General features: G+C 31.7%; 6 protein-coding genes across 7 annotated transcripts; 2 read left to right on the forward strand and 4 right to left on the reverse strand.

The window, feature by feature from the left end:
• Positions 1–1,538: 1,538 nt before the first annotated feature.
• On the forward strand, positions 1,539–3,434 carry LOC108325692 (serine decarboxylase 1-like). The gene is made up of 5 exons (XM_052875019.1): positions 1,539–1,796; positions 1,952–2,183; positions 2,263–2,456; positions 2,538–2,674; positions 2,785–3,434. Exons 1-5 carry the CDS (start codon positions 1,589–1,591, stop codon positions 3,358–3,360), a joined length of 1,347 nt encoding a protein of 448 aa, XP_052730979.1. The 5' UTR covers positions 1,539–1,588; the 3' UTR covers positions 3,361–3,434.
• Positions 3,435–9,070: 5,636 nt separating this feature from the next.
• LOC108325623 (transcription factor VIP1) lies at positions 9,071–14,468 on the reverse strand. The gene is made up of 4 exons (XM_017558715.2): positions 13,843–14,468; positions 11,769–11,901; positions 9,778–9,862; positions 9,071–9,583 (listed from the first exon to the last, which is right to left on the reverse strand). Exons 1-4 carry the CDS (start codon positions 14,349–14,351, stop codon positions 9,372–9,374), a joined length of 939 nt encoding a protein of 312 aa, XP_017414204.2. The 5' UTR covers positions 14,352–14,468; the 3' UTR covers positions 9,071–9,371.
• A 13,529-nt stretch (positions 14,469–27,997) lies between these two features.
• Positions 27,998–28,986, forward strand: LOC108325553 (vacuolar iron transporter homolog 4). Its single transcript, XM_017558640.2, has one exon. It carries the CDS (start codon positions 28,060–28,062, stop codon positions 28,726–28,728), a length of 669 nt encoding a protein of 222 aa, XP_017414129.1. The 5' UTR covers positions 27,998–28,059; the 3' UTR covers positions 28,729–28,986.
• Positions 28,987–31,880: 2,894 nt separating this feature from the next.
• On the reverse strand, positions 31,881–40,184 carry LOC108325872 (eukaryotic translation initiation factor 5B). 2 transcript variants are annotated; one of them, XM_017558981.2, is made up of 13 exons: positions 39,901–40,184; positions 37,564–39,803; positions 36,405–36,940; positions 36,212–36,319; positions 36,039–36,139; positions 35,079–35,169; positions 34,875–34,985; positions 34,736–34,801; positions 34,262–34,321; positions 33,618–34,175; positions 33,028–33,147; positions 32,525–32,644; positions 31,881–32,431 (listed from the first exon to the last, which is right to left on the reverse strand). In XM_017558981.2, the coding sequence occupies exons 2-13, from the start codon at positions 39,734–39,736 to the stop codon at positions 32,366–32,368; spliced, it is 4,110 nt and encodes a 1,369-aa protein (XP_017414470.1). In that variant the 5' UTR covers positions 39,737–39,803; positions 39,901–40,184; the 3' UTR covers positions 31,881–32,365. The 2 variants fall into 2 exon arrangements, 1 of the variants encoding a protein (XP_017414470.1); XR_008247866.1 differs by lacking the exon at positions 31,881–32,431 and having other exon boundaries at positions 33,821–34,175.
• A 5,889-nt stretch (positions 40,185–46,073) lies between these two features.
• LOC108325078 (protein WHAT'S THIS FACTOR 1 homolog, chloroplastic) lies at positions 46,074–48,848 on the reverse strand. The gene has a single exon (XM_017558080.2). It carries the CDS (start codon positions 48,615–48,617, stop codon positions 47,364–47,366), a length of 1,254 nt encoding a protein of 417 aa, XP_017413569.1. The 5' UTR covers positions 48,618–48,848; the 3' UTR covers positions 46,074–47,363.
• A 1,669-nt stretch (positions 48,849–50,517) lies between these two features.
• Positions 50,518–60,500, reverse strand: LOC108325965 (uncharacterized). Its single transcript, XM_017559141.2, has 7 exons — positions 59,656–60,500; positions 57,560–57,638; positions 56,074–56,219; positions 53,282–53,405; positions 52,943–53,128; positions 51,933–52,004; positions 50,518–51,817 (listed from the first exon to the last, which is right to left on the reverse strand). The coding sequence occupies exons 1-7, from the start codon at positions 60,048–60,050 to the stop codon at positions 50,993–50,995; spliced, it is 1,827 nt and encodes a 608-aa protein (XP_017414630.1). The 5' UTR covers positions 60,051–60,500; the 3' UTR covers positions 50,518–50,992.
• Positions 60,501–70,074: the final 9,574 nt, after the last annotated feature.

The following is a 70,074-nucleotide window of genomic DNA, read 5'->3' on the forward strand; positions in this document are numbered from 1 at the left end:
ATCATAGCGGTTCTTGAGCACATCATTCTTTTGTAGCATTCTCTCAAACACTTCCTGTGTTTCTTCATACAATTCATTCTTCAACAATCCATTGATCATCACAGTCCACGATATGGCATTCCTCCGAGGCCCTCGCACACTCAGTCTCACCCTCCATCCTAGCGTACGTATCGACCATGACAGTATACGACATTCATTCGGATGCGACATCTCTTTGAAGAGCCTCAGTGTGTCCTTATGCGTTCGAACCTCGCTAGTCTTGAAATCACGACGTTGTACGATGCATTCTTCTCCGGCGCCACAGTGAAATAGTGAAAAGCGTCATTGAGGTCATCGTTTTGGTCGCGACAATGATAGAGTTCTAGGAAATGACTTTTGGCATAGAGTGAAAAAGTGATTTTGTAAACAACTTCGAAAAACTCAAACACCCTTTAATTAGAGATTCTGGCAAATTAGGGATTTAATAAAATTCTAAATTTATAAAATTTAAAAATGACAAAACCCATGTCACTAACTTTCTCCATGTGCCACATATTCATATTTGCAAAGTCAATGTACTACTTAAATGCAATTGAATCAATTTTACAAGATAAAAATCTAATTTAGTTAAAAAAATTTTTTTGACAAAAATAAAGACCTGATAAATTTTTTGACAAAAATAAAAACCTAATTAAGTTAAAAGAAAATTGAAGAAACTATTTAAAACGTTTTTGTATAAATTTACACCTCGAAAATGATTAAATTTTATAATGTTTTAGTTTAATAATTTTATAATTTTGTGGTTTTATAACTATATGGTTTTATAGGTTTATATTGTAATTTTATGATTTTATAACTATATAATTTTTAATTTTAAAACTTTATAATTTTATAATTCCTATTTTAAAATTTCATAATTTTTTAAACTTATGCTTTTATGACTTTATATGTTTATAATTTTATAATCTTAACAAAAATTAGACTACTAGTAAATTAAAATTATAAAATATAAAATATAAAATATAATTTTAATGTTTCAAAACTTTGATTCCGTAATGTTTTTAATTGCGTAACTATCTAATTTTCTAATTTTATAGTTTTATAATTTTTAAATTATGTAACTATCTAATTTTATAAATTTATAATCTTATAATTTTAAATCTATTTCAATATCTTCCTCCACTAACACGATCCGACAAGTAACTAAAAGTTAGTATACATTTATGTATACAGGCATATTCAAATAAAAAAAAAGTTAAATTGAAAAATAAAAACTAAAATTAATGAAATAATTAATTTGGATAAAATCGAAAAAAAAGTTTAACACATCACACTACTTTTAATAATATAATAATATATATTATGATTTTAAACTAAAAAAATAATATAATTATAATAAAGATATTATTATTTGACCGCGTCAAATGAGGATAATTTGTCTTTTTCTATGTTTCTATTCATAAAAGAATGTGTGGACTAGAAAGGAAAATTCAAAGGGATATTATTGATATATATAAAAGTTAACTAACCACTGCAAAACATATGAATACAGATTCTTATTTCCCTCTCCTAAACATATCAATAAGTGATCTGTCTCGCAATTCCTATAATGACTCTCATTCCAGAACTTCAGGCCACAGAGCTGTTGCCAAGAGTTGTGAGCACTGGCAAGTCCTCCGCAAAAAGACAGAAGCTTCAAACAGATATTGAGGAGAAGCTTGCCATCACTGAATGCAGTGGCGACTCACAACCCAATTTGACTTCCATTATTTCCCACTACCTCCAGAGTCTAAAACACTACAGCTTACGCAACTTGGGTAGGCTTTTCATGTTTTCATTTTCTTTTGTTTACTTGCGTGGTTCATTTTCATTTGGATACAGAGTTTCATTAATTTTCATAACAATATTTTCTGTTCAGAGAGAGTATGTGTTATATATTGATTAAGAAAATCATATTCAATTGTAATTACAGGCTATCCTACCAATCAAGATTTCAACTATGACCCATTACACCCGTTACTCGATTTTCACCTTAACAATGCTGGTGATCCATTCCTGGGAAGCAGTTTCTCCCTAAATTCAACAAGTTTTGAAGTTTCAGTGCTTAATTGGTTTGCAAGTATCTGGGAGATAGAGACGAGTGAGTACTGGGGATATGTGACAAGTGGAGGAACAGAAGGAAATCTTCACGGGATTTTAGTAGGGTCAGTATAATGTCCAACACTTCTGATATTTCAAAAATATATATCAAACACAAACATTTATTTATATCTTGTTGTGTAGGAGAGAACAACTTCCTGATGGGATATTATACACCTCAGAAGATTCACACTATTCAATCTTCAAAATAGCAAAAATGTATCGAATGAAGTGTGTGAAGGTTAGAACATTAATCTCTGGTGAGATTGATTGTGCTGATCTGAAGGTTCAAGCTCTTGCACACAAGGACAAGCCAGCCATCATCAACTTAAACATAGGTTTTTTCTTCTCTTTTACTAAGCTAACACATTTTCTGTAGACGCATGCAGAACTTATTAAAAGGGATTATTCTCTTTCAGGAACGACAATGAAAGGAGGTATTGATGACCTTGATCTTGTAATACAAACTCTGGAGGACTGTGGCTTCACTCCTGATCGCTACTATATTCACTGTGATGGAGCTCTATTTGGAATGATGTTTCCTTTTCTCAAACAAGTGAGTTCAAACTATTTAACATTGACTTTTACCTGTTAGAGTAGACTTTTGGTCAAATATTAAATGAGTTTTTTTTAATGGTTTAAAATAACGTGTCAGTGATTTTCCAGGCATCAAGGATTAGCTTCAAGAAACCTATTGGAAGTGTGACTATTTCAGGTCACAAGTTTTTGGGATGTCCAATTCCTTGTGGTATAGTATTAACTCGTTTAGAATACATCAACGGATTATCCAAAGATGTTGAAGTTATTGCTTCAAGGGATGCCACCATCACAGGTAGCCGTAGCGGCCATGCTCCAATTTTTCTTTGGTACGCTTTAAAAACAAGAGGTTTAGTAGGACTCCAAAATGAAGTGCAAAAGTGCATAATGAATGCACAATACTTAAAAAATCGATTACTTGATGCTGGAATCGGTGCAATGTTGAACAAATTTAGCAATATCGTTGTCTTTGAGAGACCTTTGGATTATAAGTTTTCCCGTAGGTGGAATTTGGCGTGCAATGGTAATATTGCACATGTGGTGGTGATGCAACACATCACCGTTCAAATGTTAGACTCTTTTGTTGATGAATTTCTTCAACAGCGATCCATTTCGTTTGAAGAAGGACGATTTCAACCTATCTGCGTTGCAAATGATATTGGTGCTGCAAATTGTGCTTGTACATTACACCATTCAATATCATAATCCAAAATCTATCCATTATTTAATGCATATATATGAAAAGGATTCGTATCCTTTAAACCATGTTATTTGAGATTCATCTTATAATCTACAAATATACATGTCGTTAATACTTTAAGATATATTATCTAATAGTTTAAGAACTCTTTAAGAGTGTGCTTTCATGATAGAGAAATAAATTCCATGTATTACTTTTTTTTCTAAAGGACCCCAGTTTTCCATAATTTTTTGTTTATATGACATATTATTCACAATATCTATCTAAACAGTACTGGTAATTTTTTATCATAATAATAAAATTATTTGATGATAAAAATTTAAAATTTAACTTATAATTTAAAATAATTATTTGAGTTAATTATGACACATTATTTCACTACTCATTTTCATTATTAAGGTTGAGTTTCTCTTACATAGAACTTTTTACATGGCAACATTTACAAAATTGACACATCATCATCTTCTACCCCTAGAAACCCTAGCCTTTCCCTACCATCCATCGTCGGACCACCAGTAGCAAAGCTGTCGCAAATCGCCATGGGGATCCTTCGTCACCTCCACCATAAATAACATCGTCGGACCGCAACACTCATCTTCTCCACCATCAATAACTAAAATCGTTCATCTCCATTGGAGGGATTTTTCCATAGAGATTTCAAGCTAGAACCCAAATTGCAAGCCCTAATTGCAGGGAACATCAGACCACTCCGAGATAGCCATAAATCACGCCACCTCAGAGATAGTCCAAAATCACCATGCCACACCGCCTCCGCCAGACCCTAAGCCGTCGTGACCACTATCTCTTCTGCGAGAGGCCACCACACTCGCGCTTCACCACATCAACGGTGGTGTCTCCATTTGAAAGCATCAAGCCACCTTGCAACTGTCGCCTAACCCTAATCCGTCGCAAGCCGCTACATTTTTCGCCACGATGTTGAAGCGCTTTAGTACCACCATCAACCTCGCGAGCGTCACGCACAACCCACACAACCCTCATCGTTTCACCATCATCATCAACCGCATCAGAAACCTGCAGAAGAACCCAGAAATCGCGAACTGCATTGATGCACGAAGCTTCAACCTCCATCGCAAAAGACCATCTTTGCTTCTTCAACGCGTCGTCACGACACACCTCCATCACCTTCGCCAAGCCCAAACTTGCAAACCACAAAATCAAAAAGAGCTTATCCTAAATCCCAATCACGATAAACCCTAGTTCGCGAAACGCCACCATCGACCTCGCTATCAGCCACAAGCCTCCATGGCCACCATGCCGCAATAATAACCATGCTGCCACCCAAACACCATTGAAGCCTCCATGGAAACCCTGCAAATAAAAAACCACAGAGCCACCAGAGAGCCATCTTCGCGCCTTCAAATCGCAAAACGAGAGACCCTTCGCATCCATCGTTGGCCACCGTGAATGAAGGGGCGAAACCCTGATTCTAAAAAATCTTCCCCAATCTGCAGAATAAGAAGTGGCGTAATGAAGATGTCCGTGAGGGTTTCTCTGCTTCGTGATTTCTGTGTGTGTGTGTGTGATTTGATTCACGATGGTCACAAATGGTGAGGATTTCGCAGAGGAAGCAATGGTCGCAATGGTTGTGGCAGCGCGGAGGAGATGACGACAACGCTACGATGGTTGCTAATTTTTTTTGTAAAAAAAATAAATAAAAAAGACATGTCAAAATATATTGAATTCCATCTCATTTAGAAACGAAGCTCAGCATGTCATGTCAACCATACGTTAACGCTGTTGGACTCAATTTAACGATTATTGCAATTTTATTGCAATTTTAATAAAATAAGGACCCAATTTAGACGCCGTTAAAGAAGATGATCAATTTGAGATTTTGAAAGACCTATCGAAACACTAAACCAAAAAAGTATATATTTAAATACATTAAATATATTTATACAGTTATATTCATTAATAAAGAAAACAATAATAAAAATATTGAATATTTTAAATATAACATTTTATTCATCTTCATTGTATACTTTTCAAATGGGATTTTATATGTCTAACAAGACTCGCAATACTCAATATTAAAAATCGGAAAGAATAGATAAGATGCAACGTTTGACAGTTGCCACACTAGAGTTTCTGGTGAGATTGATTGTGTTATTATCTAAAAGGCTTTACTTCTTCGTAAAGACAAACCCGCCACCATTAATTTCAACATTTAAATTAGTTTGGGAATTAAAATTGAAATATATCTAATAGTAGCTATCAAGACTTTAATATTTAAATTAATCTTTAATTTAAAATTAAAGATTAATTTAAAATCGATAATAGTAAATAATTAAAATTTTGATAAATAATGTTAGAAACTAATTTATACATTAATTTATAAATCAATAGTAATATTTTATTTATAATAAAATCTATTTTAAATATTAATAATTTTTAATTTATAAAATAATATTTAACTCAATTAATAGTTATTTTAATTACTATTTAATATTTTTTTGTTATAGATAAGGTCACAACCATCAATGGAAGAGTGAGAACAATGAAATTGCTAGAAAAGTAGAAATACAAATAACATTTTGTTCTTATAAAAGTAAAAAGTTATGTCATAATATCTTGAAAACTAACATAGGAGGAAGTTATGAGAGAGAATAACTATAAGCAGAACAGGGATTTGAAAGTTTGATGAAAGGTTGAATTTATTCACATAGGATTAAAGAAGGAATGTATATCTCATTAGCCTACAGGGGGATGGTTTGAAACAGAGAATTATATAGCTGTCAAATTAGTACATTTGATTAGACCTGTCAATTTGGCCCTTCTTACATGGTTTGGCCTTAACCCACGTGGGTTGGGACCAAAAAATTCCACATGACCAAAAAGCCTCTCATAGAAAAAGCCCACGGAGCCAAAATATCTTCAAAAGTCCTGTGGACCAGGACCAACCCATGGGCCTTTTTTTTAGAAAAAATATTCATTTTGAATACAAGAAAAAATATAATTAACTCCTAATTTGTTACAAAAATAGTTATAATAGAAAATAAATTGAAATTTTTATAAGAGGAGAGTTCTAAAGTCAAGAAGCAAAAGCAAAATGACAATATTTATTGAGTTAGATTCTCTAAGTATATAATTAAAGGATCATTTTATAAATTTGAAATTTAAATATTTAATTTCACTTTTTTTTTAAGTTATAAGTAAGAAATTAACTTTTTATCTAAAATTATCCTAATTGAAATTTAAGAGAAGATTTTCTCTAATTGAAGCTCTTAATTTTAAAAAAATAGGCTTCTTTATTTTCTTAGAAAGTTATTGAAAAATAAATTAAATATAAATGATTTTCTTTTTCATTTTATACTCAACAAATCATGTTCATAACAAAAATAATAAATAAAAAGAAAAAAACTCATAAACCTTGTGCAAACTGAAGTTGTATTCGCCCATAGAATTCAATCTCGTCGTACTACTCACTCAAAATGTTTACATTTTAAATGTCATAAACATAAATATAAATATAAACATAAACATACATTTATGTTATGTGTTCTAATTGAAAGTTAAAAATAAATTATTTAATGTGTTAGTTAAAGAATTGAAACACTATAACATTTGTCATTCTTTAGTACTTTAGGTCTATTTAAAATTTTCATTTTTTTATAAATTTTTAAGAAATTAACTTTCTTTTTATAATATATCTTATGGTGATTTTGAGAAAAGATTATCAGAGAGAAAAAAACAAAATAAAACATAAGTTTAATTTACACATAAAATGTTAATACTATTTCTGATCAAAAAAATTTAGATAATAAATTTTTGAATTATTTTTAATTTTAAATAATTAAAAGCAGATTGAGTGATATTTTAGAAGTCGAGGAAACAAAACAGTAATTCTTTTTAAGAAATGTAAAAGCAGTGCAAATATTAAATCAAATTAATATGTTATTATCTCTCTTTGGGGTTATTTTGATATTACTAATTATATATAATTTTCTAATAATTGGTGTCTGCAACATAAGACATAATTTTATTAAAATTGACAACAAAATAAAGCATTTTTATAATATTTCAGTAAAATAAATTTGTAATACTATTTAGTTGTATAAAATTAAGTGTGTGGTTTGCAATTGTTTTTAATTATTTAAAAAAGTGGTTATTTTGAATATTAAATATTCTATTATACTATAATTAATTAGTTTTATTTAATAATTTGAAATAAGAAATCAATTACATGAATATAAAATTTAGTACTTTTAATAGTTACTATTAAGAATGTTGAAGTTTAGTTTCCAAAAAAATTTTAGTGGGCTAAACCCACCTTAACCCTGACCCTAACCCCCTTGATATGGGGCTTTGGGGGTTGGGGCTTTTTTTTGGCCCCCATTTGAGGGGTTTCTTAAGAGGGGACTTTTTCAAGAGTGGGTTAAGGTTAGTCCCGGGGTCATGGGTCAAATTGACACCTCTACATTTGATAGGCCTGGCCCTAACTCATGTGGTTTGGAGCCAAACACGCAAAAAATATTTCTTAATAAAAAGGCCTATAGGACCAAATATTCACAAAGTCCTATAGGTTACCTCAGTCCATGAATATTTCTTTTTAGGATGAGAAAATTATAATAATAAATCATAAATCTATAAATAAAATATTTATAATCTCAACACCATTACTTTGTAAACGTTGTTTCCGCTTGTTTTGACCCTTATGATTCTTGTTCTCTTCACCAAGTCTCTTAATTTCCATCACATCATTTCCAGCCACAAATTGAACTTCCTCCAGTTCTACACAGTTATCGAATTTAGAATTCTCATCCTCTTATTGTTCAGGATCATCAATTTCCAATTACCCAGACACCTCACATCACAACTCTCAGAATAGCTATCATAATTGTCATTCGCAAAACTCATCAACTTCTCTGGTTGATGATGCTTAAGTGGAGCAAATGATCCTCCAGTCTTTTATTGACGAATTACAGCGATTTGATCATACCGCTCAGCTAATGATCAATGTGTTTTATAGAAGTCTTCAACCATGATGTGGTCTCTTCTTGTAATACATCTCAGCACGTTGGGAAAAGGAACCTGCATCTTCTTCAATTAGTTTTGACATTGCCTTTGTCTTCTCATGTTCCATTATTAAACTACATATGAACAAAAAGGCCAGGACATCATTCGCATGGCCTAATTATCCATCTAAGCTTTCACTTCCAGAAAAATAAATATAATCCAACTAAGCACTAATTGCTAGAGCTAACAAATGCATAGGGACAAAGTCAAAAGGGAGCAAAGGATGGAAGTTCATTTTGTGACTTGCAAAGGATGTGATGGAAATTGAGAGACTTGATGAAGAGAACAAGAATCATAAGGGTCAAAACAAGGCCAAAACAACGTTTACTAAGGAGTGGTGTTGAGATTATAAATATTTTATTTCTAGATTTGTGATTTATTATTATAATTTTCTCATGCTAAAAAGGAAGACTCTTGGGCTGATTTTAGCCCATAAGATTTTGTGGATATTTGGTCCTATGAGCTTTTTTTAATAAGGAATTTTTTCGGTCGTGTGGGCTTTTTTATTCCAAACCACATGGGTCAGGGTCGGGCCTATCAAATGAGCTAATTTGACAGTTATAGATAGAAGGTGTTATACTAAATTGTAACCAAACATCTGTCCGGTGGCAGATATGAAGTAAAATGCTACTAGGGATTTTATTTAATGTTGTGTTGATCATAAAAAAGAAACACATAAGATTATAAGCATAGTTAGATTTCGCTCATACAAGGTGACACATCCACGAACATAGGGCTCAGAAAAATATGAATGTTTGAAATCACAAAACAACCATTCATCAAGTTAAATTGTTTCCACCAGAATGTTGAAAATAACATAAAGAAAGTGAACAAGACTCAGGTTCCATAGTCTGACACTGTAAAACATAACAATAAAGAGCAGGACAATGATATCCTTGGCAACTCTGGAGCATTGCAAACATAGATGGTATTAGCGATTGTGCTAATGAACTAGTTTTTCTGATTGAAGTTGGAGAAGTTATATATTAGGGCCATAATGCCCCCTGGAGAGTTGTGGTTGCTGAGGGTTCAGATGCTGCTGAGATGGAGGGTTATGAAACTGTTGCAGAGGTAACTTGGAAGAGAATGGAGAGAAAATGTTCCCTTGAAAACGACAACTCAATAAAACATCTAGATTTCTATTTTCATCCTTCAGGCCCTGAATTTCTCCATTCAACACAACACTCAGAGCTGCAAATTACAAGACTCTCATTATCAAAGTATCGTAAAAAATCACAATCTAATTGCGGCTTACAATTTGTCCTCTTTCTTATACAATTTTCTTTTTTAGTTTAATAAAAGTAATAATCTATAAATGTAGAAATGCAGATATATGATGATATTGTTAGTGCTATAGGAGTAAACAACTATGAAACTATGCATACCATCTTTAATTCGGTCTTCTTCTCGCATGATGTCTAATTTTACTCTGACCTCCTTTACATGAAGAGCCCTTCCTCTATTCCCCATCTGCATATGTGTACGTAATTAAACATACGAAATCAACAAAATTTTTATTCTATTAGAGGAAAGTTATTAAGCTCCTCATCAATTGACCCAAGGTAATGATAATAAAAGCAAGTATATAACATGAATGAAAAAAGTATACATCGGGACAGAAATTACATCTTCAAAATTGCACAGCATTATTTAATGGTTCCAGTCATAATATCATATTTTAAGTATTACAAACTTTATTTTTTAAGTGTGATTTAATATTATTTTGTAAAAAGGAAGAAACATAATAAAAAGTTCATTTTAATAAAATATTTATAAAATTTCTTATTTCTATATGCAATAAATGTATATATGTGTGTGTATGATTAAAGACTGGATAAAAAAAGTAATAGAATCAATTTAACAGTGAAATAAAAACAAAATTGTAATGCAACTCTTTAAAAGAAACCAAGAGAGTTTTACTACTTCAATAATTACAAAATAAACATATGTCATTAATTTAGCCGTAAACACACAAGTCACTCTCTCAACTATCATAATGTCATGGACGTAAACCTAATTACCAAGGTATTATGATTAACCATTTAGGAAATCATGTCACCGTAATATGCGAGTATAACAAATCAAGTCATAGGTAGATGGTATAGTGAATTTGATTATATTTCTTGAATTGTTTTTTTTTTTTAACAAATAAAACCTTAGAGGTAGGATTACTTTATAGATATACCGCAAGTAGTATTTTTTTACATAATCACATTCTAGAACATTTAGTCATAGTTGTTAAAAATGAACATTAAGGTTGGTATACAATGGTCAGACAAGTCTTTCTAATATATGTAGTAAAGAGAAAGATTAAGTATTAAGAGCACTAAAACTTGTTAGGGGTTTGTGTTATATGGGTTAAACAACAAATTAGGTAGTGAAAACAGTTTCAACAATAAGATATCATACATAGTTTTGGTAAAAGAAGCTCTCATAGGTGGTGAAAGTTGTGAAAGAACTAATTGGCGATAAAAGGAGGAACAAGCTGAACACCTAACTTTATGCATTAATATTTAAACTGTTTCAGTTTTGCTTGCAGCTCTTCGAGTTTTGGTAATAAGACATCGAATCATCAATGTATTTTTTTTTTTGAACTTTTTCTTAATCTGAAACAACTTCTGTCATGGTTTTTCTTGGCTCTATAATTGGCTTATCCTTCTATTCTAATCCTCGTATGTATGATATACATATTTTTAAAGCACGGAATGGAATAGAAAGGAGGAGGGACATCATGAGACATATGTGCAAATAGAATTTTGAAAATTATTTTGGTGGAAAACAAAGGTTATCACGATTTAGTTCTTTTATACAAGTGCTAAAATTTGTGAGAGGGATAACTATTCGTATATATAGTGAACTGAATTATAAAGTTTCGATGTAGAAGATAATTCAGTATAGTATTATTTTGCTTATTGTAACTAATGTGGAAGGATTTTAAAGGGTTTTTTATATATAGGTTTGATTGGTAGGGCGAGATCTATATGAAAAGTTAATATAATTTTCTGAAAGTCTCTTGTATATAATCAAATTTTCTCAAAGTTCATAAAGTACGGAATTGACACAATTTTAGAGACCAGGTGTGTGTAAAACCACACAGGAAGACATTAGAAATTTCAATTGAGTTTGAACTCCTTACCCAGCCCTAGGATCCCCGTTGCTGCCAAATATTGTAATTTAATCTAATTATTACTACCTTTTTTATTCATAATAAGGCATAGCTGTTTGAGAAAGACAACATCCATATTTAGTTTTAAAAAAATCTATATATATTTAGTTTCAAATCGTTTATAATTAATATATGAAGGGAAAAAGATCTAACATGTGTAATATTTTTGTTATGTATAGAACCATAATAAATTGAAAGGAAAACACATACCTGAAGCAAGCAAATATTATTAAACAGGTTAGTTATTTGAATTTCAAGCAATTCCACATTCTTTTGCAACTCTATCAAATAACGCTTTTTCCTTTCCTTTGATTTAGCAGCAGATTCCCTATTAGCAAGAATCCTACAAAACACAAAAAATTAAAACGTATATCAGTGTGAGAATATGAATCCCACAACCCCGAAACTTGTTTCTCATGTGTGTTCTAATCAATAAAATCATATGAAAAGAATTGAACTAACAACCCCTGGACCAACATTTTAATAAGATTATACAATTAAGTTGGTGAAGGCTATAACTAATTCATTCTATCGACTTTTAAATGAAGAAAAAAAAAATATATATATATATATATATATATATATATATATATATATATATATAACAATATGCAGTTTTGTATTCAGAATGGCAAATTTCAAGTATACTACCCACAAACAAAGTCACAAAATGCTCCAAATATCTTTGGTGAATGAAGTCGTCTATGAAGAGAACTCTCAATTTGTTGAAAGTCTTACGTCGACTAAAGATAAGGCCAATTTATAATATATATATGAGGTGCAAATCTCACTTTAGAAACCGGTTTTGTAAGATTGAATTAGGTCTTAAACCCCCTTTCTAATATGTTATTAAGGTCATGGTTAGAGTCTATCCTAACAATATTTATTGTTTCTTGGACATTTCTATTCTACCCGCTGAGATTTCTACATAGTTGGTGGATAAAACTAAAAAATAAAAATTAGATATAAACACATTTAAAAAAAAATAATGAAATTATACATAAAAGCACAACTACCATTGGAAAGATGAAATTTGTATGTACAGGCACGACATCGGTTATAAAAAAATTAAAAAAGGTTCATGCAAATATAACTTCTTATTGTTGTTAAATTGTAAAACAGATAATTTAAAAACAAAGTCGTATATTTGAAATGAGATTTATTTATTTTTGGCACTTTACTTCTAAAGACAACTTACTCATATGGATAATTATTTAAAGTTTACCTATGTTATTCTAATAATTTTTTATACTTTAGATCATATCAAAACTGCTATTTGATAACTTTAACTACAAAAGGATTAAAGTTTCATGCAATTTTTTTAATGAAAAGTTCTTAAAATTGAGTATCTACAAAAGTTGTTTAAAAAAGTAATTTTAAGATTAATTATGTTTTCTTTAAGTAAAAAAATAACATAAGTGATTGACAACGCAATAAAAAAATCTAAAAATTATAATTTATTTTTGAATTAAATATATTTATTAAACTATTCTCAAATATTGGATTTTATTTCTAAACTAGATATATACTTATTTGGTGATTGTATTTTACGAAAATAATTTAAAATATAGTCAGCTCAGAGTATTGTATTGTATATTACCGTCTTGTTTGAAAAATAAAAATCTCGTTTGTTTAATTATTTATTGGGTATTCATGAAAAAAATATCCCCAATTCTTTTTATATCTATAGTTATTTATATTTTTATATTTTATTTTTAAAAAAAATTGAAATAAAAAATTTAAAATAATTTTTTAACTAATAAATTTAGATAAAAATATTTTTTTAATACAATTTAAATCAAGTTATTCAATAAAATATTAATACAAATGAATTTGACTTTACTTTAAAAAATTTAAATATATTACACCAAAATTATAAATTTTAAAAAATAAATCTTTTAAAAAATAACTTTAATTTCATATTTTTAAATGATAATAGAATTATACAAAATTAAATTTTAAATTATTATTCTATGATTAATATTATTTTATTAATAATTTTATTCATTTAAATTTTAAAAAATATTAAAAAAATTCACTAATAATTATTAATAGGTAGAAAATATTCGCAGAAAGAATATCATAAATATTATATTATATTTATCTCACTGGATAATTTAAATACCCTATTTACTACCGGTGAAAACGACATTTTTTATCTTTCCTAATTCAACCATAACTCTACATGTATAATTTGTAGATATAACTAAAAAATAAAATAAATTTTCAAAGTTTTAAAAATGATTTAATTAAAGAATAAATTAAATGAAAAAAGAATGAAGACCTCTTAGCCTTCTTAGGATCAACCATAGCAAGTTCAGCAAGTTCCTCCGGCCCCATGGGCCTCCTCGCCAATGAAATCGCTGGCCCGGCCTGCATCAAAGCTGTCAGTGACGCGTCCAGGGGAACGTTCTGCCGACGCGGCTTCTGCTTGTTCTCTCCGGAATTCTTAGCACCGCCTGCCATGCAGAGATCATCCGAGACCACGGACTTTCCACTGTCGAGTCCGTCTGTGGACCCTACTGGTGCAGGCTTCGAACTCTGCTCGTTGGGTTTCTCCGAGGTTTCGGAGTGAACGGACACTAGAGGAGCGGTTGGCGGAGGAGGAGGAGGCAGTGGAGAGTTGAACATTTCGAAATCAAAATGTTTGGTATCGACGTTGAGAAGGTCGACGAAGGTGTCGAGGAGAGGATAGGAGGGGTCGGAGTGTATGGGGATGTATGGTTGCTCCGTCGCCACAATCTGGTCAAAGAGCGAGGCATCTGACGGAGCTCCGATATCGTTGTTTTCCATCACACAAAATGAGAAAAACGTTTTCTCTTTGGAATTTGTGATTTGGAGTTTTGTTGAAACGTTAAGTGGTGACAGGAAACTGAAGTTAAACTGATAAACGGATGTTGGGGGAAGGAGGTGTTGGGTGTGACTCTGGCGCACGTCCCTCGCTGTATATATAATAACTCGACTCTCTTATTCGATCAAGTGTCTGTGAAACACTGGGGTGGGATTTTAAAATCATTTAATTTAATTTAATTATTTATTATTTTATATTTTTAATACTATTAATTAATAATATTTTTATTGTAGTGTAAATAAAAATAAAGAAAACGATGTTTGAAAAAAAGTAAAATATTATAAATTTTTCTATTAAAGACTTTAATTTTGTAAATATATAAATGATACAAAAATCATCAATGTTATAAACTTATTTATTTACTTTTTAAATTTGTTTTTGGATTATATTTTAGTTGTATGTTAATTTTTATATTTTGAATTATCTTTAGAGTTTAACATCATTTTAGAGTAAAATTATTTAAATTTGAATTACAATTTTTTTTTTAGATTTAGAAAAAAACTTGTAAATAAGTAAACTAGTGAATCAACACATTTAACCAACAAAAACATGGTAGACTGAACCGAGTTCAAATTTTTTCAGCTTGTAAATAAATGAATTAAGTTTCATTGACTCACTAAGTAGTCAATTCGTGATGGAGTAAACCAAATTGGATCAAATGACCTGTTTTAACAACATTGTTCATCATAAAAAGAAAAAAAAAACACAAAACCATTAAATCATATATATTTAATTCACTTCCATTTATTTTTCAATACTTTTAATTTCATTTCATTTTTTGAAAACAACTTCTTTTGTTAAACTGATAGCAACGTACGATCAATTTTATTACAGTATAGCATCATTAATTTCTAACGGAGATATTAATTTGATAGGAAGTATTGTATTAATTCAACTTAAACAGGTTATATTAAATTAAGAATATTTAAAATAGTATAATGAAATTGAAATAAATAAAAAAGTAGTCAACACTAATTTTAATTGTATTAGAAAATTAAATCGTAATTAAAGATAAAAGATGTTATAACATCTCAATTTTAACCTCTTATTAATGAAATAAGATAAACAAAATATATTATCTCAATATACAAATACATAATATTAATATAGTTATAAAAAAAAAGTTGTAATAACAAAATATATCTAAAATAATTAAAAAAAATCACTAGTCAATCAAAAATAATACTCTAAAATATAATTTTTTTCATTAGACATGTTTTAATACCTATCTCCTCGTATGTTTATGTCAATTGATTGGTTTAATTGAAGAATTTGTCAAATGAGTCAATTTTATAATCTCAATTTTTCAATAAGACAAGATAAAAAAACTATTGGAAGAAATTAAAAAGGTTCTAGAATATATTTAAAAAACTATTGGAAGAAATAATCTCACTATTTTTAAATAATTATTATTTTCTAAATCTTTTACAAAATTTAAATTTAAAATCATTTTTTATATTTATGTAATTGAGTTTAATTAAAAATATTAAAAATTAAAAAACAATATATTAATATAATTTATTTAAATAAAAAATAATTCATCAGTAAAAAAATTAAGGAATAATTTTTACAAATACTTTAATATATATATATATATATATATATATATAGATATATAATATCTTTATGATATATTTAAAGGAGTTAAATTAATTAGGTTTAATGTCTCCATAAGTCCCTATTTATATCCAGAATTTTAAATAGGACCCTTTCTGTTTTTGCGTCTCAATTGGATCCTTATTTTTGTAAAATTGAATTAAATAGAGACTTTCCGTCAAATTGATCAAACGGCGTTAAAGATTGTATCACCTGACATGTTGACAGTGTTGTTTTTACATATGTGTCATTAAAAACGTGACTCAATTCTATTATTTTAAATTTTGAATTAAAAAAATTAACTAAACAGAATGGAAATTCAGTTAAAGAAAGGGCAAAGTTGGAAATTGGTATTATACATTCTCTTTGCAATTGTTATGTCGAAATGAAATTGGGGAAATTTGAGTCATAGGCCTCATCATTCATCCACAAAATCGTTGTTGTTGAAGTAGATGGAAGTGTTGGTGGGGAAGAACATCGGTTTGAAACAAGTTGAAGCACGACCACCTTGCTCATCTCGTCGTGGCCCACCACCGCTGTTCATCTACACCGTTAGTGCCGCTGCAGAGTCGTGAGCTTCCATAGCCACCACCATCAGAATCGCGACACACCCCATCATCTTCTTTGTCAATCAAAGCACAAAATCACAGAAACCTAAACAGAGAAAACAAATTCGCAAAATCATCATCGCGCGCCTCCACCATCATCATCCTCGTCGGAGCGAAAGTCGCTGCCACTAACGCCGTGAACCCCAATCCGCGCAAAGCAGACAACCCAGTCGCACCACCCAAATCGCCAACCTCTATGACCACCGCGACACAAACAAAGTTCTTCCAATCTTACCTCGCGCTACCATGGACACCGTCGCGAGAACCTTCAGACCATGTCCTTCCATCATCGCGAGTGCGCCACGACATCTTTGTCTTCTCCACTATCGCTGTGAGATACTACAAGTTGCAAAGGTTGGTGGTGGTGAAAAGAATTATCAAGTAGTCTCCATCTCGTGGTGCTGTGTGTGGAGTGGTGCAATACGTGTGTTGCTTCCTCCAGGTGCGTATTCGAATAAACCTTTAAATAAAACCCTAAAATAAAAAACGTAACCTTGGAGGTGACATCCTTCAACGGATGTCAACATCCGTTTAAGGTAAAACGAATGTCGACATCCGTTTTTCCTTAAACGGATGTTGACATCCGTTTTTCCTTATCCGTTGAAGGATGTCACCTCCATTTAAAGGTGACGTTTTTTTATTTTAGGGTTTGTTTTATTAGTTTATTCTTTATTTTGGAAATATTTTAATAATTTAATTTAAATGTTTTTGATTTATTATTTTTGAATATATTTTTAATGTATTTTAATAATGTAAGAAAAATGAAGAAGAAAGAAACGGAGGAGAAGTAAAACGGAGAAGACGAATGTGATTGTAGAGTAAAACGGAAGACAAATTATTAAACAGAAATGAGAGATGGAAATATTGGATGCAGGAAGTAAAGTAGGAGAACTAGGTTTGAAATAAATTAAAATAGTAAAAGTAAAAAATTTTAATCTGAGAATATAATTAGAATTAAAAAAAATTGGAGAGGTAGAGGGAGAAAGGTGTAGTGATGGAGGGAGCAACACCCAAACAATATTTGTGGGACCTTTGTGAGTAGTTAGCCTACCGAAACCAAACTGACCTCCCTCTTGGGCTCATTAAGCTGAGAAGCTTTTATAACGGACTATTTCACCCTGCACCTCCAATAATTTCGTTGTGCACCTCCCATTCTTTGAATTTAATTAAACATATATTGCTCATCATTTCCTCTCACTTTTCTCACTCTGTTTTTTTTTTCTTTTTCTTTTGTTTCAAATTATTTTTCGGAACTTAAAAAGTAAAAAAGTTTAAAATTTTAAGGAATAAAAATCCAATATCAAACCATGATAGTTAACTAACATTAATGACTGGTATTATTATTGTTATGAGAAATTTCTTTTAATTTTCTAGATTTTTACATGATGAGTTGTATCCTTAAAATCCAAAAAACATACCGAAGATTCCTAATTTTTTAGCATCTACTTTGATAAATTATCAATTGAAAACTTAATTACACGCACTTGTTTTAATATTTGAGTAATAATCAATTAAAAAATGGGAACATTGACATTGACCGTATCCACTTATTATTATTGTAAAGTACTACGATTAATTATCATTAAATGGTTATAATTTTATCTTTTGTTTTATTTTGAAATTGATCTCATTTTACAGAAATTAGAGGTTAAAAGATATGGATTAGACTGTTGGTTCTAGCTAATTTATCTAGTGGTAAGAAAAATATGATTTTTAGTTAAGGTAAAATATTTGAATATATAGTTAAAACTATTACTACAAATCACATCTGCATAAAATACTAGTAAGATACTTGTAATTAATTGCTTAATATTTTCCTAGTAATAGTAATATAAGAAAATTTTGATATTTATGTTTGTTAATAAAGTAATAGACATAAATATCGAGTATTTTAAAATCCTAGAAACGGAGTTGCATTCCTCACAGCACTAAGAAAAATCACAATTAACAATCAAAATTTAATATAAATATTTTCTACACGTGACCCTCTCCCAACAAAGTGACTTTTGGGTTGAACCCACTGGTAGTCTTCGTCCTGTATGGTCAAACTTTGATGTTGGATAAGCAGAAATTGGAATACTAATTTGGTTCAACGTGGAATGCACATTAGACAAGGATTCAATCCACCAGACAAGATATAAATGATAACATGTCTAAGGTGTTACCAACATATATTTGTCGGTTTTGGTAGGGTTGTACAACCTGCATCAACAAAATGTTATGCAATTTTGCAGTTATGCTATTTTCTACTTGTTAATGTACCTTTTTTTATTTTTTTAACAAACTAGTTAATAAACCTAGTGGAAAACTCGCATTTTTATTAAAAGAGAAACAAGAAGAACAACTACAAATGCTAGATCTGATAAATGGTATATAGAGAAACAAGAAGAACAAGCACACATGGAAGAATTCTCTATAATAGAGCTCACAATTCAAGGTTTCTCTCAAACGAAACTCTTTCTCAAGACATATTATAGATTAATCATCAATAAAAATTTAATTAATTAATTTCTCCCTTATTACAATTTAATCACGGAATTCGTTTTTAAAAACAGCAGTGTGCCATACGGAATTAAACAAAACAATTCAACTTTCTTTTCTTTCAAAGAGCTTTTCATCTCTCGCTATCATATTTTATTTTTCTTTTATTTTAATTTTGTTTTGTTTTGAGCTTTCTTGTCTAACTTTTGATTTCCTTAAAAGAGTTGGACAATTACGGTTCCATTCTTGAGGATGTTAATGAATTCTTGGAACACTAAAAAATGACAAGGCGTGGTGTGGCCGTATGGGATATTCAAGCAAACGATCTATGGCAGTGATCTCGAAAACTTCAATCACTTTCGTTGTGATATAACACGTAATGTTTCATGCAAGCGTGTCTGGCTAAGTCTATTTATTCATATTTTTAGATTTCTTTTCGGCTACTAATAGAGGAAAGGAATCTCAAACTTTAGATGCACGATGATCATTTTGAAGGGTGCAAGGACCCTTTTTGAAACAAATGTTCACAGGATATCCAATTGGAATTTAACAAATTATTCATGGAATTTTGGAATTTAACTAATCATATCATCATCTTTCACCATCACATTCTCTTCGTTTTTTTGCTTGATCCACACACTCTCCGTCTTTATTTTAGCTTTCTTTTCCTTTAGTTATCTAACTTTAATTTACCTTTAAAATAGTTGGAGGTCGTTTCTTTGACCTGAACAAGACATAGCAGTATTCTAAAGTGGGTAACAAAAACTGACAAACTATAATCAGATGAGAAAATTCGAGTAGTGTACATGATATTATTATATAAGCTATCATTTGACTCTATTATTATAAGCCAAAAACTCATGCCGAGTTGTTTTATTAAAGAAAAAGTTGGCGGTGAGACTTTAGTGTTTAATTTGAACAATAATTTTATGTTGGTATAGGTTTATTAAATTAAAGAAAGAGAATGTTCAGAGCATAATAGAGATATAAATAATTTATGAATAATAATAGAGGAGGAAAAAGAAAAAGGGAAATTAGATGATTGTTGAAAAGGAAGGATGATAAGTGTAAGGAGATGTGGGAGAGGAATTGAAGTGAAGCACGGCATTTGGTAATGGATGTCACTGTTGAAGTAGTAGCGTGGGATATTGTTGGTTTGACGAGACAAAGAGTGGTGGATGTTGTTGGTTTTTTGCCCTCATCTGAACCAAGTTGGTGACGTTGTTGGTTGTGGTTGGAAAACAAATGAAGAATTGATGAGGTTGTTTGTGTCTGAGTAGTTGAAAAGAATAATGCAGAATGTGGTGGTCTTCGACGAGGATCCATTATCCAATTCCCTTCTCTTCCTTTATATCCCAGTATTTAGTGCTTTCCTCTTCACCATTCCATTCCTTTTCTTTCTCTCATACCTTCTCAACATAATTACCTTATCATTACGGATTCTAATCAATCATTAAACCTCCTAATCAACTTCCCATCACTACTAAACTTTTTTTCTTATATTTATAACATTTCTTTGGTCTTATCGTCAAAATTGTCAAAACTATTAATTTCAACTATTATTTAACATTTCTTAGTGAATACCAGAGACTTATTTATGATTGGATGTCAGCTGTCGTGTCCTCGGATGAATTGATGATATTTTTTCAGACTCAGATTTTTTTTAATTAATATCGTCTAATTGTGCTAATTGCATTTAAAAATAAACTTTTTTTTTCGGAACTGTCAAAAGCTTACCACTTGATATACCTGTTACAAAAAGTTATTGTAAAAAAATATGTTAATTGAAGGATATTTTGAAAACGGTAGAGTTAAATGCCAACTAACCTTGGTTTATATTTTATTAGCAGTTCATAATTTCTTATGAATTGAATATAAAAAGAGTATAAGTTTATATGTTTCAGTCTTTCATAAGGAAATCACTGTATACTTTAGACACTCAAAAGTTTAATTTATATATATATATATATATATATATATATATATATATATATATATATATATATATAATACTTGGTTTTTATATTTGATCCATTTTAGAACTGTCCTTCGTTTACTATGGTGATCCAAAAATAGATGAGCCTTTGGGATCGATGCACTTTGAATTTTTGTTTTTAACTTCAAATAACTTTTAAATCGGAATTAAAAGGCAATGTCGTTAAACTTGATAGTTATTATTTGATTTTCCATTTAAAATTATGTTTTAATTAAGTTTTTAAGTTTTTTTCTTACTTTATTTTAGTGAGTCTCTATCTAATATTTTGTCTATAGAATATTTAAATTTATATTTTTCAACCATGATCTTGTTATTATTAACCTTTATCATGTTAATTAAAAATGTGTCATATTGAGAAATTGTCATGATCACCTACATCTATAATAATCATCGTGATACTTTTGTCCTTGATAACATGGGGAAGTGATATGAGAACATAACATTCTTATCCAATATTATTTTTTTTATTAAGAATAGTAAAAATTACTTTTCATTTTACTTTAATAATAAAGTCATCTTATATTAATCATTAATATCACATTTTTTTAATATATGAAAACAAATAAATAAAATGATAAGGTAAGATAACTATCACATTATCAAGTTAATGAAAAAGTTAAATTGTAAAAATTGAAATGAAAAACTAAAAATTTTAAATACTAATAAAAAATTACTGAGAAACTAGTTAAAAATACTTAATTTTACCAAGGACTTGAAAATTCATTAAAAAATATTATTTATTCAAACAGTTGACATAGGACTCGTTAACTATTTTGGAAATTGTTATGAAATTTAGTAACAAATTGTTATTAAGGAAGCTGAAAATATATCTTTATATTAAAAATTGCGTTTATTATATTAAATAGTTTTTATAGTGTATAAAATTATAATACCAATAATGTATATTATTATCTATACTTATATATACAAAAGATTCATTTTATTGATATTTCAATTTTATCTTTTAAATAATTTATTTAAACTAAAATAATTATTTTATTAATTTTACTCTTTAGGTAACTTTTTAATTAAAATTTTTTCATTTAATTATTTTTTTAAAATTTAACCATTTTTTAATTATAAAATTATCTTCAAAATAATAAAAAAACTGATTTACAGTAAAATTATAAAAAGTATTTATATTTACAATAAAATTATAAAAATTATATTTTATTATCATAAAAAGAATACATTGCGTTGTGTTTTCACTAAGGGTAAAGAAAATTTTGTTTTCAATTTTTACCTCTTAACAATAATATACTTAAAAATTAATTTAATTAATTTCTTTATTTTATTTTGTAGTATCCCTTTCAAGTAATTCAAAATCCATTCTTTTCAGTATGTTTTTTATAACTTATAAGCTCTTTATTTTTTTTACATCCCTCGCATTTTTATTTGTTTTTTAATTGATTAATTCAAATTTCTGTTATCTTAAATTTAAATCTCTCTAAAAATATATAAAATGTCAAACAAATAAAATTAAAATAAATAAATTATATAAATAAAAATGTATTGAAAATATATTAAACTTAAAGTTAATATACACATTAATGTACAAAATAATAAAAATTATCACTAACAATTAAATCTCAGTTCAATAGAACAAAATAGTAAGATAATCGTGACTAGATGCTGTGTTTTCGTTAGTTATAATAATTATTTTAAAAATAATATTGATGATAATTTTTATTTATTGTTAATATAAGAATTTACGTTGGAAATATATATTCATCAAAAATGATATTTGATTTGTAAATATATACATAACCGAATAAGACATATCTTATGCATTTTTTAATCTTACCATTTTCAGTATATTTGAAAAATGTACAACATTTTTTTTGCTATTCCATTATACTTTATTTATTAAACTAAATTGATCAAATATCGAATAGAAGTTATATATTATGTTTCGTTTCATTCTATCTTTCATCTCAGTATAATACTAGGCTGATATATAATACTTTGTTTCGTTGCTATAAATTAATACATTCAATTTGATTAAATTTGAAAAAATAATCTGGGTTTCAATTTCCATAAAGATTGCAGAGTGGTATCTACCTAAGGGTTGGTATTATTGAATGAACTATTATGTGGTATCCACTAGATCGGAGGAGAATAAACCTTATCTTTTAACTCTTTCCTTATAAAAATTTGTTTTGAAATCTTTCATTTCAACTACGAGAATATAATGTACAAACACACTCTAATATTTAATATTTAAAAAATATAATTTCTTAAATAATTCAATATTAATTAAATTGAAGCATGTATTGCAAATTATATCTTAATTATATGTCTAAAATTTTATCTTTTAATTATTTATTTTAATAAACGAAGTTGATATTGACAATAAGAAACCAAATTTATCTATAAGTAATACAAAAATTTGTCCTAAGCAAAATTACCAACTATCAAAATTTTGTTAGTGAAATACTTGTTAAATTTTATTAAAAGATATTATTCAAGAAAATATTGTAATTCGGTCTTTTTTTTCTCATTATTTTTTTTATTTTTATCATCTTTTGTTACAATTTTATTTTCCTTCTTTTTCTTCACCACTTCTTTTAATTTATTTTCGTTTAATTTATTTTCGTTTAATTTATAAGAATATTTTATCAAATTTACCAAGAAAATTGATGTTTATTTTATCAAAAGATTTATGATAAAAATATCAAAAAATAATTTAAAAATACAATTACAAAAGAACTTATTAAAAAGGATTAAAATTTTAATTACTAACCTATTTCTTTTTTTAAATTAATTACCGTACAATTAAAATTTTTTATTACACGTATTTACAAACAAATTTTATCATATAATCAAAATTTAAACAAAGTAACTAAAATATTTTATATTTTTTAGTTTTTTATTTGATAAAACAAATTTTTATCTTAATTCAAACTCAAATTTAGTTTTATATTTGAGTTCAATTTATTTGACTTTTGATATTTCATGATTTATCTTAACTTGTCAAATTGAATTGATTTTTGACCATTGATTTAGTTTGATTTTCAGTTAAAAGTAACTCAGCGTGATCTTTGATTGGTCGACTCAACTTGATCTTTAGTCAAAACTAATTCAGCTCAACATTCGACCTAGATCTATTTTGCTTGACAATTGGCCTAGATCTAGTCGACTTGACCTTAGACTATGATCGAAGGTGTAATCAAGACAATATGATTTTATAGTTGAACTAGGTTGACTCGGATTTAATATCAAAATAGTTTTACCTAAACCAAAGATAGTTATGAATCGATTTTTTTGGACTTATAGATATTTTTCATACCAATGAAAAATTTCACAACTTTTTAAATTTCTCAATTTTAATGTTTATTTCAAAAAATTTCATCCAAACAAATTATTATATTTTAAAAAAATTCAAATTCTCTAAATAAATAAATAAATAATTCTCTTGTCTAATTCAAACACAATAGAGAAGAAAAAGATGTTATCGTGCTAATTCTAATGCTTATGATCTAAAAGTGACTGACATGGAAGAAAATGACCATCACATTGGCATGACAACTACAAAGAAAGTACGTAGTATAGAATTTAATGTGATGCACATATAAAGTTTCCATCCGTTTTCCAATGCAATACGAAACTCTTTGTGGTACGTAGCAGACCATCCTAATGTGTTATAACCGAAGAAACAATTAAAGGGACCTCAATAACGTGCTTTTCCCTCTCCTTTTCGAGTGTGAAGAAAAAGCAATTTCATTTTGCTTAACTTTTCGTTTTGTCCTTTTATCTGAGTCATGCCATAAATTTTGATTACTTTTGTGGATAGATAGATCATCTACAATTATGGTTTCGCTGAATCATTCTTTCACGTCCTCACACTGTCAATGCTTTTACTTTGTTTGTTTGGATCCTTATATGTACCATTAACTCTACCACTTCTATCATTCAATGATTTAAATTCTAAAATTCAAATGTTGTTGGAGAATAACTTTTTATCCAATCAACACTCACAAAGACGTCCTCTTCTTTTTCCTGAACAAAGCTAGCACTGATATTACATTAATTTCGTCAATATATTTTTCTGCCAATTCATTACCTCTGTCTGTCAAATTTACTTTGGTTAATTAAGATGTCCGTATTCACTTGGTGTTAATTAAGATACCTCAAAAATAAAAATATACATGGTTAAAAATCCCATATATAAGGCTAATTTATAGTTTATAGGTGGGTGCAAACCTCATTCTATAAGTCAGTTTTGTAAGGGCGAGTTAGATTTAAAGTTCACTTCTAATCATTATTTCTTTTGAAACTTTTTTTTATGTATATCTAAAAAATAACATGATATCTCCTTGACCTCACGACTCTAAAATCAGTTGATTGTAATGTTTTTATATACTTGTTAATAATGTTGGAAAATATACTAAAATAATATCTTTCGATAATATTAAATTTTTGTTACTGTTATCATATGTCCGTTATGAACCGAATGATCTATTTCTCCACAAAAGTTTCCTTCGATTAAGAGATAAGATTGAATTATTAGATAACGAAGAAATTAGTATTAATTCTGATTAGTTTAATATAAAGTATAATTTTTACCAATCAAATTATAATTAGGTCATAATTGATAAAAAATACATTTCAAAATTTATAAATATACGTAGTTTGTACATATAACCTTTCAATCTATCAAACTACAACAGAAGAGTTGAAACACGAACAAAAATCTTTATAAAATAAGAAATGTTTGCTTGTGAAATTTGATTGTATAGTATTAGTTAATTATTCTAACAAAATTTATACGCCCCAAATTACAAGTTGAGTTACAAATCAACCAATTACAAAGATACCATAATTTACTATGACTATTATGGAGTCATTATAGAACTATTCATAAGACCATAAAGCCTCAATAATTTGGAAAAAAAAAACACACACACACAGCTTGACTGCACATGCATTTCGTATTTGACCACCCGAGATAAAGTCACACTAACATACTTTTAACAAAATGTCACCATTTGCAGCACACACTTCTCAATCATTCCCATCTTTTTTCCCACATTCTTTAATAAATGAGGGCAAATTAATTAACTTTTTCTTTGAAAAAGACAACTTTAGATTAATTATTTTGTCTAAGAAGCTCGTTAAAATCACAAACTTAAAATTTATAATAATACTTATTGTTAGAATATTTACTTAATATTTTTTATTTAAATTAATTTTTAGAAAATATTTTAGTTTTAGACGTATCTTTTCATTTTAAAATTTAATTATTATTTTGATTTAGGAAATTAAGATTGATATTATGTAAATATTTGATTTTTTACATTTTGTTCTGTATATAAATAATACAAGAAAAATTCATATTACTTCAAAATTCAATTATAATGATTAAGTTAATAAATCAAAATTTATGATGGTCTCCTTACATTTAAAAAATTTGTTGGTAAAATGTTTGTTAATAAATTGTATTGACAAATTAGAAAATTTATTGGAAAATATATGTTAGTATTAACTAGCTGTGAATTGGTTCTTTTTTCTCATCCTTCCTTCTTTTTCTTTTTATTTTTTCTTCTTTCTCCTCTCTTACTCCTTTTTCCTTCTCCAAAGTTGTCGCAACCACAATTGGCTTCTTCAATTATTTCATTGCCATCGTCAACTCCTCCTACTTCTCCTCTCATCTTCCTTCACTTTTTCTTTGCATCCTTTGCTACTACTACCACCTTCACGTCATTGTTCTATAATCGTCATTCCGTTGCAACATAGCCTCTAGCTCCTCTCTTTTTCCTCTTCCTTCTTCTACACTTTCTTTTATTTTTCTCTCACATCTTTTATTAATTTATAAACATATTTACCTAGGTTGGACAAAAGATTTGGCGCCCAATTTTCTAACGAATTTGTCAATGGATTTTTTTTGTCCATAATCAAAAGTCTATTTTATTGATGGACTTTACCAATGTATTTTAATAAATTTAATTACTAACAAGTTTACCGATGAATTTTATTACTAAATGGTCAAGCTTAAAGTGAAAAATGTAGTACCATTTTACCTATAAATTTTATTGATAAAAATTTTTGTCAGTGATAACAATTATAGATTACCTTTAGATTTTACCAATGAATTTTATTGACGGATAATTATTGATAAATAATTTTGTCAAAAATTTAAATTCTAACTTACCGATAGATTTTACGGATGAATATTATTTTATTGTTATGTTGGTAAGATTATGTTAGTAATTAAAAAACTTCTTATAACGAGAGTAATGGATAAAACAAAATAATAAGTTCATCCATGCAATATATATCATTTCTTCAAAATCTTTAAAAAGTTTCATCACTTATATTCTCTATATTAATAACATCCTGACATCTACAAATAAGACTTGAAATTATAGTATTTGATATATATGAGTTGAGCCTTTGTGAATGGTAAGAAAAATGCAAGTGTAAATTTAAATTTTACATTAGTTAAAAAGAAAAAAAGTTAAATATTATATAAAGATACATTGTATTAAAGTTTTGAATTAAATAGGTGAAAATACCTTATGTATGGATTATACTCTTATCTTATTGATTATGTGTTTCTCCTATGACGTTCCTTCAAAAAAAAAAAAATCATTGATATCAAGAGTTGCCATGATTAACTAAGGATCGCGGTTAACTTGAGGGGGAAATATGAATATCGAGTGAGTCATATAAGGATAGAATGGTATTAATTCGTTGTATGTATTATTGTATTCATATCTCGTGATAATATATCATGTCTTCTCAATAAAACCCATAATGAACTAGACAATTAACTGAATTTACTATAAACATACACATATCCCTATGCATTTGGGGAATATATAAAATTTATCTTTTGATTAGTGGGGTTGCCCCACCGTTGCCACCAAGATAGACAATTTCCATCGATAAATACCGTTTTTTGTTAGCGTGTGTCCTCCACATCCACCATTACTTATCTCTTCCTCAAGCGAAAGTTCACCCTTTTTCATGGCATCTGATCACTCATCCCATAACCAGGCAAAATTCGTACTCGCAAACAATGACCTTGAGCAACAAGAAACTATGGAGGTTGAAACCAAGGACTTGGATTACTCAAAGCGATCTCAGTGGCTGCGTGCTGCTGTCCTAGGAGCCAATGACGGATTGGTCTCAACAGCATCTCTAATGATGGGTGTGGGAGCAGTGAGGCAAGACATAAAAGTTATGATCCTAACAGGGTTTGCAGGGCTAGTGGCTGGTGCATGCAGCATGGCCATAGGGGAGTTTGTGTCTGTGTACTCGCAGTTGGACATAGAAGTTGCTCAGATGAAAAGGGACAGTGAAAGGGAGAATGGCAGAGACAGAGATGAAGAGGAAGATGAGAAGGAGAAAGAGAGTTTACCAAACCCTATACATGCTGCAGCAGCCTCAGCTTTAGCATTTTCTGTTGGTGCAATTGTTCCTCTTCTTGCAGCCTCTTTCATAAGGGAGTATAAGGTGAGGATTGGTGTGGTTTTTGGAGCAGTGAGCTTTGCTCTTGTGGTGTTTGGTTGGCTTGGGGCAGTGTTGGGTAAGGCTCCAACGTTGAGGTCTTGTGTGAGAGTGTTGGTTGGGGGTTGGCTAGCCATGGCCATAACTTTTGGACTAACCAAGTTGATTGGGTCAAGTGGTCTTTAGTTATCAATATATGTCTCTTCTTCTGAAATGAGTTTTGCTAACCAAATGCATCTCCTTTTATCAACTCTCCTTCAGAGTCCCTTCATTTTTGCTTTTCATATATAAAGCATGAGGCGAGACGACGTGAATGGAAGAAAGTTCGCATGGCAATAAACTAGCATCAAAAAAAGGTCTATCGATCACAACCTTGTATACATATATCTATTGTTGTTTATGTATCAAAAATTCAAAAGGTTAATTCCTCTCCTTTGACTGGAATGCAGCATTGCATATTATTCTAAATCCTTATTCAAACTCGAAATTATATATCTAAGAGAGTTAAGAGTTTCGTCTATATCTTCAAAGGATTTCAATTTTTTTTTTCACAAAATTTGAAGAAATGTTTATATTAAAGAGAATTAGTATTTTACTATATATTATATATTTTCATTCAATATTTAGAAAATTATGGATTTTCTCGTTGATGGAGGTTGAAAAGTCGTAGATTTTCCGGGTTAATATTTCTTCCAATCCAACCCTTTTAAACTTCAACTTTTTCGCCATCTGCATTTAAATCTGGAAGGTTGTGTACCCCTCGAGGTGGTACTATATCGGAGTTAAATTGGAGCATATTCAAAATGATAATAATCCCCTTTAGAGATACAATATACTCAAGGTGCCTGAGACCCTATTGAAAGTTTAAAAAAAAAAAAAAAGAGTAATTGTTTTTTTCTTTACAAGCTATTTTATCCTTGTTTTCCATTTGCGTGTTGGATATGACTGACTTTTTACACCTTGAGTAGTTTTACACTCTAAAGGGGCAAACAAATTTTGTTGGTTGTTTCAATTCGGCCAATCTCATTAAAGCTTAGGGTGTTACTTTCTGCACCTTATCAATTTTCTTCGTGCACATATCAAAGTTTTTAATAACAGTTGGTGAGTGTGTTCCGAAAAAGTGGGCAAAGTGCCTTTCAGAAAAAATCTTTCTGGAAGTGATTTAATACATTTCCGAGAATAAAATTCGGAATAATGGGTGCAGAACGAAATTTTATGAGATGCAGAAAGTAATAGCCTAAAAAACGTATGGTAATTTTAATGGCAGACTCTTTTTTTACTTATATTTACAACTTTAGTCCTTACAGTATTGAACACAAGTAAGCAAAATTTATACATTCCAGTGGTTACTTGCACATCTTAATTTAATTTAATTCTATATATATAAATAGTTGCAAAATAGTATCTTCAAGCCTAAAATGTTATTATACTAATTAGCTCATTATTAAATATTAAATGTTGCCGAACCTATAGGATGGATGGTAAAGAAACAAGAAGGATAACACAAAATATTCTCAGATAAAATTCAATACTCACATGTATTTATTATTTACAAGTAACAAATATTTTACTATTCAATTATATAATAAAAATACATGTATTTAAAGTATTTACACAAGATAACAAATATTTTAATATTTATTTATAAATAGATTGATACAAATATCATATTATATATATATATATATATATATATATATATATATATATATATATATATATATATAATTCGTCATCCACAAAAAATTTAAAATTAAAATTTAATTTATATTTATTAAATTTAATTTAATTAAAATTTTATTTATATTTTATTTATATTATATTATATTTTTTAATTTTATTTAAAGTTTTATTTTAAAATTATAAAATACTTTTTTAATATCCATATATATTTATATATCTATGAATTTTAAAAAACTCATAATTATTTTTTAAATAAATATCTAATAGTAACAAAACAAATAATGAGTTAAAAAATTTTATTATAAAAATCATGTGGCGAATAAACACATGTCTTACATTATTCGTTGTCATTTCTACGAGTAAGTCAAGACGTTACACAGCTTTCAGATAGATGTAAATTTTAAATTTCCGTAATTTTACTTTTTCTGATAGTTAAGTTGTGATTTATGGAAGCTCTGTATATCGAGCTAATAACAGCACACATTTCTCCTTTTTTTTTTCATATTTAAACAATTTAATAACACAAGTGCAAAAGGTTGCTTCAATAAGTTATGTCCCGATTATGTTCAAGCATCAGATAGCACTCGATAAGATCATTGGCAAAATCTCTTTACCTAGTAAGTGTATAACTTTCATCTGGGTCTTTAACAGAAACTAGTGGTAAATGTTGTTTTTCAATCTTGGTGATACTGATTAATTTTTCTGGTGTTTGTATTCGCTGTACAAGAATTTAACTCAGAATGAACACTGGTGGTTAATATTCGGAGGAAGAAAATATCTGGTTTGAAGGCAAGGTAGTGGAGAGGTTCCACGTTGATAGCTTGTGTGTCAAGATTAAGAAACTATGAAACTATTGAATATATGAAAACAAACTCAATCGAAGATTAAGAAAACAAGGATTTTTCTTTGAAACTTCGTTTTTATTCCCACATCATTGTTCTAACAACAAATATATTAAGATAACATAGTTGGAATCTCATTCCAATTAAGAGTCAAAGATAATATAAATACACCTTCCATATATAACTCTCTAAAACACCTTTTAAACCCAAAATTCCAAACTCAAAAATAGGCAATACTTTAGTAATTAATTCTAACAATTTATCTCAAGAGAATTAAAGTTAACAACTACCTTATTTCCTTTTTCATGTCTCATTTTTAGTTTTCTTATTTCCTATGCCTCTACCAGCAATATCACTATCTTCTCCAAGCGAACGAGCGTTGCATGCCGACGTCGTTAACATCGGCAAGCAAGAGTGAGCAGATTATGAGAACGTTTATCTCCTCTCCATCACTGTTCTCTATTTCCATGATACGAATGGCAATTACATTGCCACCTGAAGCGACGATAACGACACACCATTCTACCCTTACTCCCCCTCTCCCTCTCCATGATACTTCAAGTCTTGAACAAAATGGGTAGTAAATTGGGAAAACCGGAGAAAGAGAACAAAAACAAAGACAAATTCTATATCATTGATTTGAAAATAAGTATATCTAACGGTTCTAATATACTTTCCCTGGGTGGGAGATATGGCTGGCTATCTCATGCTATCCTTCACCCGTGTCAATATGTCCAAACACAAATTTCAGGCTCCAAGTGGCTTAGTTAATCTTTTCCCTTAATACCAATTTCCACAACCAAATGCTTGGTATATGGAACACCAAAAGGATATATAACTCACGAAAAATAAAGTGCCTATGGCTACAAATGTAAAAAAATTGTACACAACTACACTCGTAAACCAAAAGTTATCAATTTTAGTCAAATCAATGATTACTCCCGAAAAATTTTCCTTTTCCTCACTGAACTGCATTTAGAAACCTTATTTGGTTCCATGTATACCACAGATATGTATATAAATATGATAGTAATTCACAAAATTTGGACCTTGCCAGTTACCCTTTCCGCACCCTTTTTATCTGAGCTTCCCACCTGACAAAGCATTGGAGTCTCGTCTGTTACATTTAGCCTCTCCATACAGCGCCATCCACCTGAATCTTCGTATCATCTACTGGTCTCCATGGGGAATCCCACCGCATCCTCAACAATCCCTTCAAAGCTTTGCATAAAGCCAAACATTCGCCAAAACCTTGCTTTTCTGAAATGAATACTTGAGTGCCCACGCATTAAGTCTACTCATTGTATCTTGAAAAGATTCTTCAATTTCACAACCAACCTCCATTCCTCCATGGATAGATCATCCTATATCAATCAACAGATGTAACTTAAAGACATGTTCAACTAAATCCATACAGTTAAATAATTTGCTCATGATGCTTGTTATTGCAGACTTACCCGATAATTAGTTTTGAGAATATCAATAGATCTCCGTGAAATATGGCTTACAAGTTCATCGTCGATCTCAAAATGTCTCCCAAACATTTTTTGTTGCTCTTCAGGATTGCTGCCAACAATCTGTAAAACAAAGTGGAGACTCACAGTAAGGTTGCCACAAAGAATACCCAAGGCAAATCATTCCATTTCTCTCTATCATCCACCTCTTAACTTATCTCTCACCATTTCCTCAACAGCCATAGTATCTAATTATTGATCATGACTAAATCATGTAAATGGAATATGAAATTTGTCAACGTAATAAAACTATTACACTTCAAATAAATTTAAAACAGACATTAATGATCTTCTACTTCTAACACGGTACAACTTACAGGTAGAAGCTTCTTGGTTCTTGTTACAGGCTTTCTAATCAATATTTCGAATTCCATTTTCATTGGTAATAAATTTGGGAGTTTGGTGAGGTTCATTATAAAGCCTTTAGTTTCAGTCCAAGAACATACCTTAATGGCTACTTTCTGCCCCTTCTTGGCATATTCAACAGGTTTGTGGTTATTTTCAATGGAGGCAATGCGACCAATATCAATGAACTCTCTGGAAGGAATGCAAATTGGAGTCCCAATCTGTCAAATAAACAAATATTAGATGCAATTAAGGAATGAAAACAATTATCTTTGTGCATTGCACACAACAGGCTTCACAAAATTAAACTAAATGTTGCCTGTAAAGGTCAAAAGTCATATTAAGCACATTTCCATGCTTCAAAGTGGAAAAATTTGTAGGGTGGAGAATAAATAAGTCCATTCCATTTTCACTTTTCCAATACTTTTGTTGTACCAACTACCGAGAATGTGTGCAACAAATTTAAAGCATAAGTTTCCATCTCACAACATTATAATTACTCAAACCACAGCTTAGATTATACATGGGACAAAGAAATACAATTCTCTGTCAAAAATAGATTTAAAACCAGAACTAAAACTGCTGGATGCACTCCAGCCGAAAAGGACCTCGTCCTTGCGTAAAGAAAACAGTTATTCGCCAGATAATAGCGACCATATAAAAAAAATGCCTCAATAAAAAGTAACAATACCTTTGCAATGCCTTCAAGAATATCAACTCCCAAAACAATTGGGTCCTTCTTGTTGAAAATGCAATTTGGTAAGATTTTAAAAACGCATGGGAAGACTGCCTCATCAGCAGCTTCTTTCTTTTTCTCCTCTTTAATGTTGTCAATATACGCTTTAAATTGATCAAACAGATGATAAATGATATCAGCAATAAATATCTTCACACCTAATTCATCTGCCAGTTCCCTAGCCTCAGGTGTAACTTTGACATCAAATGCCAATATAGCTGCATACTCTCGCTTTTTTTCAAGCATTACGCTGGCCTTCATTACATCTTTTTTGTGAACAGGACCAATGCTTATACCACTAACAGGGATACTAACTTCTGGAGTTTTCAAAAACTCCAGTAATGCTTCTAAGGAACCAAGGGTAGAAGCCTGTACACAAACACCTTCACCAGTCCTGTCAATCCTGCTCATAACTGATCGCATATCTTCCATTGCTGCTTCTTTGATATCTTCCAAATCATCATCAGGCTTCACCACATATAAACCAGTGCCAGCAATGGCATGCTCAAGGCCCTGAATGAAACACAGTAAAACCAAAGCTTAAGCATTCATGAGCACAAGAAAATAGGAAAAGAACAACCAATATCACCAGGAAATACCTGGGCAGTGATTTTTATACCCATTGCAGCTTTGATTTCTTTGTGATGAACATATGTTCCCTGAAATTATACCATTATTACTGCGTTGTAAAGTGTAAGAGATACTAAATAGTACAATCTCTGCCTGTAGATAGAATTTGCCAATATAAAACACATTACTCAAAACAAATTGCTGATGCTGACATGAAACATGAAAGGATGAGATATTGACTTGCTCAAATAGTTTTCTTGTCTAAATTAATTATCTAAGACCCATCCCTCTGGATTTTTGACTCGCTCCACCATGGTAAGCATAATGATTAGGATCTCTTCCAACACTTCTAAGATTATTGGAACTCAATAAAATTTTACCGCAACATTTTTCCCTCCAAAACCATACTTGCTATGAATTTAATAATTCAAGATCAAATAATCTCTTGTTTACAGTCGTAGTAGATGGCAATTAAATAAAGAAACAAATAATTGTGACTATACCTTGACACGAAGTTCCTTCATTGGATGAGGAGTCAATAAAGCTCGAATTGTGGTAACAATTGGGCCCTATAATAAAATTCCATTAGCCTTAACCAGTGATCGGTTGCTAAAAGATGTAGTGAGAATTTAAGACACTTACCTGCATTCCGCAGACAACTATTTGTTCTCCTTCATGAAGGACACCATTAACTAAAACAACATCAATAGTAGTTCCATGGCCTTCAACAACCTTAACCTCTAAAACAGTACACTGGTGACCACAATAAACAAACAATTAGGTCCCTAAGTTAAACCATCGCAATGCATTCGACTAACTTTAACATTAGGTGACAGTAAAGCTAACCTGCACTTCTTCACTGTATGTAAGTTTCTCAACCATTGTCTTTTGGGTCCATTGAACCAAAAGTAATAACAAATCGGGAATTCCTTCGCCACTGAAATATGAAAAAGCAAAAATAGTGTCAATACGACACCCACATGACAAGCAATAAGTAGATTGTGTAACAATTTTAGGCAACACTAATTAAAAAGACTGTCGGTCCCAAGACAAAGTTCAGGCATATTTTACACGTGTTAGTGTCCAAAGATAAATGGACATCTGCCCCCACTTTTCATATACCACCCTCACTTCTCCCACAAAATCACCACTTTTTAGATAATTTCAGTCAGACCTCAGACAGTTTGAAACCAATTTGAAACATTACAAAGAAGTTAAGATGTTCTAGAACACACTGAAATAATAGAATTTAGAAGCAATAGATGATACTTCCTAATAGTGGCAAAAATGTTAAAAAAGCAAATGGACTGAAATTGCTTAAAACCAACAATATGTTTGATTTAGAAATTCTGTTCTTCTAAACGGTAACACATGTAGTAACATTGCAATATATTGACATCAGTATTAGTAAAATCTAGTGTATATAATGCAATACTTATCAGATATAAACTCTCACACCCACAACCCCATAAACTAAATGTTTCAAAAAAATAATACTTCAGACATCTGTTTCTCTTAGTATTATCCCATTAGGAAAGTAAGGCGTGTGCAGGAACAAAAGCAGTACATCAGTCTCAAAATCAAAACCCGTCCATTGTCCTTGTTCTTAATCACAAAGGAGACATCTATATTCATCAGACCAGAGAATTTGATTCAATGGAAATTTTCAAAGCATAAAATAGATGGTGCAACCCTAACTATTTCTACCAAACAATTCATTGTTTCAATTACAACGCCAAACTGATCTTATTTCAGACGAAGGTGAGAGGAGGCAGAATGTTATAATTACAAGGCTACTGCAATTACCTTATTGCACTTGTAGGCACAATACTGAATGTTTCTCCCATTTCTTTGTTTTTATAGTACAACTCAGTATTCATCCCTTGTTCTTTGAATTGAGTAACAATCTAGCAATAAAACAGAAGAAAATTAGGGTTACAAACAATAACAATTAACACAGAAATAAAATCTTGTGCCACCTGAGTGAGCCTCATATTGAACTCATTTTGAACATCCTTAGTCTGCTGCTTCAGTGCTTTGACAATTGGGGAATTGCGACATGTTTTCCATCCATAAAGCCTGTCAACCTGCAAAGTGTCAAAGAAAAGTTCAACAAGCATAAGCATCAGCTATTAAAAATATTCAAGAAAGTGTTAAGGCAGAAATACTAACCTTATTTAAGGCAACAATGAATTCTGTATTCCTCATTTTTAATAGATTTAGTGACTCTATTGTTTGTTGCTCTAACCCATGCATAATGTCAACAACCAAAATTGCAATATCACATAGGCCTGAACCCCGAGACCTCAAGTTAGTAAATGACTCGTGCCCAGGGGTGTCAATAACCAGTAGACCAGGAACTTTCAGCTTGGCATCAGCTTTCAGTTCCTTTGTTCTTTCACGTATGTTCTCAGCAGGAAAGTATGTTGCACCAATCTGTTGTGTGATACCTCCAGCCTCACCCTCCTGAACATTAGTACCTCGAATACAATCCAACAGCTTGGTCTTCCCAGTATCCACGTGCCCCATGATACAGCAAATTGGGGAGCGGAGGTTTTCATCATTAGGCTGAGGAGGGGCAGCAGATTTTTTTGACCTATTCAAGTCAGAATCATGCTTCTTATTTCTGTCTGTAACCACAGCATTAGCTTGCTTTCCATTTTCAGTTTCATCAGTCACAGGCCCAGAAACAGTTGCACTAGCAGCCCCTGTTGCATAGGAGAAAAACAGATTATTTTTAAATTAGAAGGAAGTAGTAATAAATAAAGAATAAAAAGGTTATACTTTATTAGGGAAACAAAAGTGTAAGTAAATATCGATTCACACAACCCCTTGCTATACCGGGGGACACACAACAGTAACAACTAACAACCAAACGCATGGAACACAGAAATCTATTAGTGTCAATCAAACACCGTTTGTTCTAGTTAAAGCAGAGCTGGATATAAAAGTACTAATTGTTATCATATACCAGAAAAACATGCATCGCAATGCAGGTTTCCAGTTTAACAACAACTCCTGTAGCAAATAGAATATCTCAACAACGTATTACTTCATGAAAGCAGTGATGCTAATTTAACAAAGAAGTCACTTGAATTGGGAAGAAAAAATCCAAACCTAAGTTTTTTGTCAAAAATTTATAGAACCATAGTTTTTAATTCTTTATACCAAAACAAGTTCACATATGCATTTACACTATGGCTACTATATAAGGGTACAACAATAGAGACCCGAACGCTATGTCTCCAAACTTGTAGTTTACAATCATCAAAGAGGTTTTTGGCAGTATAAGAACAAGACAAAATGCCAATAAAAAATATGCAAATCTCACCGGCATTCTGAGTTGGCATGGCATTTTTAATCTCCTTTTTGATAACAGGTTTAGGTTCGGAGTCAGCCTCTTCGTCTGCAAATGCACCTTTGGCATTCAGATTAACATCATCCCAGCTTTTTGCATCCCATTCATCATCTTCATCATCTTCCACCACATCATCTTCAGCAGTGACAGGAAGTTCAACTTTGTCATCCACCTGAATCGACTCCACTTCTTCAATATTTACTGGTTCCTCAGAAACTACATCAGTAGCAGTCTCCTTCGCTTCGACAATTTCAGCTGCCTGAGCAGCAGCACCATTCTGATTTCTATTATTTGGTTTTGCCTTCTTTGTCTGGTATATGGGTTTTTTAGCTGGAGCACCAGAGTCCCCAGAAGGGAGAGTCAGACCCCCAGTGCTATTGAGAATCTGCCTCCTCATTGCCTCCAAACGACGTGCTTCTTCTTTCTGCTTACCAGTTAATAATTTACCTTCTTGCTTTTTTTTCAGGAGTTTTTCCTTTTCTCTTTCCTTCTTTCTGCGTTTAGCTTCTTCTGCCTGTCTCTCAAGTTCCTCTTGCCCGCGTCGCTCCTCTTCTTCCTTCTTTAACCTCTCTTCCTCTTCTCGTTTCTTCTTTTCTTCAGCCTCTTTTCTTCGAGCTAGTGCCTCTTGCATCTCTCTAACATGCTTTGGCACTTTCTTATCAGCTGCCTTAGCCTTTGAGTCATTCTTCTTTGGTTCAATTGCCTCAGCTTTAACTTCAGCTAATTCTTTTTCTGGTGCACTTCCTGCTGCTGCTGCGGCAGCGGCAGCTGCCTTCTTCTCCTTTTCCTTTTCCTTTTTCTTCTTCTTCTTCTTTGCAGCAGCTGATTCTACCACCTCCTCTTCACCCTCCTTTTCCCCAGAAGCATCAGCAGCAGCAGGACCTACTTCAGGAGTAGGCTGAACTTTATCATCCTGTGGTGCAGAAGCAGTTGGTTTTGGCATAGGAGCCTCACCGAGCTCTGCAAGAAGCTTATCCAAATCTTCCTCCTCTTGAGCAGTTCTTCCACTCTTTTTCTTATTCTTCTTCTTATTTTTGGAAGTTTCAGCAACTCCTTCACTCTTATTTACATTGCTGTTGCTAGCATCAGCACTACCAATAGTGGGTGCCTCAGGCTCAACTACATCCACATTTTCCTCACTCCCTTTGGCAGCAGTGCTACTGCCCTTCTTTTTAGAGGACTTCTTTTTACCTGAAAACGAAACTAAAGAAACATCATCCTCATCCATGTCATCACCATCCTTACCAGACTCGGGTACAGAAACATCATCCTCAACAGAAACAGCTTTGCCACCGGAACTTGCAGCTTTCTTGGAAGACTTCTTCTTCTTGCCAGAGAAAGTAATTGGTCCAATTTCATCGTCATCATCACCACCACCATCCTCCTTCTCCTCTTCATCGTCGATTTCAGTGAGAACAGAGGCAGAAAACACAGCACCACCCTTTTTACTGCCTTTCGAAGACTTCTTCTTCCCCGTGAAAGTAATAACAGGTTCATCGTCATCAAAATCATTGTTCTTATCATCTGCCACCTCACCATCCCCACCATCATCAATGGCATCAAAAGCCGAGGCAGCGAACAAACTTCCACCGCTTTTCTTCGAAACCTTCGAGGACTTTTTCTTTCCAGTAAAGCTAACCACCGGCTCATCCTCCTCCTCCTCCTCCTCCTCCTCACCACCAGCATCATCGTCGATAGCATCAAAAGCTGATGCATTGAACAGACTACCATCTCCTTTGTTCGATGCCTTCTTACCCGAAAAACTTACCGCAGGTCCATCCTCTTCAGACTTTTCTTCTTCGTCACCTTCCTCATCACCAAGCAAACTAAAGCCAGATGGAGTAAACGCACTGCTCCCACCGCCTTTCTTATTTTTCCCCTTCTTCTTCCCAGCAAACACAACTTCAGGCACATCTTCGTCATCATCAACATCATCATCATTACTCTTACTTTTAGCATTGCCTTTCTTACTTTTCTTCTTTCCCGCCGCAGCGGGTTTCTCTTCCAGCGCCGGCTCCTCGGAGAGCTCTGTTCCAATGGAATACTCATCGTCGTCGATGACCACGGCCTTCTTCTTAGATTTCCCGCCACCGCCTTGCTGCGACGCGTTCTCCTCGTCTCTCGCAGTCGGCTTCTTCCTCCCCATGTCCGATTAGGGTTTTCTCTTCTCCCGCGAGTATGAGTGGAAACGGCGCCGCGTTAGAATCACAGAACTGCGAAATGGAAAGGAAAATCGCCTCGATGGAATAAGAATAAGATCTATTCGCAAAAACTCTACGCCAGAGAATAAATTAAAGGAAAGGAACACACCCTAAGTGAATCTGACGGCAACGCAGAGAATCTGCAACGCAAGGGAAAGGAAAACGCCGATTGCGATTGGGTTAAGAGTGACGAGAAAAAGTGTGATTGTTCGGAAACGATAGAGCGGCGGTGAAGGAATGGGAACAAATATTTGAGCCCTTGAAGGAATGTGATTGTGAAAACAAATATTAATTATTATGTATAATTACGTATGTATTTGTGTTATAAGCAATGGCAAATGAGTGAAAGAGAAGAAACACATGGTTTCTGTTCTAGGGTTATTTGTCTGTGTGAGTGTGAGTGTGCGTGGTAAATTGATGGTATTATTTATTAACCCAACTCCATCCAGCCTTACAAACTTCTACTTTGGTTTTGGAGAGACAAATACAGAAAATAAAAATACAAAATAAATGCATGAAAAGAAATAGATAAAAATAAAATCAAGAAAAATATTTTGAGTAGTTGATTTGTGTCACATAAATATAAATTTATTTAATTTTATCATTTTATTTGATTTAAGGTTTTAGTTTCTATATTTGAAGAGTCATTAGATATTATCATATATTATGAAATATTATAAGATATTATTAGATATTAATAAGTTATAATTATTATTTTGAACAAAAATTATTTAAAGAGATATAACGGTTGTTGTTATTTATTTTATTTAAAGGATTTTTTTAAATGATCAAAGATATCGGGAATATACTTGTTGTGGAAATGGTTATTATACAAAATATTTGGTAGTTAAAGAAATGTTATTTATAAGATAAGATAAATAATGATATAAAATACAAATATTTGTTACGAGAATAATTTTTAAAAGATTATAAAGTGCATGGGAATTATATTTTAAGGTAAATTTTTCTTATTTTATCTCAAAGGATATTACAAGAATCATCTTCAAGGTCTAATGTTTTATTTAAAATATTTAATAAGATTCTTTTCCAATAAACATGTAATAACCATATACTTGATAGTTGATATTTTATGGTTATTAAAATTTTATGTAAAACATCTTGAGAGTATCTAAGATTTTAAATATGAAATTAAAGTTTATAAATTTACATGTGTGTTATATTTGTATAAAAAGTAAAAATAAGATTCAAGTGAAACCTTTTATTTACTTAATCCAAGTTAGGAAAATAAATATTTTATGTGATTATTATACAAATATTGATATGTATTGTCATATTTTAGGTTGATAAATTTTTTTGTATGTTATGAATTTATCTTCATTATATATAAGACGAGTGTAAGTATATTTTAATAAGTGATTCTAAACACCTGAGTATGATTAGACAATAGTGAGTTGTTTCAACGTACTCTTAAACGTTTAAGTGTAATTAAATGAGTGTGAATATGTTTTTATAAATGTTTCCAGATGTTGATTATGATTAGAGGAGTGTAAACATATCTCTGTGCTTTAAGTTTTGGATATGTTTTTGAGATAAACAAAAACAAGTTTAAAGTGTCATAATTTATTAGATGATTGAAGATGTGGTATTATGTATGTAATATTAATAATTATTTAATAAAAATCTTTGTTATATTGGCTCTTGTTATGATATTGGTTTAATGTCTCGGTAGGTCCTTATTTTTGTTCAGAATTTTAAATAAGTCTCTTTTTTTTGCGGCGTCTCAATTGGGTCCTTATTTTGTGAAAATTGCATCAATTAAACCGTTAAATTGAACTTAATGACAGTTACTGAATATTTGACGTGGCACATTGGATTTTATTTTTAAATTACATGGTTAAATGATTTGGATTTGAGTTATTTTAAAATTAAAAAATTAAAAAAGAATTAGGATCCTTTTTACAGCATCATCATCTTCACCAATTCCATCCCAAAATCCTTATCTGCTCCATCATATCCTCATCATCCTTATATGCTCCATCATATGTTCATCGTAACCATCATCCCTTCTTCTAGCATCCTTATTTTTGCATCAATTGATAATCTTTAGACAGAAACAAACTAACCTAGCCCAATCAAAAAGAGCAATTGAAAAACAGGAAAGAGCAATCTGTAAATGAAGAAATTCACAAACATGGAAGGAAGGAAGAATTTGAGGCCTCACAATTTCAAGAGAATCAACACCCAAATATGAAAATTTAGTTTGTAGAGTCAAAGTGGTTTCATTAATAGAAAGCTACTTTACAATTGTGCATTGGATAATTTGCAGAGTTTCTGGATGAGCCTTCGGCTAGTAAAGGGAACATATAAGAGAAGCCATTGTTGAAAGTTTCTTCAAGCACATCTCGACAATCACCATCAACTCACTCCCTTCCGTCAACGAAACCTCCAAAAGGGTTCCAAACCAATTTCACCCAAATTTCTTTTAAAGAAACGAAAATAAAAATGAAGGATATGGACGATGAAGAAGAGATCCAGTCTCATCTGTCGCCGACGAGCGAATCCCTAATATCTTCTCTGAGGGCGAACGGTTGAATAATGCTAACTCTTGGAATGCTGACACCATTGAATAGTTTGGCATTAGCGCTTCTGATTCAACAGCCGTCGAAGGGGAACGATGAGGGAGTAGGCGGCGGAGGAAGGGAGGATTGCTGGAGCGGAGGCGCAGGGAGAGAGGTATTTAGACGAACTTAGATTCTAAAGGAACCCTAATTTGAGGAAGCACTCAGATTTCTCTAATCCCTATTTTTCATAAACAATTCATTTTAATTAACTTCTCTCAATTTCTTTAATTTTAAAAAAACAAATATCCATGACAGATTAACTTAACCCTTGCCACATCATTCAAAACACTATCGTCAGCATGCCACGTATACATCAGTCTAACAGTGTTTGTTTAATTTAACGGCAAGCCTCTATTTGTTTTAATTTTTCCAAAATAAGGACTCAATTGAGACACCAAATAAGCAGGGGACCTATTTGAGATTCTGGACGGAGAAAATGACCTATCAAAACATTAAACCTATCATATATGTTGCACGAAAACAAATGATGATAAAAGAGTTTAAATACACATGAAAAGTTAAATATGGGTTAGAAATGTTTATATATTTTTCAAATAATAATTTTAATTTGTTTAAGAATAAAAATGCATGCGTTTTAAATGTTGAACATTTTTCTTTAAACAAATTTAAATATTAATTATTTTATTTAACTTTTAATCATTTAATTAAAATGTCTTACTTTTTCTATAGGTAAAATAATATATATTATAGAAGAATACCATTAGAAATTGTATTTCAATTATTAGACAAGACTAGTTTTTGAAAAGTTTTTCAAACAAAATTTCTTTAGTCTTTCTTTAACAACTTGTTTTGTTAAAGAATGTAGTTTTGAAATATTAGAAAAATTAGGGATGTTACACTTTAATGGGTAATATAAAACAATTCTCTTTTTTTTTTTCTTAAATGCTTACTTCGTCTCCAAAGGTGACTAAACAAGAAAAAAAAAAGCTGAACAACATAAGAAAAAAGAGAAAAAGTACGACCACATTAGTATCGATTTAACTGTCAATTTAAACGGACATGACTTTATTCATCTACTTTTCATAACATAGGGAACCATGTCTTCATTTTTAAAATCGGATACTAAACATAAATTCATCTTTTAACACGAGGACGTAGTAAACATTTAAACTTTTTCTTTATTGTCTTTCTTCTTTAATTTTAATTTTTTTCAAAAACCTTTTCTCTTTAAAATAGTTTTCATTATATCATTCTTTTTATATATCAAAAGTGGTGTATTTAAAAAAAAAAAACTTCGGCCTAAAATATTTAATAATTTTTTTACGACTTTGTTTAAGTGGTGTATACCTTCTGCGTATAACCAATAGATTTCATTGGAATTAAGAAATTTTTTTTTAAAAACACTCAAAATATTTATAAACTTTGAATATTTTTTTATAATTTTTAAAAATACCTTTTAACTTAATAAACTTTGTTTCATTAACATTAAAATAAATATAAATGTTTTGATTATTGTAAATTTTTATTTATATGTAATTACATAATACTTTATATAATTTATTCAATTTTATCTAATTGTTATATGATACGGCGATTATAAATTTTTTAATTTTAATCTTTTTTTAAATATGTGACATTAAAAAAATAAAAATAGATAATTTTAAAATTAAATATTTGATAATATTATTTTTTAATATTTTTATTTTTTTAAAATTAATTAATTGATATTAAAACAACAACAAAAAATTCATATAATCACAAATATACCGATAAGAATGAGAATGAAATAAATTTTTTATAAGAATGTAATTAAGAAAAAATTTTACTATGAAGATGGGATGAGAGATTATGAACATCTATATCCCACTAGTTGTGATCTCTATTTAAAACAAGCTGTCAAGAATTTATTAAGATAAGATATAATCAGGATAAAATAAACATTTAATAATTCTCTATATCATTTAATATTAGATATAAAAAATCATTTAATGGATCTGTTTTATAATAGAAAATGTTTTTGTTTCTTAAAAAATACAAAAAATTACTTTTTTTCATAATCATTTAGTATCAAATAAATGTAAGAGTGCCATTTTCCTGTTATTATTTTTTAATCTAAACAAACAAGCAAACCTTATGCTATTTATTTATATTTTAATTTGACGTTCTCATTTGTTTTGTTGTAGTAGTTTATTGTTGGAAATATGGTTCGTCTTTGCCTTTTTATTTTAACATTTTTTGCAACATGTTGTTGGAATAAGAAATTACAAGAACATAAATGCGATTTATATGAACTTTCCACAAAAGCACATACTATCTTCTGAAAAAGATTTTTAAGGAAAACAAAACCATAATAACATTATGTATTCATTCATCTTTAACCAGTATCTCTATTTTTATTTTGTATTTTCTGACACTAATGATATTTCATGAGAAATCTTTCATTCGTCATAATCTAAATTATGCAGAGATTAGATGCAACACTATATCTGACGAGAGATAAATCAATTATTAAATGTAATGTTTTTAATTCAAGCGAGTATTGCAATTTAAACCTTATTATTTAACTATGATTTAATTGATTTGTCCTCTGATAAAAATTGAGGCAGCCTATATCATGTTCAACATAAAAGATAACATCTTAACATATGGATGCATATATAAAAATTCTTTATATAGAATATTTTCTTAACATGGAGGAGATAAGATAAAAAGCCTTGTTGATACATAAATAGACAGAGTGTATTTACACAGTTACACCTCAAATGAAGATTATAATGTTGAACAGTGTATGATAATAGTTATAAAAAAAAATAACATTTTGAGATGATTATGATTTTTATTTCACTTGTGTTTGATCCATGGCTTATGACTTATCAATGGTGTTATAAGTAATGTAGCTCCAAATAAGTTTTGATGTTTTGGGCGAACAAGTTTGAGATAACTCTTTTGAAGATACATTGAGATATTCAATAGTATTAGTTACTATAACCTTTTTCAAAACAAAAATGCCTTTTTAAACTATTAAGTTTTTCCCTGTGGGAATTACTTGAATTTTTAAAGAACCATACTACTCACAAGAGAAAGATCACACTTTGGCACCATCCTTAATTGGATAAGGATGCATGTATGTCCATCTTTATCTGATATACATATATCAAATACTCTCTTTTATTTGATATACATATATCGTGTGCTTATGAATATTTATAGGCCTCTGTAAATATTTTTTCTTCTTAATTTTTAAATTTAAGCTTTATCATGTTATTAATTTGAAATATTCACAATAAAAAATTAATCATTATTATTTTTTAAATCACATTGTTTTCCTACATAAAATTCAAAAGCATGACTTTACTCAAGGCCTTTAGAAATATTTCTAGTTATATCATCGCCAAATTTTAACTTTATTCATATTTTAAGAATCTTAAGTTATACTATAATTCATTGTTGTCATTTATTTATTTATTTTTATATAAACTCTCAAATTTCTAAATATGTAATTTATCATTTTCTCATTTTGTTTTCTGAAAGCTATTTAAAATGATGATATGATGCTTGCTGATAAAACATAACATTCGATAACATTTTTATTCAACAAATTTTAGCAATTTAAAGTTATTAAGGATTGAACACACCCTCTTGATGTCCTTTCAGAGACATTAGAACGATACTTTGACAGTAATAACTATCATTTAACAATTTATTATAGGATAAAATAATTCTAATAAAAGTGAAAGAATAGTAAGGAATTCTGTCAAATCGGTGTTAAAAATTTGAGTTTCAAAATATCATTGTCCTATAAATTACTCCTTTAATCAAATACATTACGGACAAGCATTCCCAAGAGAACTTTACAATTTCCTGCACAACAATCGTCAAAAGGGAGAAAAGGAGAAGAAGGATAATCTTAAAATATAAGAAACAAATACAAAGAAAACTGCATTTTTCAAATTAACAGTAAGAATAATGAGAGGAAGCACATGAGATGGTAGTCCACCGTCAGTTTAAACCAAGTTATAGAAGAAAACAAAACCGTGTATGCAATAACAGAATCAATTTGTAATGCGACTATAACAACTTAGAAACCAACGCAAATTCACAAGTATCCTTTCCTTACGATAGCTAATCATTGTTGGAAGTGACAGACTAACTATGTAATAATTAATTCCCCCTCCACAAGAAAAAAGTAGTTCATAGTTTAACATACTTGAAACATAAGCTCTATTGCAGTTCACAGCTTTAAGAAAAGACAGCCTTCCTTCTAAAATCATCTAATTATTTTGGAGCAGACGGATATACAAATTCTAGATCTAGATTGCTGTCAATTCATTTCTCAAGCTCAAGCCAAAGAAGCACAAAACAATTGTGAGATTAGTAAACAAACTGACTTTCCTTTCTAAATGTAAAGACATGAAACTTCAATGACAAGGGGAAAAGCTAGAAATGTAAATAATAACAATGTGAAGGCTGATAATAGTAGCACAACTCATTCTAACTGTATAGGCACACAAAATCGACATTGGAACTTTCCCATTCACACACAGAACAATATCTTCGTTGTCCCCTCTGTTTTTAAATAGATGTCAAGACAACGGAGAACCAAAACATGAAGAAAAAAATGAACCTACTGAGAATTAAAGAAGCATTGACAAAATGGCAACTGCAGCTTACCATTCTTTTAATGAGAATCTAGTACAGAAAGAATTCAGGTTAAGACTTGATGAATTCGGTGGATAAGTAAATGTAGTACAGGCCATTAAAGGCTTAAACAGCTTACAACCTACAGAGAGTAGGTGTTTGTAGATCATTCTGCCCCCAGTTCATTTTGGAGAATGTGGCATGCAATTATTTACTGGAAAAGAAGGTAGAATATCTAAGAGCATGATTGAATAACCATGTAGAACGTACTTTAGGAAAATGTTAGGCTTTAGTATCTTGTATTCTGAATCTACTATTGGAAGGATGCAACTGTTATCCATGCAGTAAACTACGCAAATCAAACGCACAATCTATACACCAAGGTTGAATTTCAAGAAACATCATCATCAAAGAGAACTCTATAAAACCGTTTTCTTTCTTCAGGGTCAAATAACCCTCCCACCTTACTATCTCCACCGTTACTATCACCACCATCATCATCAACTTCGTGACTTCTCCTTCTACCCTTTGCACCATCTACACTAATCAATGGAACCCCTAACTTCCTCCTCTTTTCCACATTGAGGAGGCGACGCCTCTGATTGTATTCATGAAGCCCCTCCTCCATCAACTCCCCAAACTTCTCCTTCATAACGACCAAAGGATCCTTATCCACAAGCTGAGACCCGACATAGGCCTCCCTAAGAAGCACAGTGTAAATCTTATACTTATTGGAAACATAGAAAATCCCAGGGTGCTTGAGCAACAACACATTCAACCTATCAGGCAAAAGGAACTCCCTCCTAAAATGCCCCAACTTCACAATTGAAGCCTTCTTCCAAAGAGTCAAAGACAACAACTCATGCACCAAACCAACATTCCTCTTCTCCATCTCCTTGGACCCCTCCACCAAACCTCGAGGATCCGAATACGGCGAAATGTAAGGAGTTTCGTCAAATTCGCGAAATCTCTCCCAGGATTTCACCCAACTAGACGGCAAAGAACATGAAAAATGTGGCGGCGTACCGTGCTTCGCAGCGGAGGATTCGACGGCGGAGACTGCGAGGTCAGGGTCCCAATGCAGCAACTCAATGGCCATGGAGTTCCTCCTGCCGCTCTCGTTGACGATACGGAACAAATTAGGGTAGTTGGGCAGTATCCTGATTACGTAATCATCGGGGAAGCCGAACGCGCGTTTGAATTCGTTGATTTTGAGGGCGGTGAGTCTGTTGCGGGCAGTTAGCATGAGAAGTTTGGCCAAGCGGCGAGCGAAGAGGGATTGGAGGGAGTCGATGAGGGAGTGTTCCTGTGCGACGAGGTTCATCATGCGTTTGGTGAGGCGGCAGCGGTTATCGTGGATTTGGAAGCAGCATGGGTACTTAGAGAGCCAGTTGAGGGCTTTTCCTTGCAGATCGAGGGTTTTGAACTTCTTCTGAAGGGTTTCGATGGGGATTTCGTTGTTGGGGTAGCGGAGGATGATGTTCTTTATCTGGTTGTTAACTACCCATCGTCGATTGCGTGAGAGTGCCGATTCTAACTCTGCTTCCTTCTTCATCGACCACAGAGACAATCTTCGGAGGAAAATCCATTGCTCTATCAAAGACACCCTCGCCTCCACATGATTCAACTTTCCTATTCTCAACATTGAATTCACCAACAAGAAATCGAATAGAATAAAACTTATACATTATACAAGAATAGATTAAAACTTGATTCCATGTCATCAGAGAATCAAATTACCATTTCATTCATCTCTCAATATGCCTTCTTTTCCATTTCGTGAATGTTGTTGAAAAGTTAATATGTGAATATCACCTTTTTATTCTATTATAAATGATTCAGGAATGCATGTTGAAGCTACTGTGTTTATGTTTCCCACAGAAAATAAATGTCATCGATAGAACAAAATATTCGCGTAAAAACGACCATCCGTGCATAATAAATGCTGGTGCCATAATATCCAGTCACATGCAATATCAGATTTTTTTTTCCTCATTCCTTTTAAATCTCCTAATGTCCACCATATTTACACAAATAATACAGTTTTAATTTTAAATTGATCTCCAAACCGAATTTTAAAGTGATTTTGTATTTTTATTTTATTTTGAATTTTATTAAGAAGTTATATATTTTTTAATGAAAAATTATGTATTTATATGTTTGAATTTTATTAAATTATACTTTTGAAATATATCTTCTTCTTTTTTATTTTCATTTATTAAAAAATAGGAGACGAAAATACAAATTAAATGATATGTTTAACAATTATTTAATAATTTACTTATATTAATTATTTAATAATTTTTTTAATTATTTAGAATATGATTTTATCAAATATGTTTATATAAGATGAAATATATATATATATATATATATATATATATATATATATATATATATATATATATATATATAAGTTATTTTAATTTCGTTCATGTTTTATAATTTTTTTAATTAGAGATATTCTAATAATGAAATAAAAAATAATAACTGAATAGAAAATTTATTTATTCAATTTAATTAATTACACATAGACTTGACATATAAAATAAAAAGAATTAAACAAAAAAAATTATAATACTGGTAGTTTAAATCTTATACCACCTTTTGAATCAATATAATTCCATTTTTTCATATATTTTCATTATTCATCAAGTGTTAGTGGATTTATATTTATTATTTGATCCAACAATTCAATATATTTTCAGTGATAATACACAAAATGAATCTATATATTGATTTTTTTTACTGATTAATCATTTGTGTAATATCATTATTTAATTTGATTTGAAAGTGTTATGAATAAGTTTATTATTAACTGCTATGACAAAAAGTAGTTTATTTCAGTTACTATTTTACAGTCCCATTCAGACATATAAATAAATATTTTCTCATTACAAAAACATATAACTTTTTTATTTTTTCCTTCCCCTTTTATTTTAATGAAATTTTAAATAAAAATAATAATAAAAAACTAATTCAGAATTCAGTTCCCAACAACCAAATTCCGACTAGTATTTTGATCACTATCGGAAATCAAAATTCAACTTCAAATGCTAACATAAAATCAAATGTTAACATAAAATCAAAACTTTGTGTAAATATGATACTAAGTATGCTATATATGAAGTTTTAGAAAGAATCTATGTAAGACAGGAAAAAAAATCTGCAATATCAACGTGTTACAGCAATCCAATTATAAGGTTAAATAAATGTAATTTACTATTTACTGTAATCATACTAAAATAAAATAATATAAATGTCACTCTTATGTGAAAATCATCTATGAAAAATAACTTCGTTTCTAGTTTATTACATCTCAATGTCACATATCTAAGTAATTCAAAAATGCAAATGAATATAGTATCCAAGGATATCAATGTTGGACAAAGAACGAGTAATAAGATTCATTAGATCACACGAATCTTATTTAGCAAACCCGCATAATTATGAAGATGTTAATATTTCAGACACTTCAAATCCTCAATGCCGGGTGCAGAGAATTTGAATGACTGACACATGAAATAATAAAGACACCGTTCATCTCAAGAGAAAGATGTTCCACAACAGAGGAGGCGATGGTATTATTATGACTGTTCATTTTCCCAAATTCCAGAAGCCAAACATGATACTTTACTATTACAACAATTTCAGAAACAAGAACAGGTTTTCACGTTTATTACTAACCTCCCAAGAACTGTATATAACTCTTCCTAATTGGTGGCAATGCATTTTGGATGCTACACGCAGGCTTGACAATAAATATCTCCACCCCTCTTTTTTTCTTAGCTTACGAATGACATGATAAAATAGAAGAGAACGTTCAACATACATCAATCCACATTACATAACGGCTATGCACATATTGGAGAAAATTTGGAGATCTGAACCCCCTATTCATGTGCCTCGATATACCACATCAAAATAAAACGTAAAGGCTTTATCTACTCTTGATTGAAATGATCGTGCTTTCCCTGTAAAACACCTGTAAGCTCCACATACGACTCCAAATAATGCCTCTCAAACTATACTAGGAGGATCCCCAAACCAGCTGCAGGTAGCACGGGCCCAGCGTGTCCTTATGCAGTCCACCAAAGGCGCATGCTGGGAAGGCTCCGGTTTAGATACTTCATTGTCCTTCCCAGCAGAGTCACTAGCACTAGGAGCAGATGAAACCTTCACATCTGCCATAAATTCCTCAGGCGTCCACCTTGGAGGCACTGAAACTCTCAATTTTGTCAGCCGGGGTCTTTGTAGTGGAGTTTCACCCGCAGAATTTACTTGGCTGCCATTCAGATCTGATTTAGCAATCCCATTAAAATGGTATAGATCAAAGACCTTCTTACCCATCAATCCTGATGAATCCTTCAAACCTCCCAAACTTTTGTCTAGATCCAAAATTACTTGCCAGAATTCACTCCACACAATGAACCCTGCGGAGCAAAGATGTTCCAGCTTCTCTGGTGGAAATTTGATATCTGTTTCTCTGAGGACTTGATGGAAACCTTCCACACTAATGAAACCACCACCTCCACTCTGATCTTGTGCATCAAAAGCTTTGCGTATCTGTGTTTCCCTTCCTTCCAGTTCATTCTCACTTTGAACGCTGGGGTCTAGAGCAAACAGCACAGTGTAATGGGATTCACTCCCCACAACCCATATAGGCCATTTTGGAGATTTCAGATGCTGACCAACCTTGCAAAAATTCAGGGATTCTAAAAGTGTGAGAAATCCAACTTCCACATCTCGAGATATACCTTTCAGAAACATCCCTCCCCCTAAATCCATCCTTCCATCAAACACATTAGGGACAGCCTCCCCACAGAGCAGTAGGTTCACAATTTCCTGCAGCACAAGATTCAAAGAAAAAGACAAACTCACATTCTAGTTGTACAAAATTATTTATCAGCATTACTTAAGGATGGCAACTCTTTCCAATTATATGTAGCACGTATCATACCTGAGAGGCATGCCCAAAAGGTGCTGTAACCAGTGGTAGGCTGGGATCATCCCTGTCGCTTTGAACCAAGTCCTAAAGGAGAGCAAAATATTAAATGCATTGACTAAGAATTTTTCAAGTCATAATAACAACTGATGCAAATTCACTTATCCAGTGGAATTTATCATATCTAACTTACCATTTTATTCATCACATTAAAGGATGGGAAAAAATAATAGATTCAAAATTTTCTAAAAACCATGTAAACAGAAATAGTTTTCTTTAAAAGGATGCAGTAACAATTATCCCACTGCTTTACACAGCTTTCAACCCATATAAGCTCAAAATTTACAGATTAAGATGATCTTTGGATGTTAAAATCCTGGATCTAACTCGATATTAATCCCTGAGTACGCAAGCTAATTCACTACTATGAAAGATATTGTCATCCACATTACTTCAATCCAGATTCCACAATATTTCAGTATCAACAATACTAATCAGAGGCTGTGATTGGACACCACACTTTTTAAAGACTCTGATATTTTTTTAAGCCAATTCAAGCCACAGCAACACATTAATTAGCTAGGTTGTCATTGGCCTCCTGCATATTTCCAAGCATTTTAAAGACTCACACTCATATCTCAAATACATGCATTTTTACATCCAACTACCGGGACAACCAAAACACAATAAATAATTCTATCACCTTGTCATTGGTTTAAACTTTTTGGGCTGTTTGTCATTAAAACAGACATACGCTACTATTTTCCACTACATGAATTATAGGAGCAAACAATTAGAAGTATAAACTCAATCAAGCTAATAATACAGTTAACAAGTCACCCAGCAGAATTCTTCTAATTATGCAAAAAGAGTTTGTATATTCAGTCACAAGTAGTTGATTCTTAGTAGGAAGAAAAGAAAATGGTAGGGGAAAATAGTCCAATATCTCTTGCTTTAAAAGACAGTGAATTCAGGGACTGTAAAATGCAATGTGAAGTAGAAGAGATGGAAGCAGGCAAACATACCAGTCCTCGAGAAAGTAAAGCAGAGATTAGGAAAAGCAATGCTCCCATTCGACTTTGGAAGAAGGGAAGATTAGCTTCAAGCCGTTGCAATGCAGTTGTTTGTGATGCGCATGTTTCGACTCTAAGAACTTTCTGCAGATCCACGGCAGATTCAATAGAAAGACCTTGAAGTGATTTTGCAATAACCTGTTAATTAGACAAGACTTCATTCATCTGATAAGGTTATCATGGGAGAGTTACAGTAGAAGACAACAACAATAAGATAGGGAATTCAATTCAAAATATTGCCAACAAAATGCCATGCAGAAAACCAATATCAGTGTACAATAACCAATGTACCTCATCCTCTGAAATCCCTTCAAAACGCGGAATGTCATTCTCTGGAAAGCTCAAAGTTGCAATCACAGCCCTTCTATTACTTCCACATGAAAATAAAATTTCAGCCATACTTCTTACGAGGGCCCTGCCACAAAAATCCCACAACAGAAATATATCATTAAGCACTGTATATAAAACCATGAAAGAACACGCTGACCACTTTTAAAGACCAGTGGAACTCAGAAGGACATCAGATAGGAACCAAGATTTATAACCATGAGAATATGATTCAACAAGAATAGATTTGGTTAATAAGGATGTCATAGTAGAATCACAATAGAAGACACTGATAACAAAAGGAAATTTAATTCAATCTTATTGCCAACAAGATGTACATAAATAACCAATATCAGTACAATAACCAAGGTACCTCATCCTCTGAAATCCCTTCAAAAGGCTGGACATAGGAGAATCTGAAATAAGCACATTTAAATATATGGACATATACTAATAAGCAAATGAAGTCCACAACCAGAAAACCTGAAATCTTCACCATTCAATAAGAAAAATGAGAAATAAAGATTAAACTATTATGAACCCACAGAAAACCCAAGAACTTGCACTTGTACTAAATACCAGATTCAAATAAATAAAAAAGAAGTGAATACTGCAGACATAATTTGAGAGCTAGGACCAAGTATTTCTCCCCAATGCTTGGTCACCATAGTCAGTTGATGAAACAGTGGGAAAGAAAAGTTATTTAGACACCAAATCTTGAATATGCTTAATAAGCCAGTATAAGACTAAGACCAAGGTAAAGGTATATCGAGCTCAAAACTAACACTTGGTGAAATCCTAATATAGAATTGTATATGTTCTGAATGTATTGTATGTCTAAAGCAGACCACACAGTATGTATTTATACTATTTTACAAAATCAATTATAATAAAAACACCTAATAATTAGGAATCAATCATCCTAATTTCTTAGATTATGTAACGGTTAATTTTCTACAAATCTGTAACAATTGATTATATTCTAACACCTAAAATTAATGGAAAATTACTTGTGGCATCATATTGCTTTCTCACCCTAGCCATGACCCTTCATACATATATCAAAGATTGCATGAATAAGAACTACAAACTCCTTTCTTCTATAGATCACTCCATGATACCTCTCCTAACCATGTGCCTTTTTCTAAATTAGAGAAGAATCACACACAAGCCTTTTTATTCTTCTGACAATGCTCCACTAAAAATCAAAAGTATATTGTTTTTTGGAGAACCTACTCAGCATTAACCAATACTTTGAATTGGGTAGTCAAACTTCCCGTAGATATGAAATCAAAGGCAAGCAAAGTTTTCTATATAATTTCCTTAAAAATAACTTCATGCCACCTTCCTTTTGTAGGTTCGTAGGATGCTCTTCCCCTTTCATAAAACAAGTTTCAGCCATTTTAAAGTCAAACTAATGAAAAATCTAGAGGATATAATGGCAGATTTACCCTCTCCGTTTGCTTCTCCTAGGCCATGATTTACATGTGAATCCTAGTACCTCTGGATGTTCTCCCCACATAAACATACACTTCCCTTCTGAAGAAATCTTTTCTCCTAATAGTATTAGCTGGATTATAGCTTCTAAGAGTTGCCAAAATTTTATTTTTGTACAAGCTTTAAAACCTACCTGAAATACTAATAATCGAAATAAAGTATTCCCATTTTCCATCACAGACACAGCTATGAACCTATCTGCTAGGCTGTTACATTTATAACATCATTCTTTCAAAAGTTAGCTACAATTATACCCATCTTATTTCTTGATTTAAGCTTGCCAATAAACCACAACTTAAAACCCCAAAGTATTAAATTCCTTTACCTTTTCTCCTACCCACTTAGTTTCATTTTTTTTCTCTCCTTACATGTATGTAAAATTGATACACCTAATCATGGTGTATACTATTTTCATTGATTGACCTGTAGCTATATGTATGCCTGAAGTTCTGTTCCTAAACAAATAATTATCCAGCAAATCAACTTTTTTGCCCACAACAATTCGTGGAAATGTGGGTACCCTTGCATTTTTGTCCATATCAAGGCAGACAGTAACTAGGAGAACCCTTCCCTAAAAGGTAGTTGCTAATTGGAGAGAACCCAAAACTACTACATGGAGCATCTCATAAACTCAATGTGGGACTTAAACATCTGAGGTTATCCAAGCCCTTATAAAAGACTGCTCCAAAGAGTCAAGGTCTAAGCAGTTGATTGACACTCTACAATGCTTCCCTTAACCCCTCCATCAGTAGCCTTTTCCGGAAGAATCATAACCTGCTCAAATACCAATTGATCCAAAGCCAAGCATTTGAGAAACCTCCCTTGCAAAGTTGGGGTGGGGGATGAGGGTGAACTAAACACTTATTGCAAATAACATCCTATAATACTCAATGTGGGATTTAGATGCCTCGTGGTATCCAAGTTCCTAAAAAAGACTTTATATTAAATTCTGACTCAATTTTGTTGATTGAACAAATACTATTGCTGTCTACTAATCATGAAGTAGAATAAGTTAACAATGAACTCGATCAAAATTCAAAATTATTAAAAGCAAAAATATAAAACAATATTAAAAAGGATAGTTAATTGAATCAAAAACAGTATTCACGTTGACAATACACCAGGAAACAGGGTCCTATAGACCAAAGAAATTGCAGAATGAAGATATGAAGTACAGAATACAACAAATGAATATAATTTAATTATAATGAATTTTACCAAGCTAAGCACAAATGACTGGTAAGGAGAAAGTTAATCACCTTACTTTTACACCTTCAGTGAGTGAAGAAAAATTATAAGATGGAACAGACAGACTTTTAAATGATGCACCCAGACCCTTCTGTGGCAGGCATGGTACATCTTTCAACTCATCACTGAAGAAAATGATGTGTTTAAGCACAAATGCCTGAAAAGTTAAAGAAAAACATGAGCAAAACCAACACAGGACAAAAACATGCTTTTGGGAATTTACATTACGTCAATTCTTTATAGTCGTTGGAGATAGCACATTGATATATTACCAAATTATAATATATAAGTGGATGAAAATCTTATATTACACGTCATTTTTTTTATATTGAATTAAGTTTAAGGTCCACCTTTTACAATTGTGTTAGAGTCTATCCTAACAAGATCCGTTGGGTCTATCATGTCTTCATTATCAAGACCACACACAAATATTTAGTCTAACACTCAAGATGTCTAGCCCTCACTATGAGGTGTGTTGGAGATGTCATGTCAACCAAAGATATATGGTCAAATTATATAATATATAAGTGGAAACTCTATTTTACAAATTAGTTTTATGAGATTGAATTAGACCCAAAAATTTCTTTCTAAGAATAAACAGATGAAATAAAAATAACAAATGAATATTTAATTATATGCTCACAAGCGAACTAAGTTGTTACAACAATATATTTATTCATTGAATCAACAAAAGTCAACACTACTATATAGTGGAAAAGTTAAAATGAACAAGCAAAGGAATTTCCACTGGGTGTGGGTGGAGATGATATAACCTGCCCCTATTTACTTCTTAAAGTTATTATTACATCTTTTTTTATGAGATAAAATTTATTTTTTCTTAATTGTAATGAATTTTAATGAATAAACACATGCACACAATAATTATGTATACAGATCACTATAAAGTATATAAATGAACTTGATATGTTTTTTGCAATACTATTTAATTTAATAAAAAATAAAATTAATAAATAAAGTTATAATATGCTTTTTCTCAAGATGTTTAAATTCTTAATATTTGTGGATATCAAGACTTGCAGTCATCTTCCCCATTCCCATCCTTACATGTGCGTAACAAGACATCATTAAATTTCTTTTACTTGAAACATATACATGGGAAATCATATAAAGAAAACACCGAATAGATTTATCATACAGCCATTTGCTAATATTTTCTGCCTATAAAATACTAATTTACTGCCTATAGTTAATACGTGTGCCACACAGTCAGTGTCTAACATTCTAAATGTTAAAGCACTCATTTAGTGCTTATTGTTCCACTCTTCGATACAATTTAGTCCTCACAGCCCAAAACCATTGTAAAAAGGTCCCAACAGTTTAAGAACAGTTTGTATATTAGCTGGGTTTGTTATACTGAAGGTCCCTATTTGGAGTGGAATTATCACAACCAGATCAGTACCACTTTCATTGTTTGAAAAAGGGACTTCTTAAACAGATCTGAAAAATGGACAATATAGAAAAAAATGTAGCAATTACTTGTATAGCTGCCAAAACGCCACAGGGACCACCTTCATGCTGCACTAGGCCCATTGATGTTACAGGATCAGAGCTAAACCTATGGTGCATTTTTTCAAAGTATTAGCAATAAAAGCAAGTACACAATCGTCCGAATTTAAAAGTATGGAAACCAAATTTAAGAGAAAAGAAACTTTGAATTGATTATACTGAGTTTTATAGAAGTGATGAGCTTCTGTTTACAGCAGTTACACATAGACTACGGATGCGTGTCTAACTGACTGGATCAGTTGTAAGAACCTAACTATGACAGCTGTAACAATCTACTCAATACAACAGATAACACGGTGGTATCTAACTGGCAAATTGATAAAAGGTATTATACACTCACAAAAGGTATACAAAAAGTAATTCAAAAGTCAAAACATCAATATGTTAAAAAATATAACATGCAAATGAAGAGTTGAAAACACACATTCATGATTTCCTTTATAATGATGTTTTTTCAGTTAAATTCATTCATTCATAAATTATGTTTCACAAATACAAAATGTGCAGCATAGCAATAGTTTCACAGCAGAAAGGTTCAACTGGACATGATAAGCAAGTTTCAAAATAAGAAATATTGGCCCTTTATTAAAGGACAAGATACAAACATGTCATGCCAATATTTAGTTATTATATTTAACATACCTCCATAGAAGCTCAAAAATGAAAATAGCTCCAAGTAACAAACAAATACTATCAAGGAATGACAACACATGTTCACGATTTCATTTATAATGATGTTTTTTCAGTGAAATTAATCCATTCATAAATTATGCTTAACAAATAGAAAATGAGCAGCATAGCAATAGTTTCACAGCAGAAAGGTTCAATGGCCCTTGATGTGCAGAAGCAAGTTTCGAAATAATAAATATTGGTCATTGATTCAAGGATAAGATACAAACATCTTGTGCAAATATTTAGTTATTACATTAAACATACCTCAATAGAAGATAATAAAATGAAAATATTCTCCAAGTAACAAACAGATGATATCAAGGAACCACAGCACCAGGCATGGCTTTGCTATCTAATTAAGAAGGAATGTAGCATCAAGTGAACAACATACTATGTATGACAAATAATTTTGCCCCTCTACAACATACAAAAAGGATGATGTTCAATAGGAATGTTGCATTCTCCTGTGGTTTTCTTTTTGTTAGTTTTTTCCAAGTCGTTTCAACAGGAACTTTTTCATTCTTTATCAAGCAAGGAGAACCAACCAATTATTTCATAAACTGTTTCCATCAAAGCAATCAATGAAGAATCGTACACAAGAAATTTGTCTAACACCAGTACTACATAAGAACTTCAACCCTAACAGTCCCTCATTTACTTAGTCAGGCTTTCACATAGGAAGTTCTATACTTCCTCCAAAGGAAATGAGCAAGAAAGGCATATCGACATTATGTTAACTAACACAGTTTTATTTTTACTGCATTCCTATACCTTATCTAAATCTTATTGTTTTACTTTTTGAATGATCATTCAGCAAGGCTGTAGCAATTAGGTATATTTAAAAAAACCCTCAATATGTTTTACTGCTGGGAAAATGCATTATTTTGAAGATAAAATAGTTCCAATCTCCCCCCTTTTCTTGTAATATATATATTGTATTTTCCAATGCCAGAATATACAGGTTGGCATTTGATTATTGATTAATAGTGAGAGCATGGCAGTGAAATCATGGGATTTTCAAGACTGTATGAGTAACTAAGCTCACTTCACAATCAGAAATATGATACAAATAGATACACACCCTCTTTCAGAACAAACACATTATATCCAAACCGAAATAACTCCGACTCCAATCACATAGAAACAAGGAACACGTACAGCTGGATAGCATAACAATATTACCGGGGGAAGCAGGAATATGCATCGAAACATTTAATAAGAAAAACAAAGCACAAAAGAGGCATACCAATTACATGATCATCTAGAAAATTAAAGTATACAACAGGGGTTTCAATACAGGAACATATTAAAGATTTGTGTCTGTTAATCCTACACTTGGTAACATATCCATACACTTCAGATAAATTAATAAGTAATTAGAAATTATAAAATACCGTATTCCCTGGTTGCTCCACTGTGCAAGAATCCCCTTAGAGACTTCATTCCCAAACACCATAGAAAACAACTGATTTGCTTCTTCCGCTGAAAGTTCCTTACTCAAATTCACACTCTTCAAACGCAACTCCTCTCTCCTCCCCAATTCAACACTTTTCTTCCCCGGTGGCAATGATGATGGCAAAACCCTCACCGCTGCCGCTATCCGCTTCTCCGCCGCCGCCGCCATGAGCTCCCTCCGCCGGGTCTTAGACTCTGGCGAATCTTCCGACGATTCCGAAACCGCCCCGGCGGCGGCATCCTGCGGCTTGCTGCGCTTCGTCTCCGGCGTCGCGCGCTGCATGCTCATTCGAATCGCCATTTGCAAATCCTCGTCCTCTCCTCGATCCCCCATTCCCGAACGGATCAAAAACTTCAATACCAAAACCACGCAAAGACAGAGAAACCCTAGAAGAATTATTTTTAGGGCTCCGTTTCTCGGCGATCGAGAATCGAAGCTTCTGGAATGGAGTGTTTTGCAAAATCGAACTTCGATTGGGGCGAATTGGAATTCGAATCGCAATGGAGGGGCAAAAGTGGAAATGAATTTGTGATAGGGTGGCGACGACAATAGCGGGTTTTGGCGGGGGTGAGTCCCGGTGAAAACGGTGTCGTGAGAGGATGAATCTTTGTAGTGGTATTATATGCGTAATGACTGCGAGGCCCCTCAGTTAAAGATTCGCGTAGTGGTAGAGTAAGTAATTTCAGTGAAAGTTGAGGGTAGTGTAGGGAAAGAAACATTGAAAAATTGATTTTGCAGTTTATAAAGGAAGCCACCGGCGATACTTTCCTTTAACGAAGAGGAAACAAAAAGCGCTTCTGCTTTACTTATTGAGAAAAGGAGGAATATTAAGAAAATTTATTAATTATTGCTGCTTGTTTTTAAATGTTATCAATTGTTTTATCCTCCTTATTTTACTTTCGTTTTAACGTGTATATATTTGACAGTATTATTCTATACTGTCAAAACTCATTTTTCATTCCCATTTTTTAGTATATACCTCATTGGTATGTTTTAACTAGAAAAGAATATAGTATTTAGAAGTAATTTACGTCATATTAACTATTATAATGTTAGTCAACCACCAATTACCTTATTCATGGCAATTTTTTTGTTGTTGTTTTTTTTTTTGCAAAAGTTTATTTAAATAAATTAACTAAGAAAACAGAAACAATAAAGCATTAATTATTATTATTATTATTAAGAAAAGAACATCCAAGTTAGAATGGTTATTTAATTTTGAAATGCTGAGAAGTTAGCGATGTTGATGCCGTTGGCAGCGAAGAAGGAGAGTTTGTTTATACTTGTTTGATATTCAGATAAAATAAACTCTCTTTAATTATTTTTTACACTTAATAACACATTTGATTTAAGAGAAATAAAAACGATAATAGATTATTTTCGGAAACAAAATATTTTTACATTGTATGCACTGAAAATTGACATACATTTTTAAAATAATAACAAAGGTTAATTAACAAAATAATCAGGATAGCTTATTAATTAAATATTCCAATGAATAGCAATATATATATATATATATATATATATATATATATATATATATATATTAAAATAAGATATTATCTAAGAGAAATGAGTTTGAAATTGAGGAGTATGTTATTAGTATGTAAGGAAATAAATCCAAAAAAATATATAAGTAATATTCTCTTTGATTTGATGGTGTTAAAAAAATTTAATATTCAAAATAAAAAAATAAAATTATTTATAAGAAATTGAGATGAATATTATGATAAGTTTTTTTAAGAGTGTATAATTTTATTTATGTTGGATTTATATGGTAAGTATGTTTGAATAGATAGTTGTTATAGGGTTTTGATCCGGGAATAATTTTACTTTAATTTATCATAGGTTTTTTAATCAATGAGTTAATTAGAGTTTTGGACGAAGATGATGTTAGTTATTGTTTTTTTTAAGTGTGCGTAGTTCAAAAATTTATTATATTTTTTGTGGGAAAAATCATTGGTCGTTCATGTTTATGTTTTATGAAATATAATTTTTGTCACGTGGTGAAGTTTCCCATGTTTTGTATTTTTTATTTAAATAAATTGGCATATGATATCAAATTATTGGTAAATTTTGGTGTGTTTGACTTGGGTTTAACATGACTTAATTTGATACAAGCCTAAAACTTTATATGTATCTAACTTTATTTGATTTGATACGAATTCGAATCTAATAAACTATATATAGGTCTAACATAATTATAACTCAAATGTCAAATTTCATAATAATGATGTCTAATATGAACTTATTTAGAAATTGATTGGATTACTAAATCTATATTCAATTTAACTCAATATAAGGTGAGTACAAGTTGATTTGAGATGAATTCAAAATGACTCAACTTGATGTGCGTTTTGTTAAATTTATCAATTATCATGTTAATTGGAAAGATACAACACTAATGAAATCTGAACTCAACCACATAAAGAAGTAACATCACCTCTTAACCAAAAATCTTAAAATAATGAGTTAATAAGTTTTCACATATGGTGTTTCATTTTCTTATTTTTTTTATTAATGTAGGACTTGGACTCACACTTGGATTCCCAACACATTTAACATGACTTGATTTGATTTAAGCCTAAAACTTTACATTAATCCAACTTTATTTACTTTGATGCAAATCCAAATCTAATAAACTCAATGTAGGTCTAATACAATTATCTTCAATGTCAACTTAATTCAAGTCAGACTAAAACTTAGTTTCAGTCGTGTGACTTAGTTAAACTTGACTTAACTCAGTTTAGGGTAAGTTCATCTATTATCATTTTTAATTATGATTTTTAACTTAAAAATGTTCACGGGATCAACTTGTTGGGTATATCGAGGAGGTTCACCCGGGAGACACAAACACTAATGAGATATAAGTCAAACCATACAAGAGATTGACATCACTCTCTACCCAAAACCTCAAAACAATGGATTAATGGGTCTTTCATCATTATATAGTACTCTACTTTCTCATTTCTATTCAATGTGAGACTTATACTCACACTTGGATTCCCAACAATCTCCCCCTCAAGGGTGAGTCTCTTCCACATAGGTACACTCCCCCTCCAGCGAAAATATTCTCAACCATCACAACCACGAGTACCCCTTCATACCATTGTTCATCTTAACGGGACACACTTATATGGAACCCTTTGCCACGAAGACTTTTGATACATGGACTATTATACTCGTTTGAGCCGGTCACCAAGACAAATCATTGACTCTGATACCACTGTTAGGTCTATCGATGAGGAGGTTCATCGAGAAGACACAAACTTAAATGAGATATAAGGTCAACCATATAAGAGATTGACACCACTCTTTACCCAAAATCTTAAGACAATGGGTTAATGGGTCTTTCATCTTTATATAGTATTCTACTTTCTCATTTTTGTCTAATGTGAGATTTAGAATCACACTTGCATCCTAACACAACTTTATTCTAATAAATTTTTATCAACATTATAGTTCTATGAGCTTGATTTTAATTTTTTAAGCTTTGTAAACTATTTTTAATCCCCTCTGGGCTATAGCGTTGTGCCAAATTCACATATGTATCCACTCATGTAATAAAATTATACTGTTTTAATCTTGTCGGTTGATCATTGGCTTGGTGCTGCAATATTTTAAGGCATGCACACACATTCACGTATAAGACAAACTAAAGTATTCAACTTGGTATGTGATAGTGCAACATTAACGTTTAATTTTGTTTATCAACCAAAATGTTTTTAATGTAAAAGTATAATAAATAATTTATTATATTAGTATTGTCCAAACGGATTAAGTCAATTTTGTAAGTTAAACCCACAACGTTAAATAATATTTTTTTTTTGTATTTTCTAATTGTATTTTTTTTTATTTTGTATTTTCTAATTGTATTCTTTTAAATTGGATTAAATATGAAATTTAACATCATTTTAAATTATATTTAAATTAAAGTTTTTTAAAATTTCAATTAGAAAAGAATTATTACTTTTTAGAATTAAAGAAAATATTAAGAATCAAACATTTTGCTACTAGGGCTACATTCAATGGACCGAAATACATTCGGTTTAGGGGTTGTTACTTGCTTTTAATGTACTGTTTTCTGTTTTGTATTTAACAAGTTACAGAAACAGAGAAAAACACTCAGTGTTATAAAACAATATATCAGATTCAAGAAAGCTTACCTTTTCCTGGTTCGTCTCTCTCCCCTCTACATTTTCCTCTTCTGCACCAACGTGATCTAAGGCTCCCAAGGCCACCGGACCACCACTGGACCTCCATGCTCGGAAAGGGAACTCTCTGGAAGCTCCGTTCTCTCTCCTCACTCGTTTGATAGATTTCTGGACACGCTTGCAGAAAAGGCTGAGGCTGTCTGCCTTAACCATGCCACGGGCCACTCTATTTTGGGCCTCGTTACTGTGCATCCCATTTTGGGCCTCAGCCTAAAATGGTATCAGAGCAGGTCTAGTACCTGCTCTGCTTCCGCTCCGCTTGCTTTCCTTCTTGATAGGTTCTTGAACTGGTCCATACAATTCTTGATCCCATGGACCATGCTGAATACAACAACCCAGCCAGCCCTTACTACTTGCATCCAGGAGAGAATCCTGGACTCACCCTCATTACACAAACTCTGAATGAAAACAATTACTCCTCTTGGAGCAGAAGCATGAGAAGAGCCTTGCTCTCCAAGAACAAAGTGAAATTCATTGATGGGTCCATAAAGAAACCACAGAAAGATGATATCTTGTATGATGCTTGGGAAAGATGCAACATGATGATATTGTCTTGGATAACCAAGACACTCTCTCCACAAATTGCCGAGAGCGTGATATATGTGGAAGAGGCAAAAGAATTATGGGAAGAGTTGAAAGAAAGGTTCTCTAAAGGTGATCATTTCAAGATTTCTGATCTTCTTCAAGATATACACTCCATTAGACAAGGGGAAAGAGGAGTTAGCCAATTCTTTACAGATTTAAAGATTCTGTGGGAAGAATTGGAGTTCTTAAGACCCATTCCCACTTGCATATGCAAGATACCATGCAGTTGCGCTCTCTCAAAAGTTTTCTTGAAGTACAGAGAAATGGAGCATGTGATATGCTTCCTAAAAGGATTAAATGACTCATACAACACTGTTAGAACACAGATCCTCCTAATGGATCCCCTTCCAAACATCAATCGGGTTTTCTCTCTTATCATGCAACAAGAGAGACAAGAAAAACATGGGTCTGCTGATGTTAAGGTCATGGTTAATGCCACTGACAGAAACAGCTAGTGGAAAGGCCAGGGAAGAGGATCTGGATTGCGTGGTCAAGGAAGAGGAAGAGGTAGAAATCCCAACTATGGGAAACAATGCTCCTATTGCAACAAAATGAACCACACAGTTGATGAATGTTACTCTAAACATGGCTATCCACCTTGGTACAAGAAAGCAGAGGGTAATCAAGACCGAAAGAGTGAATGGACTGCTGCCAATGCTTGCCAAAACACTACTGAACAAGGTGGAAATCAGAGAGCACAACCTAATAACAACAACAACCTTTTCAACTCTCTTACTGCAGAACAAATGCAGAAGCTGCTTCGCATGATTGACAAAGATGATGAACCAACTCACAAGATTAATCAAATTCAAAGAGCTGATAGTACAGATAAGCAAGGTATTTCATCCTGGATACTAGATACCGGTGCCACTGACCATGTGACACATGATAAAATAAATTTTAACACTTTTTATCGTATCAAACCTATATTTGTGAGATTGCCTAACAATACTATTTTAACTGCTAGGCATGCTGGTACAGTACAACTGTCTAAAGATCTTGTCATTTACAATGTGTTATACATTCCTGAATTCTGTTTTAATTTGATTTCTGTTCAAAGTCTTATCAAGGACTTGAATTGTAGTCTAACTTTCTCTTCTAAGATTTGTCAGATAAAGCAGAACCATACATTGAAGATGATTGGATATGCTAACTGTTGGGGAGGGCTCTATTATTTGCAAGACATTCCTAAGATTGACCAAAGACACACTGCCACGACTGCCTTTTCTTTTAAAAAGACAAATGTAAATCTTTGGCACTGTAGGTTAGGCCATCCAGGGGACAAAATTATGAAACAGATATGTGGTGATTTTCCTTATGTCAAATTAGGCACAAATATTGTGTGTGATACTTGTCACTATGCCAAACAACGAAAATTGCCTTTTTTTGCCTAGTACTACTACTACTGCTGAATGTTTTGATATTATTCATTGTGATATTTGGGGCCCGTTTGGTACTGCTTCTATTCATGGCCATAAATACTTCCTCACCATAGTTGATGACTATAGTAGGCATACTTGGATTTTCTTAATGAATAATAAAGGCCAAACTAGAGATTTGCTGCAGAATTTTGTAATTAAGATTAAGAATCAGTTTAACAAAGGAATCAAAGTTATTAGGTCTGATAATGGCCCTGAATTTAACTGCACAGATTTTTATAGATTACATGGTATTACTCATCAAAGGAGTTGTGTTGAAACTCCTGAACAGAACTCTGTAGTTGAAAGGAAACACCAGCACATTTTGAATGTTACCCGTGGTCTCCTTTTTCAAGCCAATGTGCCTAACACTTACTGGTCCTATGCTGTTAGCCATGCTGTTTACCTCATAAATAGGTTGCCTACCCTCATTCTCGATAACAAAACCCCTTTCGATCTGCTTTACAATCTGTCCCCTTCCTATTTAAATCTTAAAATCTTTGGATGCTTGTGTTTTGTCTCTACCCTTGAACATAACAGGAATAAACTTGACCCAAGAGCTAGAAAAGTTGTTTTTCTAGGTTACAAATCTGGTGTCAAGGGGTATCTTGTCCTTGACATAAACACCAAAGAGCTTCTCATAAGCAGAAATGTGGTTTTTCACGAAGACATTTTTCCCTATAGAAATCTGCAGGAAAGCCATACAGATTCAGCAACTAGGAGGGAGACAACTGATTCATTAAAAGATCTCTTCGAAGACCAATTTCACATGGATGATCCCCTACATGTTGAATCTGTAAATACAAGTCAGGAAGAGACACAACAGCTCACTGTTAGTGAAAACAGCAATGACACAGCAGGAGATAACCAGGACCTCCAATTGCAAAGAAGAACACATAGAACCAGAAGGACTCCCGAATACCTTCAAGATTATGTTCACCAGGTGCATCAATCTCTATCTCTGAAAAATGATCTTAAAACCCCTTATCCTATATCCAACCTGTTGTGCTGTGATAATCTTACAAAGAGGCATCTAAGATATACCATGGCTGTCACGGTTAGCAAAGAGCCAAAATCCTATAATGAAGCAAAAGGTATCAGTGAATGGGTAGAGGCCATGCAGAGAGAAATTAAAGCCTTGCAAGATAATGACATGTGGGTTTTAACCCAGCTGCCCCCAGGAAAGGCTGCTATAGGGTGTAAGTGGGTATATAAGACAAAGTATAAAGCTGATGGGAGCATTGAAAGGTTCAAGGCTCGCTTGGTGGCGAAAGGCTACACACAACAGGAGGGAATAGACTACCTGGACACGTTTTCTCCTGTTGCCAAACTAACTACAGTCAGATTGCTTATTGCCCTAGCAGCTTCCAATAATTGGTTTCTACACCAACTAGATGTAGACAATGCTTTCCTACATGGGGACCTCAATGAAGAGGTATACATGGAGCCACCTCCAGGTTTGTTCAACCACAACAAAGAGCAAGTTTGCAGATTAAAAAGGTCCCTATATGGCCTCAAGCAGGCCAGTAGGCAGTGGTTTGAAAAATTATCCTCTTTCTTAATATCTGTTGATTATATACAATCTAAGTCTGACCACTCTCTGTTCATCAGAACAACTTCTACCAGTTTCACTGCTTTACTTGTGTATGTAGATGACATTGTTTTAACAGGGAACTCTATAACAGAAATCAACAGGATGAAGGAACTGTTACACAAGAAGTTTCGAATAAAGAACCTTGGTGAGCTTAAGTACTTTCTGGGTCTGGAAGTTGCCAGGTCAAAGAAAGGCATTCATTTATGCCAAAGGAAGTATGCCTTGGACATACTGGAAGAAACTGGGATGTTAGGATGCAAGCCTTCCTCTACTCCCTTCCTCAGCGAAACAACTTCCTTATATAAAAAGGATAGCTACCTGGATGATCCAGGACCATATAGAAGACTAATAGGAAAGTTGCTTTATCTTACAAATACTAGACCAGATTTATGTTTTTCAGTTAATTTACTTAGTCAGTTCATGCAATCACCAACTGACCATCACTACCGTGCCACTCAGCACATTCTCAGGTATATTAAGGCTAAGCCCTCTGAAGGGCTATTTTTCCCTGCTGATTCTTCCATGCAGCTGAAGGCATTCAGTGACTCTGACTGGGCTACTTGCCCTAACACTAGAAGATCTACAACGGGATTCTGTGTCTTCCTAGGTTCATCCCTTATCTCCTGGAAGTCTAAAAAGCAGAAGACCGTTTCAAGGTCATCTACAGAAGCCGAGTACAGAGCACTAGCAGCCACTGTATGTGAAATACAGTGGCTCTGTTACCTATTACAGGATTTTCAAATTAAGGAATCAGGGATCCCTGCTTTGTATTATGACAATAAATCTGCGAGACACATAGCTCACAACCAAAGCTTCCACGAACGCACCAAGCATATTGAGCTTGATTGTCATGTGGTTCGTGAAAAGCTTCAAGAACGACTCCTCACTCTCCTTCCTGTGAGATCCGACGAGCAACTTGCCCACATTTTCACTAAGTTCCCTCATCGCGTCAAATTCAAAACCATTGTACCCAAACTTGGATTGGTGACCATACACCATCCAGTTTGAGGGGAGGCTATTAAGAATCAAACATTTTGCTACTAGGGCTACATTCAATGGACCGAAATACATTCGGTTTAGGGGTTGTTACTTGCTTTTAATGTACTGTTTTCTGTTTTGTATTTAACAAGTTACAGAAACAGAGAAAAACACTCAGTGTTATAAAACAATATATCAGATTCAAGAAAGCTTACCTTTTCCTGGTTCGTCTCTCTCCCCTCTACATTTTCCTCTTCTGCACCAACGTGATCTAAGGCTCCCAAGGCCACCGGACCACCGCTGGACCTCCATGCTCGGAAAGGGAACTCTCTGGAAGCTCCGTTCTCTCTCCTCACTCGTTTGATAGATTTCTGGACACGCTTGCAGAAAAGGCTGAGGCTGTCTGCCTTAACCATGCCACGGACCACTCTATTTTGGGCCTCGTTACTGTGCATCCCATTTTGGGCCTCAGCCTAAAAGAAAATGTAATTAAATAAATTGAACTAATGTATTTAGTTCATCACTAATGGTCCAGACGGGAGTTAAATTACTTATTTTTTGACAACACTAATTAATATAATACCTATATCTTTAAATAATGAAACATGTACCAGATCACTTGTTTGCAAAATAACTGCTTTGTTTATTTTGTTTCTATCACCAATCTACTATAAAATTATATTTAGACTGTATTAATGAAAAAAAAGTAACAAAAATTTTCAATAATTTTTATGTCTAATAACTTGTTAGAGATATACAATATCTAATATATTATATATATATTTTTATAAATATCATATTTGAAATCATAAATGAATTACTCGGAAGAATAACCCCTATATTCTAAAAGTATAAAATTTTATTCTAACTTATAACTTTTACTAAAATCCTATATTTAAATGATGTAAATAACATATTCCTATGTTTTACATATAGAATACATTCCTTCATGTTCTATAACAAAAAGTTTAAATAAGAATAAATTAAAAATTGAACGTTGATATATTTAGGGTTTAAAATTAAACTCTAAACACTCTGACATCCTAGATTATAAGAAACTTAATTATAAGTTGTTAAAATAAATTAAACTTTTTTATTAAAGGATCTCGATGGAGGAGAATGATTGATATTGTTGACACAATGCAACGAAGGAAAAGGAGCACAGCCAAGGAAGAAAAGAAAAGTTCACATACCAAATGAAAAGCGAGATGGAACATATTAGTCAACCAATATAGAATTTGTTTCGTCTTTCAACTACATAAGTAACCACATTAATTTTGTCTAAATCATATATAAAAAATAAATATTAGATATTTTGTCTATATAATTTCTACTTTCTATGCATATTTAAAAATTAATTAATTTAAAATAATATTTTCAATATCCATAAAAGTATTATCATATTAAAAAAATTAAAAGAGAGATAACATAAATTTTTACCTGTTACGTCATGATAATGAAAATGCAAATAAATATAACCATAATGTTGTGTTTATTGACATGCATACGAAATTAAATTATATTATATTTTAAAATAATAATAATATTTAATATTAAAATATGTA

Source organism: Vigna angularis, chromosome 3 (assembly GCF_016808095.1).
Source record: "Vigna angularis cultivar LongXiaoDou No.4 chromosome 3, ASM1680809v1, whole genome shotgun sequence".
NCBI classification, from domain to species: domain Eukaryota; kingdom Viridiplantae; phylum Streptophyta; class Magnoliopsida; order Fabales; family Fabaceae; genus Vigna; species Vigna angularis.

Excerpts from the sequence above, each read along its gene's own strand:
- LOC108325623 (XM_017558715.2), bottom strand. The coding sequence starts at position 14,351 with ATGGAAAACAACGATATCGGAGCTCCGTCAGATGCCTCGCTCTTTGAC. Across the intron at positions 11,902-13,842 it reads GATCCTAAGAAGGCTAAGAG|GATTCTTGCTAATAGGGAAT; the intron begins GTCTTCATTCTT and ends TGTGTTTTGTAG. Across the intron at positions 9,863-11,768 it reads ATAATATTTGCTTGCTTCAG|ATGGGGAATAGAGGAAGGGC; the intron begins GTATGTGTTTTC and ends ACACATATGCAG.
- LOC108325872 (XM_017558981.2), bottom strand. The coding sequence starts at position 39,736 with ATGGGGAGGAAGAAGCCGACTGCGAGAGACGAGGAGAACGCGTCGCAG. Across the intron at positions 36,320-36,404 it reads TCATTGTTGCCTTAAATAAG|GTTGACAGGCTTTATGGATG; the intron begins GTTAGTATTTCT and ends GACACTTTGCAG. Across the intron at positions 32,645-33,027 it reads GGCAGAAAGTAGCCATTAAG|ATTGTTGGCAGCAATCCTGA; the intron begins GTATGTTCTTGG and ends TTTGTTTTACAG.
- LOC108325965 (XM_017559141.2), bottom strand. The coding sequence starts at position 60,050 with ATGGGGGATCGAGGAGAGGACGAGGATTTGCAAATGGCGATTCGAATG. Across the intron at positions 53,129-53,281 it reads AAGGGATTTCAGAGGATGAG|GTTATTGCAAAATCACTTCA; the intron begins GTACATTGGTTA and ends TCTAATTAACAG. Across the intron at positions 52,005-52,942 it reads CTTTACTTTCTCGAGGACTG|GACTTGGTTCAAAGCGACAG; the intron begins GTATGTTTGCCT and ends GCTCTCCTTTAG.
- LOC108325078 (XM_017558080.2), bottom strand. The coding sequence starts at position 48,617 with ATGTTGAGAATAGGAAAGTTGAATCATGTGGAGGCGAGGGTGTCTTTG.
- LOC108325692 (XM_052875019.1), top strand. The coding sequence starts at position 1,589 with ATGACTCTCATTCCAGAACTTCAGGCCACAGAGCTGTTGCCAAGAGTT. Across the intron at positions 1,797-1,951 it reads CTACAGCTTACGCAACTTGG|GCTATCCTACCAATCAAGAT; the intron begins GTAGGCTTTTCA and ends TTGTAATTACAG. Across the intron at positions 2,675-2,784 it reads TGTTTCCTTTTCTCAAACAA|GCATCAAGGATTAGCTTCAA; the intron begins GTGAGTTCAAAC and ends GTGATTTTCCAG.
- LOC108325553 (XM_017558640.2), top strand. The coding sequence starts at position 28,060 with ATGGCATCTGATCACTCATCCCATAACCAGGCAAAATTCGTACTCGCA.